General features: G+C 36.2%; 3 protein-coding genes and 1 pseudogene across 3 annotated transcripts; all 4 read left to right on the top strand.

Annotated features, from left to right (window-relative positions):
- Positions 11,010 to 11,959, top strand: Olfr1165-ps (olfactory receptor 1165, pseudogene; annotated as a pseudogene).
- Olfr1164 (olfactory receptor 1164) lies at positions 19,029 to 20,140 on the top strand. The gene has a single exon (NM_146641.2). It carries the CDS (start codon positions 19,061 to 19,063, stop codon positions 20,039 to 20,041), a length of 981 nt encoding a protein of 326 aa, NP_666852.2. The 5' UTR covers positions 19,029 to 19,060; the 3' UTR covers positions 20,042 to 20,140.
- A 21,447-nt stretch (positions 20,141 to 41,587) lies between these two features.
- On the top strand, positions 41,588 to 42,630 carry Olfr1163 (olfactory receptor 1163). The gene has a single exon (NM_146644.2). The coding sequence runs from the start codon at positions 41,615 to 41,617 to the stop codon at positions 42,563 to 42,565; it is 951 nt and encodes a 316-aa protein (NP_666855.1). The 5' UTR covers positions 41,588 to 41,614; the 3' UTR covers positions 42,566 to 42,630.
- A 19,742-nt stretch (positions 42,631 to 62,372) lies between these two features.
- Positions 62,373 to 63,317, top strand: Olfr1162 (olfactory receptor 1162). Its single transcript, NM_001011835.1, has one exon. The coding sequence runs from the start codon at positions 62,373 to 62,375 to the stop codon at positions 63,315 to 63,317; it is 945 nt and encodes a 314-aa protein (NP_001011835.1).
- The last annotated feature ends 8,772 nt before the right edge of the window (positions 63,318 to 72,089 follow it).

Genomic DNA, 72,089 nt, shown 5'->3' with positions numbered 1-72,089 from the left:
GATACACCTAACCTTCAGGAGACTGGAGGTCCCAGGGAGTATAGGGTCAGGTGGGGTGGGGAAAAGGGACATCCTCATAGAGACAGGGGGTTGGGGATGAGGTATGGGATGTGGACCACTTGGGGGTGGATGGAGGGGGATAAAATCTGGAGTGTAAAAAGTAAATAAAATAAATAAAATATAAAAACAATGAGCCAAATATTGTCTAAAAAACATTTTCTCGATTAAAAAAATAACAATCCAAGTAAATAGATCTTTATTCCAGTATCCAGACTCTGTTGCTGTCAAATTCTATTCAGTGTTATGTAATGAATATTCTTTACATATATCCTATAAACACTATTTTCCATGACTTACATATTCAATATTTCAATATTTTTTATTTGTAGGTTATAGGTTGAATAAAGTCCTGTGGCTCAGCCCAAAAAAGAGTGTGCTTATTGCTAAAATCACAAGTTAGTTATCATGGAGTCATGCTCAATATTGTGCAAATAATATTGTTTTTAATCACCAACAAGCCTCAACGCAGCCTTGTGACCTATTATCTGGATTAAGTTAGCCTCTGACCATATGTTATGAGGGATTGTTGCCCTACTTAGGTTAATTGGGATGGGCACTAGGATTCCCTGGGATATTGTAGTATATTAAAAAGAGAGAGAGAGAGTAAGAGAGAGAGAGAGAGAGAGAGAGAGAGAGAGAGAGAGAGAGAGAGAGAGAGAGGAAATGATCTGAGCACCATTCTACTTCTATTTACTCATTCTACTTCTACCATGATAGACTGAACATAGAAAGTATGATTCAAAACAAAGTCTTCCTTAAATGCTTTTGTAAAGTATGTTTTGGAAACAAGACAAGTAACCAATACCAGTGGTACAGCATAGCACACCCTCTTTTCTCTCCAGTTATATCAAGATCACCTCTTGGAGTTGTTGGGTTAGTTGAGATTAGTTACTTGGACAGTGTAGGGGATCACAATAGTCATAGTTATAATATGAAACAGTCATAGTTGTAATATCTAACCTAGTTTTACAAAGCTCTATATATGTTATTATACTATTTATCATTTAATACAGAGTATTAAAACAACTTAAAATTAGCACCAAAACATCATTGTGTTTATTGAAGAAATTGAAATGCATAAATAATTGTATACATTGCCTTATGAAAAATTCAGGGCAATTAGAATATTCATACTTTATGTAATTTTCAGAGATTATTTATCATCATCCTATATTAAACACCATAATTTTGGAATTATTGGTATTCTTGTTTTTTCTTTTTTATATCTTAATCATTTTTGGTTGCATGTGTACATAATGCATAAATTAAGTATTTAGCGCTATGGAATAAACAAGTAATGATTTTTGTGAATGTTAATTTATCATTTCATAATTGTACTATATCTCATTGTTAAATATGCATTTTGAGCTTTTTTCTTCTGTTCTATCTTTTTTATTAATTGCACTTTTTCTTTGAAAATGTCATGTGGTTATATAAAGCTTTTGTGTTTTAAAATTGTAATCATTGCAATTTTTGCCTAATGAATATTTTAAATGTACTGATTCTAGTTTCAAAAAAACAGTTTTTGAAAACCTTCTTATAATTCCATGTTTTGTAGTTGTAATTATTTATTTTTTAAGTTCATGAGATATGAATTAATTATTATTTATTCCTCTCTTGGAAAGCTTATTTAGTTTTAAATACTAAAAATATTCCTGATATCGCATTCTCACCATGTATTATTCTAATCTATTTTAATTCATGTTATATTTTTTCTGTGGGATTTGTATGTGAAAGAGGAATGGTATATGTTTGCATATGATGTATGCATAAGTGCATATATATTCATGTTTATGAATTGAGGCTACACATGCCTTGGCATGTGCAGAGGTCTGATTCCAATTTTGTGTGATCCTCATTTCTTCTTTGTTGGTGACAGAGTCACAGTGCTCTTTTCTGCTTTGCACACCATGCTTCCTGCCCCATATGCTTCTAGAGACTTCTCCTGTTCTATGTTCATCTCACCATTGGGCCATTGATATAACAGTGTATGTATGGTAGGACCCCTAGTTCTTTAAAAATATTTCTTACATTTTTGATATTATAGTAAAAGTATATATTTCAGTGTTTCTTTTTCTCATTCAAAATCCTCTCATATGCACCTCCATGCTCTTTCAAATTAATTATTATTGCATGATTATATGTATATAGAAATAAATATTTACTCCTAAATACACAGATACAACTGCTAATCTGTGTAATGTTATAAGGTTCTATGTTTTCAGTTCTTGTGTAACCAGTTGGTGTGCTCTACCCAGGGTAACTCTATTTCTCCCACTCAACATTATTTCATCTCCCCTCATGAAGGAACTCTTTCTTCGCAACAGATGGAGAACATATCACAAAACACCTTTTTTTGTTTGTTTGTTTGTTTGTTTGTTTTGTTTTGTTTTTGTTTTGTTTTGTTTTTGTTTTTGTTTTTGTTTTTGTTTTTGTTTTTTGTTTTTGCTTTTGGTTTTGAGAATTTCAACTCAATCTGTCAGGCATGTGTGGCAAGTCATTTATTGACAGAGTTGTTTGCCCAGTCTTTTCAGTACACTTTTTTTTCCATTTTTTATTAGGTATTTAGCTCATTTACATTTCCAATGCTATACCAAAGGTCCCCATACCCACTCCCCACTCCCCTACCCACCCACTCCCCCTTTTTGGCCCTGGCATTCCCCTGTACTGGGGCATCTAAAGTTTGCAAGTCCAATGGTTTTGTATTGTCTTTTTATTGTATCTGAAAGTGCATCCTGTGCACTCAACTCCAATCCCTTAATAAGTGAAACACATTATCATTGACAGATATAATGGATCTCTAGAGTTATTCTCTTAATATCTGTCCTGCCTTTCTGCATAACAACTTGAAATTTTTTCTTTCTAAAATATAGTCCTTCTTAAAAATATTTCCAATAATATATTATTTTCTTCTCAATTTCTCTACTGTCTTTTTAAATACACATAATCTGAGTTTGTGCACATAAAAGATGCACAGCTTATGCTATTCATCTGTTAAAGCTACAATGAAATGATAGTCCTGAAGATGAAGATATTATCAGCATGACATAGTAGTTACATAAACCTGCATCCAATTCTGAGAAATTTTGCAGAATAGTTTTTTGAAATGCAGCGTATTCTGAAAATTATTTTTTCAAAAAGTAGAAACTACTGTAGGATTTAAAATCGCTCTCATATTTTTTTGGTTTTGTTTGGCTACTATGTACTTTCATACTAAGAATTATGCAATGTACAAAACAGCAAACTTATGGTGATATCAATAGCTGTATTTTGCAAAATTCAATTTGTTGTAACATGGCTATAGCAATATTATTTTATCTTCATCAGAAATACATTCTCCGCAAAAATGTAATCTCTTTATCTTCTTTTTAAATATTCTGTAGAATGTACTTTTCATTTTAGTTTATTTATTCATTTATTTATTTATGTCTCAAATGTAGTATACCTTCAAAGTTTCCCCTCATAAAGTCTCTTCCCCCATCCTCCCTTCTTTCCATCTCTCGGAGGAAGGAGCCTCCCTTCCTGTCCTCTTATGCTGGCTCATCAAATCTTTTCAGGATTAGGCACATCCTCTTCCACTGAGGTCAAACAGGGCAGCCTACTGCTACTGTGCCAAGAGCCTCTGACAAGCCAGTGTATGCTCTTCAGTTGTTGGCTTAGTCTCTGAGATCTCTCAGGCCACTGGATATTTGTCACTGTTGGTCTTTCTGTGGAGTTCCTATGCTCTTCAGGGCTTTCAGTCCTTCACGAAACTCTTCCACAATGGTCTCCAACTTCATTCAATGTTTGGTTATGGGTATCTGTATCTGTTTCAGCCATCTGCTGGGTACAGGCTCTCAAAGGACAGTTACACTAGACTCCTGCCTGTGAGCATAACAGAGTATCATTAATAGTGTCAGGGATTGGTGCTTCTCCATGGGCTGGGTCTCAAGTTGGGCCATTCCCTCAATGTCTGCTCCATATTTGTCCTTACATTTCTTTTAGACAGGACTAATTTTGGGTCAAAAGTTTTGTGGGTTGGTTGGTGTCCTTATAGATCGACTGGGGGTTCTATCTGCCTACAGGAGGTGGCCTCTTCAGGTTTCATGTCCCTAGTGTTAGGCATCTCAGCGAAGATCACCTGCATTAACTCCTGGGAGTCTCACCATCCCAATTCTCTGGAACATACCTTGATCATGATTTTCCTTCCCCCAATGCCTATCAGATCTTCCCCAATTTCCCATCTACCCCCATCTAAGGATCTTCTTTCTCTCTTATTTTAGAAAAGGAACATGTAAACACACAAAAAACAACAAATAAGCCAAAATAAAACTTAATAAATAGAAAACACAAGAAACACATATATGGTTGTTTTAGTGGCTTTTTTTTCAGACATGAATATCAGTATAGTAATGATTTGGAAGTTACTGTTTTCTTAATAAGAGATGAGGGAGTTCTCTCTAATTATATTTCTTTCAGTTTGTGATTACAACCTGTTAGGATTCTCCAGGGTCTGACTCCCTAGTGTTGAACAGTTAGATGTCAGTATATGAAATGTACATAAAGCATAATTTCAAGGCCCAATCAAGAGCACCAATATGTGGCTCAAACTATTGCTACTTTGAAAAAAATGGTACTTTATTAAATTGTTTGTGAAAAATTACTATTGTCATTAAAGCGTGCCTTTCTTGGCATATAAAACAATTTTAATTTTGAGCAATATTCTGCACACCACTTATAATGAATAGAATGGCATAATTTAAAATTTATAATAAGAACGTCTGTCTTTGGTGAGTACTTTACATTTGGGATATATTTTTACTTTAATATTGTTTATGTTTCATCTAATAAAATTTTTTAAAGGAAAAGCTTATATGGAATGAGAAAGAGTAATATCTTCTTATTTGACTGAAGGTACGTTGGTGCTAAACAAACTGTAATGAGCTCTGATATCACCTTACTGGTTTGCTCAAAGTTTCTACTCAGCTCCTTAAGCTGTATGTCCAAAAGGTCACCATCTAAACATAAACATTTTAACATATGTTTTTAGAAGTTACTGTATCTACTGTTTAAATATTACCAAAATACAGTTATTCTTTTCAGTTTGTGAACTACCATACATACAACCATAATTACATACATACATCAGACATGCATGCATATAAAATATATGAGTTGAAGACATTTTTTTATTTTTTACCAGTTCCCCCTCTCTGTCTCTCTATCACCCTGTGTCTCTGTCTCTCTCTGTATCTCTTTCTTTCTGTCTCTCTGTCTCTCTCTCTCTGTATGTCTGTCTGTGTGTGTGTGTGTGTGTGTGTGTGTGTGTGTGTGTGTGTATGTATGATATGTATGTATATGCATATGTTTGTATGACATGAGTGTAGGTGCTAACAGGCACCTGAGGAGAATATCAGATTCCCTAAGCTAAAGTTAATGGTGGTTATGAGCTGTTCCATGTGTATGCAGGAAAATGAACTCTTTCCCCCTAGAGTAACCACATGCACTCTTAATCACTGAACCATCTTTACAACAAAGTGGAAATATAAGACTATAAATAAAGATTTAAAAAAATCATCAACATTATCAATAGATTTAAAAATGTCTCCAATGATTAGAAATATCAGTTCAACTTAAAATATCAGTATTCAATGCAAATTCACCGTTTGTAATCATGTTTTAGAATTATCTTCAATTATGATGGATAATGCTATACAGACACTAATGGAGATTAAAGATGAACTAAGAAAGAAAATTTACTTCATTTATGATTATTCTTACTTTTTATTTTATTCATTCTTGAACTTATTTATAACACTATGCATAGTGATACAGTACCAGGTTATAGGTAAAAACATTCATATATTATATACTTTAAAATAATCCAAATATCATCAAACTCCTGAAAAGCAGCCACTTTTCATGAATATATTTAAATACATCATTTGAAATTTGAAAACAAACTACATGTTATTTTTATTCATAGTCACCTGACTGTGCACCTTCACAAAAGCAACTGTCACTTCACTTTCAATGGAAATTGCTATCTTGCCATATTGTTTCCTTAGTTTCTGCCCCTAGTATCTTCCACACCATTGTCAATATCTGAGTTAAAATGAGTCAATTGAGTTAAAAAAAAAAAAAAAACTAAACTAAATGTTCTACCATTCTTGTAAACTATCATATTTTATTTGTCTTACTAAGATAGGTGCATTTCAATAAAAATGTGAAGTCCAAATGTAGTCTCATCATTGACACTTACATCACTTTATTCTTATGTCCAAACAGTAAATGAATCAGTTGTAAACCATGTGGTTTTGAATACAGAGAAAGCCAAGTAATTAATTTGTTTACAAACTGTGGTTGCTGGAGTACAGATTCTAATCAATAGGCTGGTTCCATCTCCTTCAGATAAACTCAGAAGTCTGAATATTGGGTTATTTGATAGTCATGTTTGTTGAATTGTATAATTTCTATCCTCATTACATGATCACTAGTACAAGTTATCATTTTCAAGACACAATTGCCAGTATTTTTCTCTTCTGTAATTTAATAATAGCCATTCTTATAAGTGATATATATATCGCTCCTTTATATATATATATATATATATATATATATATATATATATATATATATATATATGCATGATATATGTGTGTATGTGTGCATATATCTGTGTATATATACATATATATACATATATATGTATATACATATATATGTATATGCATATATATATATATATATATATTTACAACATGGATTATATTAAAACTTTCTTGGTGATGTTGGAATACTTTCCTCTGTCCTTTAGTAAATTTTGTATTCATATGGTTTATTTTCAAATCTTTTTTTTTAATTTTCCTGTTGCTATTAGTTTGTTTGTTTTAATTTTTTGGGGGGTTATTTTATTTATTTACATTTCAAATGTTATACCCCTTCTCTATTTTCCCTCCAAAAACTCCCTATCCCATTCCCTCTCCCCTGATTCTATGTAGCTGCTCCAGTACCCACCCATCCACTTCAACCTCACTATCATAGCATTGCCCTAAGATGGGGCATCAAGCCTCCATAGGTCCAAGGGCCTACAATCCCATCTTCTGGTTGGTAGTTTAGTCCTTGGGAGCTCTGGGGAGGGGTGTCTGGTTGGTTGATATTGTTATTCTTCCTATGGGATTGCAGTCCTCTTCAGCTCCTTCAGTCATTTTCCTGACTCCTCCATTGTGGTCCCTGTGCTCAGTCTGATGGTTGACTGTGAACAACTGTATCTATATCAGTAAGGCTCTGCCAGACGCTCTCAGGGAACAGCTCTATCAGGCTCCTGTCAGCAAGCACTTCTTGGAATTAGTAATAATGTCTGGGTTTGGTGTGTGCAGATGGTATGGATCCCTAGATAGGGTAGTCTCTGGATGGTCTTCCTTCAGTCTTGGTCTCTCTGTTTTTCCTAGTCTTTCCTTAGGCAGGAGCAATTCTGGGTTAATATTTTTGAGATCTGGCCATGTCTAATCACTGGATATGGTCTCTACAGGTTCTCTCTTCCCTTTTGGGGGTATTTTTGCTAATGAAACCCCTTTTGGATCCTGGGAACCTCTTGCTTCCCTGGCATCTGTGACTTTTTAGTGGCTACCCATTATTCCTCATCCCTCACTGCCACACACCTCTGTTCAATTTCCAGACACTCTGTACATCTGTGTTTCTCCCATGTCTGATCCTGGCCCTTTTTTCCTTCCTCCCTCGACTTTCCATGACCATTTTATGATTTTTTAAAGTTACTTTTGTATTATAAACAATAATTTGCATTCTATATTGCATTTTCACTCACTCTGCAATTTCAACCAAAATTTATTTTTTCTTGTTATAAGGCTTTTATTTGAGTATGTTTCTTTCTTTTATCTTTGTGCCTTTGAAGGATGGAAACTTGTTCCCCATTACAGTGTCCTGAAATATATCTTCAATGATGATTTCATATGTGAAGCTTTATTGTATTTTATGTTATATTGAGTTATTTAGTATGATTAGATTAAATTTATAGTTGATAAGACAGAGTCCTAATTCTATTATTGAACACATGAGCATATCAACTAGCACCATTTTTTGACAAGACTGACCTTATTCTATTCATGTTCCAAGTAATTTGATATAAATTGTTTACTGTCAATGTTGGGGGTTTATTTTAAGTTTCTTAACTTGTTCCATCTCTTGGTTTCTTTGTAATGTCCCTCCTGCTTTGATAAATAGAATTTCCCAGTATATTTTAAGGTCATGGAGATTGCCTTAAGCTTACTATTTCATTCACTATTACTGTGACCATTATAAGTGCCCCTGCCAATTCTGTGTGTTAGATTTAATATTCTGCTATACAAAGCTTGTTACTGATGATTTGAATGGAGAAATGATTTCATTCTTTAACTGTTAGGAAGAACTCAGTTGAAGAACCTCCTTCTGAGCTTCCCTTGATGACAGATCATTTATGTCTAATCCAATGTCATTATTTGATTCTGACTTGTTCAGACTTTCTATCTTATTCTAATGAAGAATTGACATGAACCATGTCTCCAAATTGGCTCTTTCTTCAGGAATACATTGCAAGACATATCATCATACATCTTCTGATAATAATCTGTAATGACTCATTGTACCTGTGATGTTCTACACTAATGTTTCAATGTTTAGTTATTAAATTAATGGTGACAACAAATGACATACAGCTTACATTACTAACAAGGTCTGAAGTAAGCTCCAAAAGAAGTGAGGAGAGCTTTTATATAAAATCATATCACAAGATGAAGGATTGATGAAAAAATAAAAAGAAGAGGAGGTAAGTTCATGGTGAGTTCAGGACTTAGTAAAAATAAAACTTAAAAGATGAGAAATATTGCTAATGATTTAAAAATTGCTAATTATTTAAAATTTAAATATTGCTAATTATTTAAAATATATTTTATATTTATCATTTCAGACTTCATCAAATTTTAATATCACCTTGGTTTACGTTGAGAAGATCACTCAGTGTTTATGACATTATGATATGACCATATGAGGAATTATTTTTCACAACAAAGTAAAGACAGATTAAATTGAGTTCGTTGACTTACAAAGAAAGGTATGACATGTCTGAATGACCTATACAGGAGAAACAGTCAACAAAGGTCACGCATGCAAAAATGGTGTACAATCTCTATTGTAACACAGGGTGATACTAATCACACTACTTGCCTGAGGTTAATTCCATACTTCATGTAAGCTATAACATGATGTAGTTAAAGAGAGCATTGAGTTTTCACTGCCTTTCATGATAATTATATTATATAATTTCTACCTACAATCCCTGAAACAGACCTCAGGTATAATTGTGTAAATTACTTAATACTTAGACTCCTTATGAATAATTAAAACAAAAGTTCTTATCAACAAATCATATCTATATTTTAATTTTCTTTAGCTACCAAAAGAAAGGAATTCTGTTTATTTTATATGAAAACATATATTTTCATTACCCAGTCTTTCACATTTTAATTCCTAGTTATTGAGGCTTATCCTTTCCTGTCTGATGAGATATGTACCACAGAGTGCCATACAAGCTAAAGAAAACCACTGGGGATCTTTTTTAAATTTTTTTTTAAGTATCTTAATTTTTTTTTCACAGTCCAGTGGTTATTCCACTCCTGGTCTGTCCTCCTGCAGTTACTCATCCCATTCTTCCTCCCCCATCTCCAAGAGATTGTCCCCACCTCCCCCACTCCACTCCCACCTGTTGGGCCTTCCCACTCCCTGGGTCCTCAAGTCTCTAGACTTTCCTGCATCTTCTCTTACTGAGGCCAGACCTGGCAGTTCTCTCCTGTATATGTATTTGACCAACAACTTCTGGTCTTCCTATAGAGTTGCACTCTTCCACAAGTTATTTTAGCCTTTCCCCAGTTCAATGAGAGGGGTCCCTGACTTCAGTCCATTAATTGGGTATATCTGCATCTGTCTCAGTCAACTGCTAATTAGGCCTCTCCAAGGGCTCCTGTCTGTAAGCACACATTAGCATCAGTATTAGTGTCAGGCCTTGGAACCTCTCCTTAAGATTGATCCAATTTGGGCTGGTTACTGAATCTCCTTTCCCTCTGTCACTGTTCCATTTTTGTCCCTGCAGTTCTATTAGACAGGAAATATTCTAGGTCAGCATATTTTACTGTGGGACGGCAACCTCATCCCTCCACTTGATACCCTGTCATTCTACTGGAAGTGAATCTTTTAAAATGTCTTTATTTCCATCTTCATGAAATCATTTTTGGCTGCTGAGTCTCTTGAGCTTTTTAACCTGTCAGAAGGTGGAAATATGAATTCAAAAGGACAGATCACTTAAAATTATAAACTATATATGATTTTAAATGTAGGTAACAGTGTAATATTTGTAGAATACTAAAAACAACATAGTATGGGCATATATGATACCTGTCTTTATGGACCAATTTTAGAAAATTTACCATTACGTTTCGATATCTATGGAAAAGGTATTGTGTCCAAGGCAGTCCTCTGACATGATTGTATGAATAAAAGAAATTATGTTTAATGCTTTTTGTCTTCTATATGTGATTTATTGTCATAAAATTGTTTATTAATAGGTAAAATTCTAAGGTTTCATGTATATGTACTACATATACATACTTTTCCCTATATATATATAATTTGTAATTATGATAATTTTATCAGGTGCTACTGTTTATATTCTAGATTGAAAAGAAGAACCCACATGACTGAATATCAAAATCAATGAAAACAACACCAATCACAATTTGATGCAAGCAAGATTCTAATTTAAGTATAATTTTCATGTATGAGAATGGAAAACCTCTTGTATTCAAGAGGCCTAAGCTAAAAATCTTCCAATGCATAATCTCCCACTCTGCTGCTTTAAATTTTGCTCTCTTTCATTCTATTGGTTTTTTTTTTTTTTGTTTTTTTGTTTTAAATGAAGGATCATGATGCTTGATTTGGGAAACGAGAGTTCTGTGACCATGTTCATCCTTTCGGGATTTTCAGAATATCCACATCTCCATGCACCTCTTTTTCTCCTATTTTTTATGATATATACAGTTACTCTAATAGGTAACCTGGGCATAATTGTGGTCAGAAAGGTCAATCCCAAGCTCCACACACCCATGTACTTTTTTCTCAGTCATCTTTCATTTTTGGATATTTGTTATTCCAGTGTATTTACACCTAAACTGCTAGAAATCTTGATTGTGGAGGACAGGACAATCTCTTTCAAAGGATGCATGACACAATTTTTTTTATTTGTGCATTTGTGATTACGGAAATGTTCATGTTAGCAGTGATGGCCTATGACAGGTTTGTTGCTGTGTGTAACCCCTTACTCTACACAGTTTCAATGTCTCCCAAGCTGTGTGCATTCCTTGTAGCTGGAACATATATGTGGGGTGTACTCTGTTCCTTGACAATTACATACTCTCTTTTGCAACTATCCTACTGTGGACCTAACATCATCAACCACTTTGGCTGTGAGTACTCTGCCATTCTGTCTTTGTCCTGTTCTGACCCCACCTTCAGCCAAGTGGTATGTTTAACCATTTCTATATTCAATGAGACTTGCAGCCTCCTCATCATCCTGGCCTCCTATGTCTTCATAGTTGTCACAATCATTAAGATGCCTTCTAAGGGTGGACTCCAAAAAGCTTTCTCTACATGTTCTTCCCACCTGACTGCCATCAGCATCTTCCATGGGATCATTCTCCTTCTTTACTGTGTACCCAATTCCAAAAACTCATGGCTTGTGGTCAAAGTGGCAACTGTGCTTTTCACTGTCATGATCCCCATGCTTAACCCTCTCATCTACAGCCTTAGGAACAAAGATGTAAAGGGGACAGTCAGCAGACTCATGCACTTGAAACTTCAAGCTCATTCAACATGATTTTGGCACATACTATATTTCTATACATATATATTTATACCAAACAACTTGATTGTACTTCAATCATAACTGAAATTATGATTAGACTTATTGAGTTATATACATTTGCCTTGAATGTATACTGCTTTTCACTTTGTTAGTAAGATATTTCTTTTTACAAATGGAATGAATTCAGCTAAGTTACATGTGAAGTTTCTATATAAAATATTTTAAAAATATCTCTTGTGAATAGTGTAGAAGAAAGATTTAAAAGGTAAATTACATACTCAACACTTTCTAGTCATATTATACTTTATTTTTACTTTTGATCAATAAATAATGAAAACAAAGATTATAATTGTACATATATTATATAAACTGAAGTCCTGAGAAGTATTTTTTATTCAGTACCATTGGTAAATTATGGTTATAATTACATTTTAATGTTGTTTTTCATATAAAATCTTGTTTACAGTATAAAATACTGCCTTGATTTAAACAACAGGCATGCACTGAAAATATTAGCTTCTAAGTGCAGCACTCACTTTTGAGTGTCAACATGATATACTAAGATAAATAAAATGTATTAAACAATGTCAATATCAAGAATGTATTCTATTTGTTTACAATAGTGTTTGGATATAGCATGTATATGATCAATGAAAACATCAAAAAGGAATTTTGTTTATCTTTTCTCAATAATATTGAAAGTACATATGATATTTTCTTATGCAATAATTATAGAATTAAAAGATAAAGACTGGTGACTGTTTTTACTTGGGAAATACATAAAAATGACCAAGTTACCCCTGTGTTGACTATTTTTCTTTTCATCATTTATTTTTTCATCATGTTGCATCCCATTCACAGTACCCCATGCCTCTATACCTCTCAGTCCCACCCTAACAAATACCTCCCAACAAGGCAAGGAAAGCAACCCCACCTCACCTTGGGTGCTACCTCACCCTGAGACATCTAGTCCCAGCATAAATAAGTATTTTCTCTACCACTGAAGCACAACCAATCAGTTCAGATAGAGGAAGGGATCCAACGGTTTCCAATAGAGTCAGAGGCAACCACCTTTTCAATTATAAAGGACTCACATGGAGAACAAGTGGCATACCTTTTATACATACGGAAGGGCTCCTGCATGCTATTTGGTTGGTGGTTCAGTCTCTGTGAACCCCATTGTGCCCATGTTAGTTGACTCTGTAGGATTTCTTGTGGTGTCCTTGACCTTCCAGCTTATTCAATTATATTCTACACACTTCCACAAGACTCCTCATGCTCTCTGCCTGATGTTTGGCTATGGGTGTCTACATCTGTTTTCATCTGCTGCTGGATGAAGCTTCCCAGGAGACATTCTAGGTTCCTGTCTGCAAGCATAGCAGAGTATCATTACTACTGTCAGGGGTTGGCTCTCTCCAATTAGATGGGTCTCATGTTGGGACAGTCATTGGTTGGCTATGCCTTCAGCCTCTACTCCTATTTATCCCTGTATATCTTGTAGGCAGGAAAAATTTTCGGTTGAACTTTTTGTGGGTTTGTTGATGTACCTCTCCTTACACTGAAAGCCTAGCTGACTGTAGGAAGTGGCCACTTCAGTATCTATATCCCCCTGTATTAGGAATCTCAGCTAGGCTCACTTCCTTTTCCCAGATCTCCAACATAGATGGCCCACAATGAGTTCCATTCTCTTTCCCACCACTCTCTTGCCCTCCTCTAATGACCACTATTTGCATATCCCTCCTCAAAACCTCTTCCATACAGTTCCCTCTTTCCATTCAGTTCTTATGCATGTATAAACACTTTGGAAATAAACTTAATGGTTTTGCAGAAAACTTGGAATACTTCTACCTCAAGAACCAGATATACCACTCCTGGCCACGTACTCAAAAGAAATTCCCCCATCTCAAAAAGACACTTCTCCAGCTATATTCATAGTAGTTTTATTGTAATACCGAGCAACTGGAAGTAACCTAGATGTTCTTCAACTTATGGGTGGATTAAAAAATATGTGACACAGTTATACAATAGAATACTATTCAGCAAACAAAGACATTTGCATTTGCAGGCATATGGAGAGCTCTTGAGAATACCATCCTGAGTCTGATAACCTGTGATTCCTCATTCAGTTCCACTGCTGGTGTGTGTGTGTGTGTGTGTGTGTGTGTGTGTGTGTGTGTGTGTGTGTGTGTGTACACGCCCCTCAAAAAGATGAAACACGGGAAACTAAGCTCCATTCTATCCTCTTCACCATCAGGATTGCAGGGTTGGCACAAAATAGCCTACAATGAGAGTCTCAGCTCGGGTAAGAAACAACACATACTGAAGCCAAGGAGTCAGAGGTTCTCAAACTCCTGTGTGTCCAGTTGCTATTGGGAACTGCTTGGAGTCAGGAGTGAAGGAACTATTGCTTAGTTTGGGGGTGAGAGTTTGTGTCTAGAAGGAAGAGGGGCCTTTTAGAGAAAACTTAGGTGGCAGCTCTGTATGACAAAGGCTTACGCCATGGCAATGAGAGAGATGGTCCTTGCTTGCCCAAACAATTTCATTCATTGTTCATCATGGAAAATGGGTGCATACTGTAAGAACCCATTTCGGGGATCCCCACTCTAGTTTCGGGAATGAGAGAGCACCCAAAGAAACACGAGAATCCATTGCTTTAATCACATGAGGCAGTTTAATGACGGAGCTCTGGACTGACATGAATCTCACACAGAAGATAAAGGATGTTGGACACAAGGCTCGGAAGCTAGGGGTTTTTATGGGTTAAGGGGCTTAGGGGTGTGGAATTCAGCATAGCAACACACTATTGGCTTATTCAAACATTAACAGAAAGATTACATGTTAGCAAAAGGGCATCAGGATTCTGTTCCTGTGGGCTTGGGGCTTATCTTTGTTCACATAGCAACCAGCTGATGTATGACTTTACCCAGTGTCAAGGGGCAGTAGACAGAGGGGAGATTTTATTTTTTTCATCTTTACAGTCAAGCTGTTCTTAGGAATGTCTTAACAACAGCCCTGTCTGTTCTGCTTTGTTCTCGGCCCTAGGCCGTGGGCTCATAGACAACTCTTTTACATGAATCACAAGTTACAAAATCTCATTTTCCTTCACATACCACTTACTCAGGGAGGATCAGAGATTTAATATCTTTTGCAGGAAGGAATGTCTGGGAAGGGAAGCTTATTTGTTAAATCATCAGAGCTAGCCCATCTAGTACCTCATTGACATGAAGAATTCTGAGCTGTAACATGTGGTCATGATGTTCATCTGAGGTGTCATGGCCACATGCTCCAAGATAGGAACTGGGTCAGGGGCAGATAAAACAACTACCAGTCTCAGATATGAGTTTGCCAGGGTTTTTGAATCTGCTCAACTTTTTCAGTTTTTGTCTGCGACATGGTTCCACTTGTATCACAACTTTTCCTTATTCTTCCTTTCTTCCTTCCTTCCTTCCTTCCTTCCTTCCTTCCTTCCTTCCTTCCTTCCTTTCTTTCTTTCTTTCTTTCTTTCTTTCTTTCTTTCTTTCTTTCTTTCTTGGAAGGTGTCATTGGAGTGATTGTCTTATGTTATTTCCATTAAAATTTGGGTGGAGGTGGGGTGTTAGCATTAAAATATAACACAACCTAAGCCAAAAGGGTAACAAGAGGTGGAGTCTCGGAAGACAAAGGATTATTGAACCAATTAATTGATCAGTGAATTGAAATAGAACATTTTACATAGTTTATGAGAATTCACATTGGCATTAAATAACATTTGATTTATCTACATAGACATAACATTTTGCTTATTATCATGTAAGTTTCCCCAAGTTCAGTAGCCATTATACTCTGTCAAGAGAGTTCATATGTCACTGAACGTTCTCAAGGTTTTCATCTGTGGGTCTCAGTGTCTGTCTTAAAAGTCTTCACTCAGATGATGTGTCTGAACAAATTCTGCTTCAAAGCCCCAGGCAGGTCCAAGAAGATGGCTGGTCAGTTTCTGTCTGGTCTGTAGCAGCAGTACTGTCTTTCTCCTTATTGTAGTTTGTTTATTGACAAAGAAGGCCTTGCTTTGCTATGGTAAGTGTTCACAGAGCTAGAAGATCTAGCAACAGTAATTCTTAATGTCCCTTCAACTGCAGGACTGGTAAAGTTGTCTTGGAATCTACCCATACCCTTTGTCTCATGGTGCTAGGTTCAACTGAGTTTGTATATTATTATCCATATATATATATCTTACATATATATATATGTAAGATATATATATAGATATTGCAATACTTGAGGCTCCAGACTCACTTCAAATATTCAGTGCATTTTGTATAAAGTATTTTATATTATTATTTTACTCTGAATAAGGTCAATATTCTTTGCTGTATATAATTTTCATGGCATATAGTCTCATGCCATATCCCAGGCTAAGGCTAACCTGAAACTTTTATTATAGCTCAAGCTTGCCTCAAACTCATGGTGATCTTCCTGCCTCAATTTCTCAGGGCTAGCATTGCAGGATCATATAATTTTATAGGGCTTTTATTTAGGTTCAAATTGTCTGGAAATATAATAATATTGCTTATTAAGATATATGTGTATGTGGACAAGCGGATAGATAAATATAAAATAAGCAAGCATACCATTTCAAACAAGATAATGAAACTTTCAAGGTAATTCCAAACTGTATTTTCTTAACCCATGTTTAGATAAAATTTATAGCCTTATAAATGACTTTCTGGTAAGAGCATCATTGAGAATGTTTAGGTTATTTGAAAAAGAATTTGAATATAAAGTATGAAAGTAGTAGAAAAGCTATTCATAGAATATAATATATTCCTTGAAAATCTAACAGGAAAACATCCATATAGAATATTGTGAATTTTTTCTCAATGACACATTGTAGATACATAATACTCTTATCATCTTCAAAATTATGAACAAGCAAAAATATCATTATTGAAATACTGTTACCCTCTAGGCAGACTCTGCTGAACCACATCTCTTACAATAACTGTTTTATAATTTTATAAGAAAGATATCCCTTGCCGGGAGTGGTGGCACACGCCTTTAATCCCAGCACTCGGGAGGCAGAGGCAGGCAGATTTTTGAGTTGGAGGCCAGCCTGGTCTACAAAGTGAGCTCCTGGACAGACAGGGCTATACAGAGAACCCCTGTCTCGAAAAACCAAAAAAAAAAAAAAATGCAATTTCCAAAAAGTAACCCATGTGTGTAAGTTATTTAAGAGTATCAGGTAATAGCTGTGAATTAATACCTTATAGGTAAGTGATCAGTATGTATTCCTGCTGTCATTGACTATTTTATGAATATTCCATGGGACTAGCTTGGGTGGCTGAAGTCTTTATCTCCTGAGAGAGTGCATATTTTAAGAGCAATTTTTCTTTGTAACTATTGGAAGGGACTTTTGTGATGTTGACTTTAAACAATTTTATACTGTTTGAAAGCAGAAATTTTTTTTCACACTGCTAATGAAAACCTTACTAAATTTTATATAAGTAGCAATATAACCAAGTTCAATTTAGAAAACTGGAGATATTAAAATTGGATTTATTATAATGAAACACAAATACCTGCAGAAAACTTTCCAAAGAATTTCTAAGTATATGTATACTTAACAGAATAAAATACTACCGATAAAGACTAAAAAAAAAAAAAAAAAAGAAAAATATCCCTCAACGTATTTTATTTCTTTCCTATTTCATTGCATTTAAGATAAAACTGTAATTTTAAATTATGAAATGTAAGTTTAAAAATAATTACATAGATGTAATGTACATGTAATTTTTAAATTGTATTTATTTATAATTTCATATATAAATTATGTAGTTCTATCATTCTCTCTGTCCCTTCCCTTGCTCCAATTCCTCCTCTGCACTTCCCACTCTTGACAATCTGTGGTCTCTTATTCATTAGTTATAATTATTAGATATAAATGTATATAAGTTTATGAATGTAACCTGCTGAGATTATTTGTCATTGCTCAAACTTATTTAGGACTAGCCTCTTGGGACTGGCTAACCTATCAGGGGGTAGGTCCCTGAGGGAGACTGATGCTTTCTCTATCAGCAACCATTAATTGTTAGTGACTCTTCTTCTAGGAGTAATGTCTTCTGAGAATTATCCCATCCAAGTTGGCATGTCAAATTATGTTGTCATATTTTAGACCTAGTTGAGATAGCATGGTTGCAGCTCCTTCTTCACACATAAAAGATTCTTCCTAATAGCAGACATATAGTTGGGCTCCTCTGGCTCTTAAAAAATTTCCCCCATCTCCTTCTGTTATGTTTCTTTACCAGTGGTTCTCAACCTGTGGGTTGTGACCCCTTTGCGGGTCATATATCAATATTTTGCATATCAGATATTTACATTGTGATTCATAACCACAGCAAAATTACAGTTATGAAGTAACAATGAAATGCTTTTATGGTTAGGGTCACCACAGAATGAGGGAGTGTATTAAAAGGTAACAGCATTAGGGAGATTGAGAACCACTGTCTTAAACTCAGGTATGGGAGCTCCATTGAGGGTTTATTAAAGACTAGACATCCCACAGTGATTTACTTCTGCATTTTCACCAGTTTGTATTTTCTGTAATGATCTCCATCTGCTGCAAAAAGAAGTGTCTTTTCTGAGGGTGAGAACTATTCTTTTATACGGGAATAGGGATAAGTATTTAGAATGGAATTTGAAATTTACTGGCTCAGTGAATTGGTATTATTAGATTCTCTTCTAGGATCCATGGTCCCACCATCCACAGATAGGAAGATAAATTTATAATACTAAATGTGAATTCCCTATTATTGCATGAATCTTCTGTCCAATTTCATGGCCATTTTTTACCTCTAGGATATATGTGCCATGATTGCACCTTCCAGGAAATCTTGCAACTTATAGGTAACTCATTTTATTTATAATGATCATATTTTTTATTTCCAGATGAGAGGCATGAGTGACTCAGTGAAAAAACACAAGCCATGTTCAAATAAAAAGTGGATCTTGATTGAGATAAAGCATAAGTTTGTCAAAGAGAAATCAATACCCATCTGATACATGACTTCCCCGTGACGTCTCTTGGAGGCCTGCCTGCATGCCATCATCGCATTCCTGTGTTGCAGACTGCTGCTCAGGATGAATTCTGTGGTATCTTCTAACAGAAGCCAAGTGTGGAATGAGGGAAATCGAAGCATGGTGGCTTCTTTTATTTTGTTGGCCTTTTCAGAATTTCCAAACCTCCAATTGCCCCTGTTCCTGGTATTCTTGATCATGTACATGGTTACTGTGTTGGAAAATCTTGGTATGATTTTTATCATCAGGATGAATCCCAAACTCCACACTCCTATGTACTTTTTTCTCAGCCACTTATCCTTTGTTGATTTTTGCTATACATCTGTAATTGCACCAAAGCTGTTAGACCTCTTGATTGTAGAAGACAAATCAATCTCCTTTGAAGGATGCATGGCTCAATATTTTCTTGGGTGTACATTTGTGATTATAGAGATGTTCATGTTAGCAGTGATGGCCTATGACAGGTTTGTGGCTGTCTGTAACCCTCTGCTCTACACTGTTGCTATGTCTCATGAACTCTGCTCCCTCCTGGTTGTAATTACTTACATATGGGCTGGGATATTTTCCTCAACTCTCACATATATTCTTTTGCAGCTCTCTTACTGTGGACCTAATGTCATCGATCACTTTTGCTGTGAGTATTCAGCTCTGCTTTCTGTGTCCTGCTCAGACACCTCCTTCAGTCAAATGGCATGCCTGGTCATTTCCATGTTTAATGAGGCTTGTTGCCTCTTGATCATCATCACTTCCTATGTTTTTATAGTTGTCACTGTCATCAAAATTCCCACAAAGGGGGCCTTCCGAAAAGCATTTTCCACCTGTGCCTCCCACCTGAAAGCTATTGGTGTCTGTCATGGGATCGTTCTTCTACTATACTGTGTGCTCAAATCCAAAAGTTCACTGTTTCTTGTGAAAGTAGCCACTGTGTTCCACAGCATGGTCATCCCTATGCTGAATCCCCTCATCTACAGCCTTAGAAATAAAGATGTCAAGGAGACTGTCAGAAAGTTAATCTACCTGAAATGTATTTTTCATTCAATATAACAAACAAGTTTTTAATGACTTTCATAAATATACTTCATATATTTCATTGAAAATTTTTAGCTATTTCTATCAATAATGGAGTGATATTCATTGGAAAATCAGACAATTTCTGTGTGTCTACAAAAATTAAATTTAATTATGCTTTAGTAATTAACTGTAAGAAATAGAGAAAATATGTCTTCAGAATTCAATGTACTGCTGTGGAACTGTAACTGTTCTCAAAAGTATGTTTTATAAATACTAATTGGCTTTCCTAATATATAGCAATACTTAGATGTTCAGGCAGAAACATGAACTATCTAAAAAACAATTCAGTTTATTCAATTCCAAATAGATTACACTGATAAAAAATGACCAAGCAAAATATGATATATTTAAATTTCACTTTCATAATATATAGTATATTATAGTTGAATTTATTCTAGTCTTATAAATTAAACATTTTTCTGTTAGTAAACTACCACAGGATTTAAAGTATATTGTAAATTCCACTTTGTCCCTTGTGATAGTATCAGCTGTGGTTATTTTTTACTGTTACTTATGTAAAACCTGGCTGAGATTATTTTAGTTTCATTTCTTTTGTGGAAATCATGTTGGTGTAATCATTTTTCTCAGGTTCTCCCATTACTCATATTGGAGATATAACAACAAGCATATTTTCATTGATGTAATAAATGCATTTGATATAGGTGTTCCATATATATATACATATATATGGAAACATCTTTTACAATTGTTAGTTATTCACTATAAATAACTAGTTATATACTACAGGTTATCTGTTTGAATTTGTTATTTTACTGAGTAACTGAGGTTTCAAGTCTAGGCTCCTAAACTAGTAAATTTCAACCTTCAAGCCTATGCTCATAAACTCATTTGGCTCCTCCTCTGATTAAAGGAGAGTCACAATAGAGCAATCTAACTATCTTCAACTCATAACTTTTAGATAACTCATATTATACTTCATCTGTTAACCTAACTCAAGAGAAATTCAAAGCCTAAGCTCCAACTCTATAGGGGAATCTAGACATGTTTTGTAAACAAAAAGTATTGGAGTATCAGGTGCCATACTTGGTCAAGTTATTGATAACATATTTCATGTGCTAAATTTCATTTCCATTGTTCCTATGGCCACTTGAATACTTGAAATTGTGTGCTCATTGTTATATTACATAATCTAGAGGTGTGAGTGAAATGTCATATGTAAATCTTGTTCCCCTTGTCATTTAAGAGTTTAATAATAAATACAATTGAAAATACATGTGAAGTGGAATTGGAATATAATCTCATAGACTAGCAAAATGGTTCCTGTAGATAGTGGAAATAAGGGCAGAAATATTGAAATATCCTTTTTGCCTTTGTTTACTGATTTTACAATGGGCATAATATGAAATCATGAAATAATGGACAGGAATTACCCGGTAGTGATAAGAAATAGGGAACTGAAGACCATCATCACTGAAGAAAAAACAAAACAAAACAATGAAATCTGAGTTACAACTAACTATTAAGGGAAGATGTGGTTACTATATTATAATCTCAAAAATAAATGATAACTGTGGTTATTAAAACACTATAAAATATAAACTCTTAGGTTTTTTTAATCACAAATTACCAGTGATGCAACTTAGTTCTTGGTTTAATTAACTATAAGTAACTCTTTGACCATTTTTTTTATTCAGAATTACAATTGTGATATTATTTACAAGTCACTTGTTTGCTTAGTGTATTTATTGGTACAAGATTGGTGCAAAAACTAATGTATAAAACAAAGTTAGCTCAAAATTTATGACATATTTAAGAAAGAAATAACAGTAAATCTCTTTAATTCTTATTGTGTCCGTTCCCTATAATTAATAAATTATAATTATATCTGTATGATTTATAAATGAAATTAAAGAAAATTTCATATGATTTGATGAATTGGCCATAGGTATATAATACTGTGCTCAAACAAACAAAACTCTTAGTGAATAAGCATTGAGTGTCTGATCCTCTAGAAATCTCTAGATACATTTTAGGTTGGTAGTGATTTGTAGTTATTATGACTAATTCACTAACTACATATTATCAAGAATATAGTAAGTGGCCTTCATTTTATGAATTAATTAAATTTGAGTTCGGATGAATTTGCTGAGGATAGAGAACACAGCTCTTAGTGATGGCTCTTATTTAAGAAGTTTAAGGTTATGACAGAAATATTATTTTTATTGGATATTTTATTTATTTACATTTTAAATATTATCCCCTTTCCGAATCCCCCCAGAAGCCCTCTATCTCACCCCCTCTACTCCTGCTTCTATGAGGGTGTGCCCCCACCCACCCACCAACTTCTGCTTCCCTGTCCTAGCATTCCCCTACATTGGGGCATTGAGCCTTCACAGGACCATGGGCCTCTTCTCTCATTGATGCTTGACAAGGCCATCCTCTGTTATATATAGGGCTGGAGCCATGGGTGCCTCCATGTGTAACCCTTGGTTGGTGGTTTAGTCTCTGGGAGCTCTCACTGGTTGATATTGTTCTTCCTGTGGGGTATGATACTTTTTTCAGTCTGAATGGTAGAATAATATTTATGCATAGGATAAACAAAACCTTTAAAGTGTCTTGAAATATTTGATAATATAATCTGAAAAAGATTAAATAGGCTCTTTTAAAACTATGAATCTCTAGAAGATAAATAAATGTATTAAACATAAAATTGAAAAAATATAAATACAGATATTCTTAAATATGTAATTTCTTGTGATTGTTACTATTATATTATCCTTTCACATATGTTTGAGTAGTTCCAATAGATGTGAGTATAGGAGTTTGAGTTTTAGAATGTACCAAAGCAACATTGCTAATGAAAACAACAGGAAATTAGAAACAATAAAAATTCTATGATTTTAAAACATAAATTTTATCAATATTAATATCAAGACACTAAAAAAGATCATGTAGATATTCTCAGTTAAAGTTCATCCTACCATTTAAAAACATTTCAAATAACTTCTCAGCATTTTGGCTAACATCAAGTGTAAAAACATTTCAAATGTATTGAATAAAACTGTAACTAAATATAAGAACACTTACAATAATTTGAAATGTAGAAGCTATTTCAAGTTTATGTTATACTTTGAGCCACATCATTGCTGTGCTTCTCAAGCTATGTACCCTAGGAAAGCTGAAAGCTCAACAGGGGATGGATTTCAGTCTTGGGAACATAATATGGTTCTTATAATCATAAATCATGTTGACTAGGAGCAGGCTGCCATCCTTTGACCTGGTCTACCTTCCTGAATAGGTTATTCTTTGTCATTTGTGTATACAATGGATTTGGAACTTCTCAGATGATCATTTTACTTAATTCTTCAGGTTTTTTTTTCTTTCATTTTCTTTTCTTTTCTTTTCTTTTCTTTTCTTTTTTTTTTTTTTTTTTTTTTTTTTTTTTTTTTTTTTTGATTTATGGCTGGTGGATGAAAAGTTTTCTTTGGGGATGCAACCCCTGAGAGGTTTCTCATGCTCTAGTAGATGGCCCTATAGCAATTAACACACTTGAATAGCTAAGGAGACTCAGGAAATATGGATGTCCAAAGTATATGGATATGGAAGTAGTGGGGAAGGGGTACAAATGTGATAAAAATACACTGTATGAAATTTTTAAAAATTAAATCCAATATTGAGAATTATTTTTGCAAACGACCAGCTTGCAGAGTTTGTTTTATTTTTAATTAAAAATTCAATCTTCTCCAGGCAGTGGTGGCTCATGCCTTTAATCCCAGCACTTGGGAGGCAGAGGAAGGAGGATTTCTGAGTTCGAGGCCAAGCATGGTCTACAAAGTGAGTTCCAGGACAGCCAGGGCTATACAGAGAAATATATAGCAATACTTAGATTTAACTTGCATTAAAGTTTCCTTCTATTAATTTTTTCTATATGGCTGAATTTGTGGATAGATACTGTTTGAATTTGAATATGACTTAAAATATCTTGTTTTCTACCTCTATGGTTATTGAGAGTTCTGTTGGTTATTGTAGTTTAGGTTGGCACCTGTGGAGTTTTTTTTAGAGGTTATAAGATATCTGTGTAGGCCCTTCTATCTTTTAGATTCCTTGTGGAGAAGTTGGGTGTAATTCTGGAAGCTTTGACTTTGTTTGTTACCTGCCTTTTCCCCTTGTTGCATTTAATATTCTTTATTTTTTCTCTATATTTTGTGTTTTGATTACTACATAGCAGGAAGATTTTCATTTGTGGCACAGTATAATTGGTACTTTATAAATTTCTCATATGTTTTTAGACATCTCTTTTTTTTAGGTTACAAATATTTTCTATAATTTTTTTGAGAATATTTCCTGGGCCTTGAATCTGGTATTCTACTTTCTTCTATTCCCATTATTCTTAGGTTAGGTCTTTTTATGGTATCTCAAGTTTCTGGATGTTTTGTGTCAGAAATTTTATAGATTTAACATTGTCTTATATATCAATTTTTTAATTGTATCTTCTACACCTGATATTTGCTCTTTCATCTCTTGTAATCTGTTGGTAATGTTTACCTCTGTTGTTCCTATTCTCTTCCTTAGGCTTTCCATTTCCATGATTTCCTAAGTTTGTGTTTACTTTATTGCTTCTATTCCCACTTTTGGGTCTTGCAGTTTTATTTCCTTCACCTCTTTAATTGTATTGTCCTATATCCCCTTAAGGTATTTATTCATTTCCTCTTTAATGATCTCTATCATGTTTATAAGATTGGACTTATAGTCATTTGTGTGTGTGTGTTTCCATTGTGTTAGGAGAACCAGGGCTTGCTGTATGTGGTAGCTATATTTTGAAGGCGTCATATTGCCCTGGCTTCTTCTGTTGATTGTGATTATTTTTTTGAGGGCCTTTTATAAATCTGGAAGGTTTTATTCCCTTGATGTACTTGTTATAGTAGGTACTGGGAGAGGGGTGATCCTTGATGGTCCTGGTATGGCAGCCCTCTGAGGGGTATCCTTGGGCTGTATTGTTCTGGACCTGCAGGCTTGTATGATTCAGGAGCCTCGGGTCTGATGAAGGCAGGAGAAGAGGTGACATGAGAATGAGGTCTCCCTAGGCTAGCACACTGCTAAGGACAACTTATCTAAGCCCAGAGAGCTCAGCGAGCAGGGCGAGTGAGGGGATGCTTACCTGTATGGTTCATGGGTTGATGACAGTGTAGGGGAGGCTGTGGGAGAATGGAGGTTCTCCTGGGATAGCACCATCCTCAGAGAACAGAGGGATCCTTAATTAGAGATTTTCAATTACATTTTAATTAATTGTGCATTAGAAGATTTTAGGTCAGCTCATCTAAGACAGAATAATAGAGTAATAGATGTAAAACATATAATTGATAGATTAATAGATAATAGATAGTTTCTTAAAGTTGCTATACCTATGATAAAATAACAAAAGTTAAGGAGGAAAGGGTTTATTTGACATATACTTCCAGATCTTACTGCATCACTGAATGGAGTCAACAAGGAACTCACAAAGTGGAAACAAGAAATGGTTCAGAGGCTATGGACAAGTTCAAATAAGTCATGAAGGAATGTAAAAGTCATTTATGGAGGCAACATAATTCCATGGGTTTTTCTTTTTCAGATTCCTTTTCTCCACTCTATGCTACTGCTTAGAGTCCACTCATCCCTCCCCACCCTCATAAGACTGACTCATCCATTATTAGTACACATCCCCACTCTTGTCAGACCAACCCGCCACAATTTTTACACATTCTTACACTCATCACACTGATCCCTTCATTATTAGGACACATCTTCTACCTTCAGTTCCTGTTCCCTAGTGACCACCTATCCCTCACTCATCTCATCTCTCTTCTCACACTCCTACTTTTCCTCTGCAAAAATGATTGCCAAACACTCAATATCACCTGACTCTCTTAAATTAATTGTGTAGACATTTTCAGACATCAAACACTCTAACAATTTTCTATACTCCTCTCCAATACACACACATACACACACACTCATAGTCACACAATACATACACACACATATATGTGTGTGTATCCCTATCTATATTCTTATAAATACACACACACACACACACACACACACACACACATACATATCAGATTGGAAAAGGATATTATCCAACCATACATTTGACAAAAGGCTAATATCATAGATTTATAAGGAACTCAAGAAGTTAGACACCAACCCAAATAACACTATTAAAACATCGGGTACAAAGCTAAACAGAATTTTCTATAGTGGAATCTCAAATCAGTGAATAGCCCTTACAGAAATATTCAAAGTCCTTAGTCATAAGGTAAATGCAAGTCAAAACAACTCGGAGGTTCCATCTTAGACCCACCAGAATGCCTAACAAAAATTCAAGAGATAGTACATGCTAGCTAGAGGAACACTTTGATGGTGGTTGTAAAGAAATCTTGTATGATCACTTTAGAAATAAATTTAGTAGTTTCTCATAAAACTTGGAGTAGTTTTACTTCAAGACCCAACTGAACCACTCCTGGGCATATTTCCATTGTTCCACAAAGACACTTGGTCAGGAATGTTCATAGCAGCTTTACTCATAAAAACCAGAAACCGGAAACAACCTAGATTCCCCTCAAATGGATAAAGAAAATGTGGTACATCTACATAATAGAATGCTATTCAGCTATGAAAAACAAAAACATGAATTTTGCAGGCAAATGTGTATAACTGAGAATATCATACTGAGTAATCCAGTTCGAAAAGGATATCCATGGTATGTACCACTAACAAGTGGGTACTAGCCATAAAAGACAGGTACCATACTACATTCCACAGACCCAAAGAAGCTAAACAAAAAGGAAGGACCTAGGTACAAAGATAACTATCAGTTACAAGAAGGAATAAAATTATCATAAGAGGCATATAGAGGGAGAGAAATGGGAGGAAGTAGGGACAGTGACAGGAAGGGAGGGTTCAGGGTCACAGGTGAGGAAGGATAGGAAAGATGTCTAGATGGACATGAAAAATGCATGGAAGTCTGCAACTGACAGGGGTGATGAGATGGAGGGCATTGTCAAGAAGAGACAGAGACCTGGGAGAGGTGCCCAATAATAAAAGGAGATGAACTTAGCTGTAACTCACTACATTTGGGAATATGGAAGCAGAAGGAGGCACTTTCTATAACCATGCAGGAACCCCAGTGGAGTAATAGAGATACCAACCCACCCACAAAACTTTTAATCCCAATTTTATCCTGTATATAAGAAATGCAATGTTCTTTCCAGCTTCTGGCTATTATAAATAAGGCTGCTATGAACATAGTGGAGCATGTGTCCTTCTTACTGGTTGGGACATCTTCTGGACATAAGCCCAGGAGAGTGTAAGGACCCAGATATAGCTGTCTCTTGTGAGACTATTGCTGGGCCTAGCAAACACAGAAGTGGATGCTCACAGTCAGCTATTGGATGGATCACAGGGCCCCCAATGGAGGAGCTAGAGAAAGTACCCAAGGAGGTAAAGGGAACTGCAACCCTATATGTGGAACAACAATATGAACTAACCAGTACCCCAGAGCTCTTGTCTCTAGCTGCATATGTATCAAAAGATGGCCTAATCAGCCATCACTGGAAAGAGAGGCCCTTTGGACTTGCAAACTTTATATGCCCCAGTACAGGGGAACGCCAGGGCCAAAAAGGGGGAGTGGGTAGGTAGGGGGTTGGGGGGGTGGGTATGGGGGACTTTTGGGATAGCATTGGAAATGTAAATGAGGATAATACCTAATTAAAAAAAAAGAAATGCAATCTCATAGAGTAATGTTGCTCTATCTACACATATTCTTTAGCATCTGCTGTCATCAGAGTTTTTGATCTTAGCCATTCTAACTGGTGTGAGGTAGAATATCAAGGTTGTTTTCATTTGCATTTCCCTGATGACTAAGGATGTTGAACATTGCTTTAGGTGCTTCTCAGCCATTAGAGATTGCTCAGTTAATATTTCTTTGTTTAAAACTGTACCACATTTTAAAATAGTGCTACTTGGTTCTGTAGAGTCTAACTTCTTGAGTTCTTTGTATAGTATTTTAGGCATCTATTAGATGAAGAGTTGGTAAAAAATCTTTCTCCATTCTATAGGATGTCATTTTTTCCTACTGAGAGTGTCCTTTGCCTTTCAGTAGCTTTTCAATTTTATGAGATCCTATTTGTCAATACTTGATCTTAGAGCCTGAGCCATTGGTATTCTGTTCAGACTTTTCCCCTGTAAAGATATGTTCAAGGCTCTTTCCCAATTTCTCCTTTAACAGATTCAGTGTATCTGGTTTTATGTTAAGGCCTTTGATCCACTTGGACTTGAGTCTTGTACAAGGAGGTAAAAATGGGTCAACTTGCATGCTTCTATTTGTCAACAGCCACTTAACAGGACCATTTGTTGAATATACTGTCTTTTTTCCCCTGGGTAGTTTTAGCCTATTTGTCAAAGATCAAGTGATCACACGTGTGTGGGTTCATTTCTCCATCTTGAATTCTATTCCATTGTTCTACATGTCTGTCTCTATACCAATACCATGCTTTTTTCCCCACTATTGCTCTGTAGTAGAGTTTGAGGTCAAGGATGGTGACTCCCCCAGAAGTTCTTTTATCGTTGATAATAGTTTTGCTATCCTAGGCTTTTTGTTCATCCAAATGAATTTGAAAATTTCTCTATCTCTAAAGAATTGAGTTGGAATCTTCATGGGGATTGCACTGAATCTGTAGATGGCTTTTGGTAAGATGGCCATTTTTACTATGTTACTCCTGCTGATTCATGAGCATGGGAGATCTTTTCATCTTCTGAGATCTTCTAAATTTCTTTCTTCAGAGACTTGAAGTTTTAGTCCATTCACTTGCATGTTTAGAGTCACACTAAGGTATTTTATATTATTTGTGACTATTGTTAAGGGTGTTGTTTCCCTAATTTCTTTCTCAGCCTGTTTATCCTTTGAGTAGAGGAAGGCTTCTGATTTGTTTGAATTAATTTTATATCTATCCACATTGTTGAAGTTCTTTATCAGCTGAAGAATTTCTCTGGTGAAATTTTTGGAGTCACTTAAGTATACTATTATCTGCAAATAGTGATATTTTGACTTCTTCCTTTCTAATTTGTATCTCTTTGACAGCCTTTTGTTGTCTAATTTCACTGGCTAGAACTTGGAGTACTATATTGAATAGATAGCAAGAGAGTGGGCAGTCTTGTCTAGTGTCTGATTTTTGTGGGATTGCACTAAGTTTATCATCCTTTAGTTTGATGTTGGCTACTGGTTTGCTGTATACTGTTTTACTAGGTTTAGTTATGGTCCTTGAATTCCAGGACTTTTAACATGAAGGGGTGGACAAGAAGTCTGGAAATCAGGCTGGCCATTCCTCAGAAAACTGGACATATTTCTTTCTGAGGACCCTGCTATAGCACTCCAGGGCATATAACCAAAAGATGCTCCAACATATAACAAGGAGACATGCTCCACTATGTTCACAGCATTTATGAGAGCCAGAAACTAGAAACAACCCAGATATTCCTCGACAGAAGAATGGATACAGAAAAATGTGGCACATTTATACAATGGAGTACTACTCAGCCATTAAAAATAGTGACTTCTTGAAATTTGCAGGTAAATGGATGGAACTAGGAAGTATCATCCTGAGTGAGGTAACACAGTCACAAAAGAGCACACATGGTATGTACTCACTGATAAGTGGATGTTAGGGAAAAAGCTAGGAATACCCATGATACAACTTACAGACCATATGAAGTTCAAGAAAAAGGAAGATAAAAGCATAGATGCTTCAGTCCTACTTAGAAGGAAGAACAAAATAGTCATGGAGATAGAGAATAGCGAAGAGGAAAAAGGGGTCCAAGATCAAGTATAGGAGGAAATGGGGGAAATGTATTGAGGGTTAGGAAGTTGAACAGAGATATGTAGCAGTGGGGGATTGGGAACTGCTGGTAGCCAACAAAAAGTCTCAGACATCAGGAAAGCAAGAAGGTCCCAGGACCCAAAGGGGATGAAATTAGCTAAAATACTGAAGAAATAGAAAAGAGAACCTATAAAGATCATATCCAGAGGATAGGCATAGCCCTGGTTGAGAGATAGGGCCTCCCACCGTTCTCAAATTTTTAACCCAGAATTGCTCCTTTCTGAAGGAAATACAGGGACAAAGAATGGAGCAGAGACTAGAGGAAAGGACATCCAGAGACTTCCCCACCTGGGGATCAATCCCATTTGCAGCCACCAAATCCAATGACTATTGGTGATGCCAAGAAGTGCTTGCTGACAGAAGTCTGATATAGATGTCTCCTGACAATCTCTGCCAGAGCAGATACAGATGGAGATGCTTGCAGCCAACCATCATACTGAGCATGGGAACATCAGTGGGGGAATTAGGGGAAGGACTGAAGGAGCTGAGGGGTTTGCCACCCCATAGGAAGAACAACAATATCAACTAACTAGACCTCCCCCAAAGCTCCCAGGGATTAAAATGCAAACCAAAGAATACTAATGGAGGGGCTCATGGCTTCAGCTGCATATGTAGCAAAGGATGGTCTTACCTGGCATCAGTGAGAGGGGAGGCCCTTGGTTCTGTGAAGGCTTGCTGCCCCAGCATAGGGGAATACTATGGTCATGAGGTGAGAATGGATGGATGGGTGGGGGAGCACCCTCATACAAGCAGGAAGAGGGGGTAGGATATGGAGTTTTCAGAGGGGAAACAAGGAACACAGAAGACATTTGAAATGTCAGTAAATAATAATAATAATAATAATAATAATAATAATAATAATAATAATAAAAGTTTGCATGGTGGATGGATTCGAGAGTGGGGATTAGCCTACCAATAACTGGCCCAACTTGAGACCCATCCCATGGGCAAGCACCAACCCCTAATACTATTAATGATACTCTGCTATACTGCAGACAGAAACATGTTCTCTGTTAGATTCTACCCAGTAGCTTACTCAGACAAATATAGACAACCAAAAAGTAGATCTAGCTTCCAGAATATTTTGGAAAAAATAGGAGGGAAAATTATGGGTCCAGAAGGGGTTAGGAACTCTAGAGGAAGACCAACAGAGTCAACTATCATGGAACCTTGGGGTTCTCAGAGTGTGAAACACTAACCAAAATCATACCTGGACTGAAGCTAGGCCTCCCAGCACATAGGAAGCAGATTTGACGCTTGGTCTTCCTATGGGTCCTGGACAACTGGAACAGGGCCTATCACCAAAGCTGTTGGCTGTACATAGGATATGTTCTTTTAGCTGGGCTGCCTTACCTGGTTCAGTGCCAGAGAAAGCACCTAAGATAATCTAGTATCAATGGGCACAGATGAAAATTTCAAGGTAGCCTACCTAAAAATCTCGTAATAGATAGCCAAGACCTGCTTTGTCACCACAGGGTAAAACAAAGCAGGGAGGTCATGGAGGTAAGTGCTGAGAGCCACTGATTTGTCAGTTCAGATAAAAACATGGGCTAGATAAGTGAAAGGTGGAAAAATCAAACACTTTAACAAACGCAGAGAATAGTTGAAGCAAAGACAAGCATAATGAAAGAGCTACAGAAAGTACCCAAGGACCTGAAGGCATCTGCAGCCCTATAGGACGAACAACAATATGAACTAACCACTATTGCCAGATCTTGTGTCTCTAGCTACATATGTAATGGAGGATGGCCTAGTTGGCCATCAATGGGAGGAGAGGCCCTTTGTCTTGCAAAGATTCTATGCCCCAGTATAGGAGAATGCTTGTGCCAGGAAGTGGGAGTGGGTGGGTTGGGGAGCAGGGGGAGGGAGGAGGGTATAGGGGACTTTCAGAGAGGAAATTAGAAAAGGGGATAGATAGCATTTGAAATGTAAATGAAAACATCTAATAAAAAATAAAATTAAAAAAAAAAAAGAAAGAAAGAAAAAAGAGCTGTAACACTTGGGAGAAGATTTACTCTTCCAAAGAGTCACCTGAGGCCCTGCTCCACTCCTCAATGGCTAGTCGGTTTCTTGTTGGCCCAGCCCTACCCAACTCAATGCAGGGTGGCAAGGAATTACTGCATGGCAGAGATGGAGGTGGAACTCAGCAGAAGCGCGGAAGCAACTTCCCCTCCTTGCCTATATTCACTTCCCTTCGCCATAACCCTCACACCAGGCTTGGCCAGAGATTTCGATGGAAATCCTTTGGTACTCAGACCCACAAAAGCCAAAAAAAATAAAAAAAATAAAATAAAAAAGTTATTTTGCATATTGAATATGTCTTCTAGCTTGAGTTTGAAATAGTTAATTGTGTCATAAACTCAAGTTTCAGTTCTACATTAGAAATGCAACACAGTTGGCCTATACCTTATATTGTGCAGATTATAGATTTTTATGCTAGTGGTATTACTAGTTTTACATATCCTGATTCTCCTATAATTTCTGTTTAAAAAAAAACAGCAATATATTCAAAGGTTTTTACTCAGGAATTCCTATTTCAAATACTCAGAACAAAACTTATACATACAAGTAACACCACACAAAATCAAAAAGTTATACTTAGGAATGTGTATGCATAATATATATTACATATACTAAGATATATACAAAAATAGATTAAAAAGCTGTAGATTTGATGGGTAGTGAATACCCATATTTGGGAGGCTATTGGTGGGAGAAAAGGAATGGAGAATTATTGTAATTTAATTATCTCCGAAATAAAATAAAACCTAGAAATTGATGGTGGGAAATGGAAAATATCAATTTGAAAAGGATTCTAATGTATTTGTACATTATTTTATATTTTAATATCAAAGATTAAATGTTTCTTAAAGTGTCTCTACTGGGAAACAAGATATGAGAAAGAGTGTTCTAATCAGGCCCTGTATAAGAGCCATATATCTCTTCATTTTCTCTGTTTCTTCCCTTTTTTTATTAGTTATTTTCTTTATTTACATTTCAAATGTTATCCCCTTACCTGGTTTCCCAACTGAAAACCCCCTATCCCTTCCTCCCTCCCTTTGCTCACAAATTCAGAATTCACCCTCTCCTGCTTCCTGATCCTGGCATTCCCCTATAATAGGGCATTGAGCCTTCACAGGACCAAGGGCCTCTCCTCCCATTGATGACCTACTAGGCCATCCTCTGCTACATATGTGGCTGGAGCCAAGGGTCCCTCCATTTGTACTCTTTGGTTGGTGGTTTAGTCCATAGGAACTCTGGGGGTTCTGATTGATACATATTGTTGTTCCTCCTATGGGACTGCTAACCCCTTCAGCTCCTTGGGTCCTTTCTCTAGCTTCTGAAGTGGGAATCCTGTGCTCAGCCAAATGGAAGGGCTTCAAGGATCCACCTCTGTATTTATCAGGCACCGGTGGAGCCACTCTGGACACAGCTATAATAGGCTTCTCTCAGTAAGCACTTGTTGGTATCCACAAAACTGTCTAGGTTTGGTAATTGTATATGGGACGAATGCCCAGGTATGGCAGTCTCTGGATTGTTATTCCTTCAGTCTCTGTTCCACACTTTGTCTCTTTAACTCCTTCCATGGGTATTTTGTTCCCCTTTCTAAGAAGGATCAAAGACCATACTTTGGCCTTCCTTCTTGAGTTTCAAGTGGTTAGTGAATTGTATTTTGGGTTTCCAAGCATTTGGGCTAATATCCACTTGTCACTGAATGCATACGATGTGTGTTCTTTTGTGATTGGTTTACCTTACACAGGATGATATTTTCTAGTTCCATCCATTTGCCTAAGGATTTCATAAATTCATTGTTTTTAATAGCTGAGTAATACTCCATTGTGTAAATGTACCACATTTTCTGTATCCCTTCCTTTGTTGAAGGACATCTGGTTCTTTCCAGCTTCTGGCTATTATAAATAAGGCTGAGATGAACATTGTGGAGTATGTGTCCTTATTAAATGTTGGAGCATTTTCTGGGTATATGGTTAGGAGTGAAGCATATAATCCTTAATGAAAATAATAATTTTTATTTTATATTATACTCCAACATATACTTGAATCTAATTAAATATATGGTAGGTGACTATAAACATATAGGCTATAAAATATTAGCATAAGTAATAAGCAGAGTATTTTCAAACTTGGTTGCAGATTTTTTAGATACAATGTAATTAATAGCTAATTAAACAATGAATGAGATCAAATTAATCTACATTAAAATTATTAGTAAATTTTTATTAGCTGATACCATAAAATATAAATATGATTGTTGTGCAAACATGAGGATGTGAATTCAGATAAAACACATCCAGTTAAAGGTGGAGCAGGTTTCTCTTCTACTAAGGAGACTTGACAATAAGAATCTATAGACTTGCTGAACAGGCAACCTAGCCAATTCAAAGACTTCTGGGTTCAGAGAAAAAAAAATCAGTTTAAAGATAATTGTTGGAGAATGATTGAGGAAGAAAACTAAATTCAGCCTCTGATTTCCACACTACCATACATGTGCATGTACATACATGGACACAAAATGTTGCATCCACCACATGCAAATAAAGAAATTAAAGACCTTCTATGATTCAATGAAATGAAGGCACAACATATACAAATGTATGAGGTACAATCAAAGGTGTGCCAATAGGAAAGTTCAAGGCACTAAGTGCCTTCCAAAAGAAATCAGAAATTTCTTATACCAGCAATTTAGAAGTACACCTGAAACCTCTAGAAAAAAAAGCAAACACACTAAAGAGGAACAAAAGGCAGTAAATAATGAAAAACAGAGCTGAAATAAATAAATTGGAAACAAAGAAAACAATACAATGATTAAATGAAACCAAGACCTGGTTCTCTGACAAAATCAACAAAATAGACAAACCCATAGCCAAACTAACCAAAAGAGAACAAGGCAGTATACAAATGAATAAAAACAGAAATGAAAAGGGGGAGATGAAAACAGACAATGAGGAAATTCAGAGAATCATTAGATCTTATTTCAAAGGCTTTACTCCACAAAATTGGAAAATCTTAACAAATTGATGATTTTCTAGACAGATACCACTTAGCACAGTTAAATCAAGATTAGGTAAACTAAAGAGCCCTGTAGTCACAAAGGAAATATAAGTCATAAAAATCTCCCAACCAAAGAAGAGCCCAGGGCTTAATGCAGAATTCTACCAGACCTTCAAATAGGAGCTCATATCAATACTCCCTAAATTATTCAACAAAATGGAAACTGAAGGAACACCGCCAAGGTCATTCTGTGAAGCCACAGTAACTCTGATACCTAAACTACAAAAAGACTTAACAATGAAAGAGAGTTTCAGACCAATTTCTGTTATTAACAATGATGCAAAAATGATAAAATTCTCTCAAAACCAATCCAGAAACACATCAAAAACAACATACACCATGGCCATTTAGGTTTCATACCAGGGATGCAAAGATGGTACAAAATACAAAAGTCCATCAATATAATCCACCATATTTTAAAAAAATGAAAGAAAAAGATCACATGATCATATCCTTAGATTCTGAAAAATCCTTTGACTAAATCCAATACTTCTTTATATTAAAATATTTAGAGAGTTCTGAGATTTAAGGGGCATACCTAAACATTATATAAGCAATTTGCAGAAAGGCAATAGCCAACATCAAATTAAATGGAGAGAAACTTGTTGCAATTCCATTAAAATCAGGGACAAGACAAGGGTGCCCACTCTTTCCCTGTCTATTTAACATAGTACTTAAAGTTCTAGCTAGACCAATAAGACAACTAAAATAGATCAAAGGAATACTTTTTGAAAGGAAGAAGTCAAAATTTTGCTATTTGCAGATGATATGGTAGTATATGTCAGTGACCCCAAATATTCTACCAGAGATCCCCTACAGCTGATAACCAACCTCAGCAAGTGGCTGGATACAAAATTACTCAAAAATGTAGTAGCCCATCTTTGTAGAAATGATAAACCAGCTGAGAAACTAATTTGGGGAAACAAAACAGCCTTGAATAATATAAAGTATCTTAGTATAAATCTAACCAAGCAAGTGAAAGACCTATATGATAGGAACTTCAGGTCACTGACAAAAGAATCTGAGGAAGATATCAGAAAATGGAAAGATCTCCCATGCTTATGGATTGGTATGATTAACATAGTGAAAATGGCCATCTTACTAAAAGCAATGAACAGAATCAATGTGATCCCTACTAACATTCCAATACAATTGTTTACAGACTTTTCTAGAGATATTCTCATCTATTTATGGAAAATGACAACAGCAACAACAACAACAACAAACAAGATAGCTAAAACAATCTTAATCAACAAAAAAACTTCTGGAGGTATCACCATCCCTGATCTCATATTGTACTACAGAGCTATGGTAATAAATACTACATGGTATTGATGTAGAAAAAGACATGTTGATCAATGGGATCAAATCAAAGACCCTGAAATAAACCAATACACCAACAGACATTTGAATTTTGACAAAGAAGCAAAAGTATACAATGAAAAAAAGGGAAACATCTTCAACAAACGGTGCTGGTCTAACTGTATGTCTCCATGTAGAAGAATACAAATAAATCCTTATCTTTCACCCTTCACAAAACTTCAGTGCAAGTGGATCAGAGTCCTCAATGCAAAACCAGACATACTAAATCTAATAGATCAGAAATTGGGGAATATCCTTTAACTAATTGGTACAGGAGATAATTTCCTAAGATACTAATGGCTCAGGCTTTGAGATCAACATTTGGTGAATGGGACCTCAAGAAATAAAAAAGCCTCTGTAAGGGAATACTAATAAAGAACTCAGGAAGTTAGATGCCAAAGCCACAAATAATCTAATTCTCAAAATGGGATACAGAGCTAAACATAATTCTCAACAAAGGAATCTCAAATGGCTGAGAAGCACTTAAAGAAATGTTTAAAGTCCTTAGTCATTATGGAAATGCAAATCAAAACAACTATAAGATTTCACCCTGCATTAGTCAGACTAGGTAAGAAAGAAACAAATAAACAAAAACCACAAGAGATAGTACATGCTGGATAAGATGTGGAATGAGGGAAATACGCCATTGCTGGATGGAGTGTAAATTTGTTCAAGTTCTTTGGAAATCAATTTGGCTGTTTCTCAGAAATTGGAAATAGTTCTACTTCAAGATCCAGCTATAACATGTCTGGGCATATAACCAAATGATACCCCACTATACCACTGACACTTCATCACCCATGTTCTTAGCAAATTTATTAGCCAGAAACTGGAAACAACCTACATGTCCCTCAACTAAAAAACTGTATAAAGAAAATGTGATAAAATTACACAATGAAATACTATTAAGCTATTAAAAACAAACACATCATAAAATTGCCGGTAGGTGGGTAGAACATGAGAATATCACCCTGAATGAGATAAGCCAGACTTAAAAGGACTTGCACGGTATATACTCACTTATAAGTAGATATAAGCCATAAAATACAGTATACCCAACTACACTCTACAGACCCCAAGAAGCTAAACAAGAAGGAATGCCAAGTGAGGTTACTTGAATCTCATTTCAAGAAACTCACAAGAGGGGGAATATAATAGTGGTAGGTGGCAGAAGAAGGGAAGTAACTGAGTAGCAGAAGAGATGTGGAGGCTTATGGGAATGGTTTCAGGATCAAGTGGGGTGAGAGGCAGGGGAGACAGCCAGAGGGCCATGAGAATGAAAGGCTATCTGCACTGGTGGGGAGGAGGTTCAGTGGGTATCTCAAGAATATGACGAAACACTAATGGGGAGGCTCCCAGGAATCAATGAGAGTGAACTTAAGTAAGATTCAGAGCAGTATAGATATGGAACCTGTATAGGATACCTCCTGTAGACAGGCAAAAACCACAGTAGAGAGATAGGTACCCCAACCTACCCACAAAACTTTCAACCAAAATTTATCCTGCCTACAAGATAGCATGGCTATCCTCTAGGAGTGTCCACCCAGTAGCTGACTCAGACTGATGCACAGACCCACAGCCAAACATTTGATGGAGCTTGGGGACTCTTATGGAAGAGTTAGAGGAAAGACTGAGGGCACTGAAAAGGATAAGAACTACCCAGGAAGAACAACAGAATCAACTATACTGGACACTTAGGCCCTCTCAGAGACTGAACATGGGCTGGACCAGGAGTCCTCTACATGCAGCATATGTACAGTTTGGTCTTCATGTGGGTCCTGATAACCATAGCAAGCTCTATTCCAAGTGCTGTTGTCTGTGTATAGAATCTGTTCTCCTAACTACCTGGCTTCAGTAGGAGAAGTGCCTAGATCTGTAGACTTGATGTGCAAGGTAGGGGGGACAGCCAGGGTAACCTCCACTCTCTCAGAAAAGAAGAGCAGAAGGTTGGAGAGATGGCTTAGAGGTTATGAACACTGAGTGTTCTTCCTAGAGGTCCTGAGTTCAATTCCCAGAAACCATATGGTGGCTTAAAACCATCTGTAATAGGATCTGATGTCCTCTTCTGGTGTGTATAAGGACAGTGACAATATACTCACGTACATAAAATAAATCTCAAAAAAAAAAAAAAAACAGAAAGAAGAAAAGAAGAGGAGAAGGGGTGGATAGAAAGACTTGGGAGTTAGAGAAGAGGATGAGAAACAGAGGCCTTGATGTAAAGTACACAATACAAAACAAACAAAATCAAACAAATCATACCCAATTAAATGGTAAAATATACTTTGATATCTGAATTTTAAAAAATCCCTAAAATTTGGTAATGACAAGAAATGATCTCATACTGATTTATACTTTGGCTCTATGTATATATGTGCACATATAAATAAGCTCCAGTTTCCTCCTACAAGTGTCACATCTGCAGCCACAAACTCAGCTGGAAGTATATGGATTTGGTTTTACATTAACTATGCATACTGCAACTCATTCTTATAATTGTAATTTTAACATAGCTATTTTAACTGTGTTATGAGAAAATACCTAAAACCAAATTGATTCTTCCCCAGTCTGTGAATTCTTGGCTAGTGTGATAACTTCACTTGGTGTTCTATTACTTTACAACCAATAGGTTGACATTAGAGCAAAAGCGTCCATTGATACTCATCAGCAGGCTTGTAGGGCTGTGTGCTGTGACACCATATCTTTTCAAGGAGTATCACACACACCTTTGAGTCTCAGTAGCTTCTATATATTTTTTCAGTTGTGACTACAGAAAGAGAATATAGCATAGATAGTGTATCTAGGTACCTCTACTTCTGAATCTTCACATTTCTTGGGTCAGAAAAAAGATGATTATTATAACTTAATGTGCTTATCACTCTTCTTGTAGGAGAAGGATTGTTTCTTTGGTAGATAAGTGTCTTAACCTACTCCAATACATTGTTTCTTTATAAAAATTCTTATCAACTCAATAATGACAAACATAGGAATAGAAGATCCAACATTTATGTTGATTGCATAACTTCTGCTTCTTAATAATCAATAGGAATATGTCATGATATATTGTTTGTAGGTTGTAAGTATGCAGTGTATTTTGAGGCTAGCATTGCACACATCTATATAACTGCTTTTGATATTATCTGAAAATTGTGTTTTGTATATGATCCTAATGCTCCAGGCATGATTTTTTAATTTTTTTGAGATATAATATAATAGCATAATTTCCCTCCTTACTTCCTTTCTATTCCATGGCCTCATTTTCCTTAATTGTTACTCACATAGCATTAAAAACTTTAATTTCCCTGGTATTTTTCAGGACCATTGTTCAATAGGACTAGAGTTTTGCCACTCTGCAGTTTTGTGTGGCGTTAGTATACATGAGAAGTCACCTGAAAATCAGGCTTTATTATGTTATTCCATATTCAAATTATCTCCGGGAATATGAAATAAAGCTCGGAGAAGATGTTGAACTGCTTGCTCACCTTGTAAGTCCCTCACAAATGGAACAGCAGGCTGTGCCTAAATTTGTTCATGCTTGTGGTATCCTTTCCCCTAACTGTCTTGCTTCTGGGAGAAGAGGCACCTAGGCCTGCAGAGACTTGATGTGCCAGAGTGAGTGGACTGATACTGAGCTCAAACCTCCACTCACTCAGAGAAGAAGGGGATGCAGATGTGAGAAGTGACTGTGGGAGGTCACATGCCCAGCAGTAGATTGACAACATCTAATGAATTCAAGGACATCCTTGGATATTCCTTATCTCATACAGTCCTGTGAGGCCTTAAACACCATTATTTTGATTATACTTTATCTCTCTTTTTTAGCTTGTAGGTCATTAGTGCATACATTACAGCTTCCAATTTGTGTTATTCTATAATATCTGAGTTTGTGAATGAGTGGAGCTCTGTGTCTATATCTGTTTCTTGTGTGTTTTCTTGGGAATTTTTTTCCTCTGCTTGTTGTATACTATTTCAATGTACTAGTTTTTATTTTATCAGATATTTTATTTCGATCCCTTAGAAGAGTATTCTCTTATGAGACAAAGATGGAAGCAGATCCAGATGTAAGGGAAGGTTAGCTGGAGGTAAGAAGAGAAGATGAAGCCATAATAAGGAGATAAAATGTGAGATAAAAGCTATTTTAATAAAAGGAGAAATGCTTGACTGAAAAAAAAAAGAAACAGAGAAGTTATCTTAAGAGAGATTTGTATTTCTTGACAATTTTGAAGATCTATTTAACACATAACTGTGAGGTCTACCCAATGTTATGAGCAATCTCTATCTGCCAAATGTTTCCTACAAGATGTCATTCATGCTGAATTAGAGGGCCCAAGTAAAATGGTGGCTTGCATGATACACTGAATAATCAGAGAAATTTTTTTGCTTCATGTATTACACACAATCTACAACTTTTTATTTAAAAATGATTAAATTATTTGCCTTAAATTCCTATATACTCTTTTATAAAATCAAAAGAGGTATACTAAGTTTAGCAGAAGAAAGTGAATGTTTGGATGTTATTTTGATGCCAGTGACAGAAAATGTCTTAATTATGGACTAATAGTGCTGAAGAGTGAACTTCATGCAGGATTTCCTTTGTAATTTCAAGGAAAGTCTCATTACTAAAGTAAAGATTCTTCAAGATGAGATTTATTACTCATAGTAATTACCTGCTTTGAGCCTGTATGGAATACTGTTTTGAATTTTCTCTAGGGTTAGTCCCCAGAGATATCAGGTAAACATAAAATATTTTCTCTTTCTGCTTTCTAGATTCACAGAGCACCAGAAGTATGCTGACTGTCTCTGTAACAAGTGAGTTTATTCAGATTTCTTTTGCTACTGTGAAAATGTCTTTTGCCTGACATTGTAATAAGATACCCTTTGATTTTTCTTTTTATGTTAAATTCTTAAGCCAGAGACAATAGTATTCAGGAGCAAAATAAATGCATACAGGAAAAGCCTCAATCATTGGCAATAATTACAAAAGAAAGCATTGACCCTTTTCAGAGTATGCCTATGCCTCAGAGATATTATAAAGCAAAATATGGCCAAATGGCACTGTTTACATATTTTCTCTTCGATTTCTCTAATCTTCTATTTTTTGTAATAAAAAAATCACAATGGTTTGATTTGTGCAAATAACCAAACTAAAATGGACTTTTATAATGCTATTTAAAAATATTTGATATTTCTTACATGATTTTGTATTAAACAGGCAAGTCTTCTGTCTCAGCTGTCCACTATGGTGCCACTGGAAATAAATGTGAGTGTGGAGATTAACTTTGTCCTGTTGGGCTTCACAGACTACCCTAACCTTCAGATTCCCCTTTTCCTAATCTTTCTCTTTATGTACATCATCACTGTAGTGGGAAACCTTGGCATGACAGTGCTCATCAATATTGACCACAAGTTCCACACTCCAATGTACTTCTTCCTTAGCCACCTTTCCTTTGTTGACTTCTGCTACTCAACCATCATCACACCCAAGCTGCTTGAAAACTTGGTCCTGGCTGATAAAACTATACTTTACTTCAGCTGCATGTTGCAGTACTTCCTGTCCTGTGTGGCTCTGGTGTCTGAGTCCTACTTACTAGCAGTTATGGCTTATGATCGCTTCGTGGCCATCTGTAATCCCTTGCTGTATACTGTGGCCATGTCACCGAGGCTGTGCATCCTGCTTGTGACTGGGTCATATATCTGGAGTACCTTTGAAACATTGATTCTCCTTTGCTATGCTCTGCAGCTAAAGTTTTCAAGATTTAATGTAATCAACCACTTCTTCTGTGAATATACTGCCCTCATTGTTGTCTCTAGTTCTGATATACACATTCCCAGCCTGCTACTCTTCTGTTTTGCAACCTTCAATGAAGTGAGTACACTCCTGATCATTCTCACTTCTTATGTGTTAATTTTTGTGACGGTATTAAAAATTAAATCTGCTAGTGGACGTCGCAAAGCCTTCTCTACCTGTGCCTCCCACTTGACTGCCATCACTATTTTTCATGGAACCATACTTTCCCTGTACTGTGTACCGAACTCCAAAAATTCTAGGAATGCCGTCAAAGTAGCCTCGGTCTTTTATGCAGTTGTCAACCCCTTGCTTAACCCTCTTATCTACAGCTTGAGAAACAAGGATGTGAAAGAGGTTTTTCAGAAATTAGTGAGCACTTCACTGAAGTTCCAACTTCACTGAGCCATCTTAAAATATGTCCAAAACAAATATAATATTAGAACACTGGCTGTTTCTCTCTACCATGATACATATTTGCTTGAATTATATTGATTGGTATGATGCATAGTCAGTAAAATTCAACTCAGAAAATGAAGGCAAATTTGGATACTTTTTAGAGGAAATGGAAAATCTTTTGGTGCATGATGTTTATTTCAAGTCCATTTACAAAAATAATGATGACAATGATAATAATAATAATAACAATAAGAAATTAGTAAGCATATCAGGATGTAATTTCTTCTGAAGGAGTGAAAATAACTGACACAAAAATGAAGAAATCTTGTTTGGTTGTGTTATAAGCATGACAGAGTACTTCTGAATGTTAACTTCAGGGAAATTTTGTCACTGTTAATAGAGGTTTGCCTTTAAATTACATTATTAAAGCACATGGAAGTATCTTTACATCATATATTAATTTCATTCTTAATGTTTTACAAATGGTGTATATAGAGTACACAGAACTCTACAATCACTCTTTTGAGAGGCTTGCATCAAAACAATACCTGCATGTCTTTGGTTGAATATGACACAAATATCTAATGAAATGGAAAAAGAACTGGTTGTCATGATTTAAAATTAAAAGTAAACTCTACAAATTGAATATCTACTTCCTCTTCTATAAAGCAATTATTAGACACTGAGTGATAGATGTCATGGACACTAGCTCTGTGTTTCCGAAAGAAAAAATATTTAAATGATTTTATTTCTAAGATATCACTTAGATATTATTGAGAAAAAGTTTCAATCCTAGAATAATTTATCAAATTACTTAGAAGCATCATGTATAGTAATTCATGAAAAGAAAAAACAAATAATTACTCAGAAATATTTGCAGATCATATTCTGTTTTTTATGTTTCATTGTTTATATGAGTGAGTGAATAAACCTAAATACCTGGTAGTAAAAATTCCATGAATTAAAATAAATTTGAATGATAAGAAAACATTACATGAGTTAACATGAATTATAAAATATCTATTTTAAAATATTATCACTTTGGATGAAATAGTTTTATACAATATTTTATTTATTTTCCAAAAACTAAGTGCCAAAGTTTAACCATTAAGTTCCATGCAATGAGCATTAACGCATTAATAAAAATGACTAAACACTGTGAAAATGCCATTTGCACATAAATATTGATATAAGATTACTTAGATTTTTACGTACAATAGTCATTTTAAAGTAGGTGTTTCTCATCATAAAGATGGAATAAAAGCATATATGTGTTACCATTTCTTTTCTGTAAGAATAGTTGCAAACCAAAACTTTAATGACACAGCTGTGAAGGCTTGAACACAAATAACCTTAATAGTGCCATGTGTTTGAATCCTTGGTCTCCAGTTACTAGAAATGTTTGGGAAGAATTAGAAAATAGGGTCTTGCTGGAGGAATTATGCCACTCAGAGGGGGCTTTGAGGGTTCAAAAGCCTTGAGTCCTCCTCCTCCTCTTCCTCCTCCCCTTTCTCTCCTCCCTTTCCTTCCTCTTCTTGCCTTCTCTCTCTCTCTCTCTTCTTCCACTTTTCAGATCAAATGTGTGCCTTAGCTACTTTTCTAGCACGTTTCCAGCTTTCTGCTGCCATGTTTCTCACCATGATGGTCACAAATTCGAACCTTCTTAAACTGTGGGCTCCCAATAAACGCCTTCTTTTGTAAGTTTTCTCTTTCATTGTCTTTTGTCATGCAATGAAAAAATAACTAAAACAAGTGTTTTAGATATGGTGGTAAGGAAACAAACATTTTTATGCATTCCAGAAGTGTGACAAGATTTAGTCTTCACATGAGACTATTTGAAGGGCCACCAATGTTAAATTCATATCATCTGACATACATTCAAAAGTCAGAGTCTAGGAACACAGGAATATAGTCCTAATCATATCTCCCAGAGCTAAAGTAACAAACTTACAGAAACATTAAAAACATCTAAAAACATGTCTAATAGCACCAATGTAAGTAAAATTCAATAACAAGATGATTGAATAAAATTTTGGTTACTACCAAGGAGTAAAGGAAATAGGAAAATGGTTAAATATTAGATTTTTGTTTCCAGGTGAATTGTTTTTTAATTTTTAATTTTATTATTTTACTTTATGTTTATGAATGTTTTGCATAGATGTTATACCATGCTCATTCTTGGTACCAGTCAAAGTTGACAGAGCGTACAGGTGATTGTTAGCCACTGTTTGAGTTCTGGGATTTTGACCCAGGGGTTATAAAAAAATTAACAACTTTCTTAACAACAGAGCCTTTTTTCAAAATTGCAAGTTTCATTTTTTAATACGTAAAATCAAGACATGTAAGAGAGATTACATTATGAAAAATGTGTCAAATATTGAATATTAAAACTGAAAAAACAATAAATATATATGGAATAACATTTGATTACATTAAGGGATAAATAATTATAGGCTAGGGTCCCCAAAATACTGGAAGAGTTAGGTCTCAAAATGTGAAGAACTTAAGCACAGATAATTTACTCTCAAGCATATTTAGGAATTTCCTTGAATGTAATGGCCCTCAAAATAAGTCTCATAAAAAATAGAGATTAATATCTTTAATCACAAATTATTCTGGATTTCACCAATACTTTCCTTTAAAATAGAACTAAAGGTCTTTGGGTAAATGATTTGTGTTCTAGTCTAAATTATTAACCATTACAAATGAATCATGGATAGTGTAACACTCAACAACTAGTGATAATTCAAAGGATATAAAAACAGTAATTTAAATTGGTATATTTAGTTATAGATTAAAATTTCTATAAAAGTGAACATTCTCTATAGTTGATTTAAAGGCATAATATTTTCAACCCTCTTTGGTATTAAAAATGATAAAATAATGGATGAATAACAAACCTTTGGTCCCTACTAAGTATGTCTACATGCTGATCATTCTTATGAAAATTTAACAAAACACCAATATTTATACTTTCTGTTTTTAAATCAACCTTAAGATTTCACCCCCAAACTGGGCGTGGTGGCGCATGCCTTTAATCTCAGCACTTGGGAGGCAGAGGCAAGTGGATTTCTGAGTTTGATGCCAGCCTGGTCTACAAAGTGAGTTTCAGGACAGCCAGGGCTACACAGAAAAACCCTGTCTGAAAAAAAAAAAAAAAGGGAAAAAAAAAAAAAGATTTCATCACATTATGGGAAGAGGAAATTGAGAATCAGTGAGTATAAACAGTAGAATCAGACAAATACAATTTGAACGTTTTCATTTAATAATCAGTTTTAATAATAATTTCAATGTGTAGTAAAATAATTGCATAACAGCTTCATCATTCAAAAATGAAATTTTCATTTTTGCCTGTACCTGAATCTATTGATCAGAGTGGGACATGAAATTTCTTTTCACATACCTCCATGTATGTGACACATAGGAGCAGTTGTGAATAACTCTTGCCTAACTGAAATTTAAAAATTCACTCAAATTTATAAGTATTTCATCTCACTATCTATTTTAAATGACTGTTTCAAAGACAAAATTAATACCAAATGAACCAGCACAAGAGCCCAAGTAAGAATGAGCTACAAATGTTTGATCTTTTCCATTCCCAAATTTGCCAAAATATATATATCTGATGTAATGTACAAACCTATCTCAGAATGCAGATAACACAGTTATTAATTGAGCTAGTTTGACTCTTGATAATATAAAGAAAAAGGAATTTGAGGTTCAAATACAGAAAATTAAGCATGAATTACATATTTAATGAGACTGACAATAATATCATATGGGTAACAATTTTTTGTCAAAGGTGTTCAAATAATCTTTATTTTACAAGTGATTACACTTTAGCCAGGCAGTATAGGCACACACCTTTATTCCCAGAGCCCCAGTGGAATATTTAAGCAGATTTCCGAGTTCAAAGCCAGCCTGCTTTTCTGAGCAAGTTCCAGGAAAGACAACTACAAAGAGAAATGGTGTCAAAAAGGAAATATGATGGTTACAATTTTCATGAATCATAAGTGGAAGCACAATACAAAGTGGATTGACAGAAAAAAGAAACATAGAAATATGGTAGTAGTTTAAATTACCTAAATTAATGGGATCAGAGATCAGCAACTTATACTTATGAGTGGTTTGAGTTTTACGAAGTGAATATTTGACATACGTGTTTTGTAGGCTAATCATAGAAGTCTTTGGATAAGAAATACTTGGAAAACTGAAAGCATTCATGTCTGAGAACAATTAATTCATACACTCTTTTGTTTTAAGGCTTTCAGTCTTGGACATATTGATGTTTCGATGGAAGACTTCAAAGATATACAGATATGAAATAAAATTAAGATGTTTCTTCTGGTTTTGTCATTTCAGATTTTTTTCTTTAAATCTAAATGTATTTACATAAGTTTTTAAAAATTAATTCATTTTATTAGATATTTATTTGTTTTTCTGTATGCCTATATGTACACTATGTGCATACCTGGTATGTTTACAGGTCAGAAGACATTAGATTGTGATTGGAGTAACAATGGTTATAAGCTGCCATAGTGGTGCTGGAAAGAGAATCAAGATTCTCTAGAAGAACAGGAAATGCTTTTAACTGGTAGGCCATGTTTCCAGTCCCTATCTGTAGTTCCTTTATAATGTTAAGTAAAAGAAAGTTTTCCATTTAAAAGAAGGCAAAATGAGACTGTCAGGGATGAGGGAATTACCAAAACTCTAATGTGTAAAAGTATGAAATTGTCAAAAAGTAAACTTAACCAAAAATAAATTAACTTAAAATATAAAAAAGAATCTCATAGTAACCGCAAATCATTCTTACAATAAAAACCAACTTTGAAAATGTATATGGATAAACCCAGTTGGAGTTCTTTATTTTTGCCATAAATAATGTCACCTTATATTACTCTTGGAATAATCTTGAAAAAAACATTGAAAGTCCATAATATACTCCCATACTGCAAAGTTACTAGAGCATAGAAATTAATCTTTTTTTTCAAAATATAGTATTTTATTTATTCTTTATAGTTTTGTGCATGTATGTTGATATTATCTGTTTCCTACTACCTCCTTTTAAGTTCCTAGAGAACTTACCAAATCTTCCCCATCAAAAATGATTATCTTAAAAGTTATTATTAATAGTTCACTGAGTTAAAACTACATTAATATAGCATATAAAGTGTTGTCTCATTGACTAGTGAATGAGAAACCTACTTGTGCCCAATTACCCATAGAAAAATGATTCTTTTTATTTAGCTTCCTTCAACTATCAGTTTTCTAAGCAAGGCTTAAACATAGTGTGTAATTCTGTTTTAAATGTGGTGTATGAAAGGTCATGTTAAGAGGTGTTAGCAATGTTTTGTAAGGAGGCTGATAAAATAGTGGCTAAACCTCTGGCAGGTCTCCTACATTGTTTCTGGAGGGTGTTTTTTGTTTATGTTTCATGGTTTTCATGTAGACTCTCTTTAAAAAAATTGGGAGGCACACTGACTATTCTCTTATGTTAGAGAGTATTGCGGGGTTGGTGAAGCATAAGAGAATTTGGGAAAAGATCTCAAAGTTCTTGGGAATCAAAAAGAGTCAGTGGAAGGAGAACAAGGTTCAGGGTTGACGTCTGAAACTAGGAATATATTGCATGATGAAAAGGGGAAGCAAAATAGGCTGGAATGTTAACTACCACTCATCCTGCTCGATGTATATTCACTGCTAGGCAGCCAAAGCACCACTGTGGCAATTAGGGGCTGGGAAAAGCAGGAAATGGTACCGGGTACAACTGGAGACTGTTAATCCAAGTGCATCACCAGAAAATTTACTTGGTCTGACACAGGCATCACAGCCTTCCCAGTCTTTGTGCATGATATGCCTGGTAATAATGATGTTTCTGCCAATAATTAGTGCATCTGCCATCATACAGAAATGGTAGATTTAAAGCACTTTATAGAGGCTATGATATTATATGACTTGCACTCTCCATTTGTTAAAGAATTGTTAAATATTTGGGCTACACAGAATAAGGTTATCCCCCAAGACTAGAAAGGATTGATCTCAGCTGTTTTATAAGCTGTACAACAATTACAGTGTTTGTAATGATGTAGGCACAAAGCCACAAAATAGAACAACAGAATATATCGAGGGGAAATAAATATTACTAAAGATCAACTGCTTGGTGAATGATGTTCTGTTAATTTATAAGAACAAATCCAACATGATGATGGTATAATTGAACAGTGTTATGTTCTTTTAAGGGTCTGGGATATGTTATGTTATGTTCTTTTAAGGGTCTGGGATATGATTGAGGAACAGGGTTGGGGGCGGTAACTATCTCATTTACAAAGGTAATACAGGGACCTACAGAAGCATTCTGTAGCCGCCTGTGGCCACACTAACTGGGTTCCTGAGTGGGAGGCCAGAGCTGTATGGAAGGAAACGGTGAGAGGCGAGAGAATTAATGGAGGCCAAGACATGTTTCTGTTCAGGGCCCCAAAGTTTACTAAGATTCTGTTAAGAGTCTGTGCTTATAAAGAGGGGAGGCCCATCTCTGCCCCCCCCCCACCTCCCGCCAGTCAATCCAGGCACCAGGATCCAGCCAGAAGAGGCTGCACAACTGTGGATTGTCTCAAAGGTGTCTCAGCAGGCAACAGGATCTCAGAGAAGAGCTGCAGTTGACACATCAAAAGAAGCCAGCCAAGTAGGAAAGCTGCACGGCAGGTGGCCCCACCAGGTGCAGTGTCAATGTCTGCACCAACCTGCTTCAGGCTGGGGGAGTCTACAGCATTCACATTCACTGATTTTTTTTTTACAGAGATTAATTTCTATATAAATAGTGCCATATCAAACTTTGAAAACAGTCATTGATAGAAATCCTTACCTTTGACAATGTGAATGCTGAGTGTTAAGAGAGGAATCAGACAATTGAAAGTACAAGGGGCCCCTATAGACAAATAGATAAGAGAAACAACTGATATTGGTTTTCTGGACCATCTGGCTAATATCATAGGGAAAGCCATAGCTAGAAGTCTTAGAAATTAAAATGCCTAATGCTTTAATTGTGGTGAATTTGGTCACTTCCAAAGAGGTTGTCAGGCTAGAAAATTCAGAGCTCCAAATTGCAGGTACATTTTGCTCAAGAGAATATGGTGTTTGTAGAAGCGAACAGGTAGGTTCTGGCTCTTTTAAACCACAAAGGTTTACAGGATACTGTAGCTGTTGTTGAAAGGGAAAACAATGGTTATAGGATTGCTAGTCCAATAGGGACATATGAGGTATCCTCTTATCCTCGGGAAATAAACAGAAGGTGGTGCCAGTTTGAGGACTTGCAGAATACAATACAAGCTATCTTCTTTTTATTAGACAGAAAATAACAAGCAGGCAAGAAAATAAGAATTATGTACTTCCTATCTTATACATACCAGAGAAAGGAAAGTGGCTTTGGATCTGGCCACAGATATGACTCTTACCCTATCCCCCAAATGGAATGTTACAAGTTAACCACTGGTATGTATGGTCCTTTACCCTCAGAAACAGTTTAAATTTTTTTGGGAATCAGTGGGTTAACTTCTCAAAGATTGATTACACATCCCATTATACTAGATGGGGATTGCAAGAAAGAAATTAGAATCATGGCATATGCGGGAAAGGAGATGCAAATTGATGCAGGGGATAGAATTGTTTAACTGTTGTTGTTTCCTTACATTAAGGGCAAGACTGCTCAAGTAGAAAGGATAGGAGCTTTTGGGAGTATTGGAGACTCTGTGAACTGGCAAACAATGGTTAATGATCAGAAACCCAAATTAATATTGTATATGAATGTTGTTGACATGGAAGGTTTAGTAGATAAAGGAGCTGATGTTAGTATTCTTTCCCCAAAGGAATTCAGATTGGCCACTTCAGAAAGTTACACACAGTTTATGGGAATCAGTAAATTATCAGGAATAAGATAAAGATTCTGGTGGATTAACTGTGTAGGACCAGATTGGCAAACAGGGAAGTTGAGACCTTATGTGACAGACATACCCATAAATTTATGCATAAGGGATCTTTTACAACAATGGGGTATGGAAATTAATATTTCTGCAATTTGAGGGACGTCAAATGAGGAAAGGTGGGATATATTTGATAATTCTGGTGAAGATATTAATAAGGGAGATAGAGGAAAATCACAAACTGTGCCCATAATCCAAACACAGGATATCACATGGATCTAATTCCCAAATTTATAACAGTGACCATTGCTGACATACCAACAAACTTGTCAATAAAATGGTTATCAAACCAACATGTATGGCAAAAGCAATGGCCAATAACAAAAGAAAAATGCAGGAATTGAACAATTGGTAAACAAACAAACAAAAAAAAAACAAACAAAGAAAAACAACAACAAAACTGGAGGCCAACATATAGAAGAGTCTACCAGCCCATGGCATTCCCCTGTGTTTGTTGTAAAAATGAAATCAGGAAAACTTAGGATAATAATGGATTTAAGAGCAGTTAACAAATAAATTCTTTACAAACCATTTGAAAATACTTAAGGATTTTCAATAATTAATAGGTGATGTTAACTGGCTGAAGCCTACAATTGAGTAAGTACATATCAGTTAAGTGATTTGTTTCAAACATTACAAGGAGATTCAGATTTAAACAGTCCAAGATTTCTAACTGTTGAAGCAGAAAAAAGACTTAATTTTTGTAGAACAAGGACTGCAAGTGAAAGAAACTATAGAACCTATTGGGGAAACCCCCATTCAGCTCCCGATTCGGCGTGCACCCAAGAATCACGAATAGAACACAACACCTTGATGTAACAACATGAGGTATTTTAATGGCAGAGCTCCGGGTCAAAACTTATCTCACACAGGAGACAGTGGATTCGACCACGAGGCTTGGAAGCTAGGGGTTTTTATAGAAAAGGAGTGGGGCTGGGGGAGGAATTGGCGCAGTTTCACATGATTGGTCCATTTAAACATCAGCAGCCTGTAACATTTAACTTAGGTCAGAGGGGTGGGAGATAGGGAGGAGATGGGCCTGCCCAGGCATGCCCTGGTCTGTTCTGCTATGTTCTCAGCCCCAGGTTTCAAAGCTCAAAAACAACTCTTTGGGCTATTTGACATACATTACATGAATCACAGTTTTATTTCCTTTCACAAGATGCATATTCGGGTCAAATTAATACTAGTCTTGCTTGTGTTTGGTTATTTTGCCTCAGTTTATTCTCCCAGTAGGCTCATTATGCAAATGGAAGATAGTATCATGAAATGAGTTGGGTTTTAGCTAATAAACAAAGTAAATAAATGAAGACAAATATAGAAAAGATTTCTGAGTTCATTATAAAAGATAGAATAATATACCAATTGTCAGGAAAAGATCAGGGCAAAATTATAATACTTCTTATGTGTGCTGAGATTATGCCATTATGTGTGATGAAAAAAAATTGGCAAAGTGCTTGTAGTAATTACTTGGGTGATGTTAATAACAAATACCCCAAAAAGAAAGACATATTCTTTATAAAAGGAACTAATTGGATTTTTCCATGTAATGTAAGACTAATATTCAATAGGCACCAACATTCTATAATGATGCACGCAAGATAGAGAAAACAATGTTCATATCAGACAAAATAAGCAAGGTGGTCAAAACTCCATCTATATCAGTTCAGAATTCAGAATTACATGCAACTCATGGTATTGTTACATTATCTTGAATCTCTTAACATAATCACTCATTCTTTATATGTAGAAAGAGTTGTTTTGCATATAAAGATTGCTGAATTTGTACCTGATAACTCAAAATTAACCTTATTATTTGTGCAATTGAAGCAAGCCATCAGAAGTAGAAACTATCCATTATACATTACTCATATTCAGTTTCATATAGGTTTGCATGTCGACAGTTTTCATATAGACAGGTTGATCAATGGATGGTTATGAATCAATGGAATTGATTGAATCAATGGAATTGAAGACCCAGAAATGAACCCACGCACCTATGGTCACTTGATCTTTAACAAGGGAGCTAAAATCATCCAGTGGAAAAAAGACAGCATTTTCAACAAATGGTGCTGGCTCAACTGGCTGTTAGCATGTAGAAGATTGCAAATCAATCCATTCTCATCTCTTTGTACAAAGCTCAAGTCCAAGTGGATCAAGATTCTCCACATAAAACCAGAGACACTAAAACTTATAGAAGAGAAAGTGAGGAAAAGCCTCAAGCACGTGGGTACAGGGAAAAAATTCCTGAAAGGAACACTAGTGGCTTATGTTGTAAGATCAAGAATTGACAAATGGGACCTTATAAAATTGCAAAGTTTCTCTATTCATTATTATGTCATCTTAGAATTTCTCTTTATTCTTGGATACTTTCTCTTCAGTTTCATGTGTTTTGCAAATTAGGAGCTAAAGAGATCTGCATTCCTGTAGGTGCAACAACATTATGAACTAACCAGTACCCCTGAGCTCTTGACTCTAGCTGCATATGTATCAAAAGATGGCCTAGTCGGCCATCACTGGAAAGAGAAGCCCATTGGACTTGCAAACTTTATATGCCCTAGTACAGGGGAATGCCAGGGCCAAAAAATGGGAATGCGTGGGTAGGGAAGTGGGGGGGGGGGGAGGGTATGGGGGACTTTTGGGATAGCATTCTAAATGTAATTGAGGAAAATACGTAATAATAAAAATATTTTAAAAAACATACTGTACCACCTTTAACCTAACAAAACAGAGAAAATAACTTAATAAAAACTAAAAATTACAAAAAAAAAGAATTTCTCTTTATTCTTTTTACACTCCACATTTTATTCTACTCCCCCACCCCATCCCAACTGTTCCACATCCCATACCTCCTTGTCACCTCCTGGCCCCATGTGGATGTCCCCATTTCCCCACCCCACCTGATCTCGAGACTCCCTGGGGTCTCCAGTTTCTTGAGGGTTAGGCACATCATCTCTGATTGAACATAGATCCAGTAGTCCTCTGCTGTATGTGTGTTGGGGGAACTCATATCAGCTGGTGTATGCTGCATGTTTGGTGGTCCAGTGTTTAAGAGATCTCAGGGCTCCAGATTAACTGAGACTGCTGGTCCTCCTACAGGGTCTCCCTCCTCCTCAGCTTCTTTCTGCCTTTCCCTAATTCAACCACAGGGGTCAGGTTGGATGCAAATATCTGCATCTAACTCTTACAGCTGCATGTTGGGTCTTCCTGAGTGGGGTCATGCTAGGTCCCTTTTTCTGGGCATTCCATAGCTTCAGTAATAATGTCAAGCCTTGGGACCTCCCCTTGAGTTGGACCTCATGTTGGGCCTGTCTTTTCCTCAGACCTCTCTCCATTTTCATTCCTGTCATTCTTTCAGACAGGAATAATTATGGGTTAGAGTTTTGACTGCAGGATGGCAACCCCCACCCTCATTTGATGCCCTTTACTCCTGTTGGAGATGTGCTCTGTAAGTTCCCTCTCTCTACTGTTGCATTTCATCTAAGGTCCCTCCCTCCCTTTGAGTCCTGAGAGTCTCTCACCTCCCAGTTCTCTGGTGAATTCTGGAGGGTCCCACCAACCTCCTACCTCCAGTGGTTGCATGCTTCCGTTCTTTCTGCTGGCCCTCAGGGCTTCAGTTCTTTTTCCTTACCTAATACCATATCATGTTCCCCTCTTGCTCCCCACTCCCAGTCCACTTTCCTTCCCAGATCCCTCCCTCTCTCCCCAATTGTGATGACTTATTTCTTCCTCCAAAGTGGAACTAAGGAGTCCTCATTAGGTCTTTCAGATTGTTGACATTTTTGAGTTCTGTGAACTCTATCTTGGATATCCTGTACTTCTTTTATGGCTAATATTCATTTATTAGTGAGTACATACTATGAATGTCCTTTTGGGTCTGTGTTACCTCACTCGGGAAGATACTTTTATAGTTACATCCATTTGCCTGCAAAACTCAGGATATTCTTGCTCTTAATAGCTAAGTAGTATTCCAGTATGTAAATGATTCACATTTATGTAACCTTTCTTCTGCCATGGGACAACAGGGTTGTTTCCAGCTTCTGGCTATCACAAATAAGGCTGCTATGAACAAAGTGGAACACGTGCTCCAACAGCATGGTGGAGCATTTTTGGGTATATTCCCAGAGTTTTATTGCTGGGTCTTCAGGTAGATCTATTTACAGTTTTCTAAGGAACCTCCAGATTGATTTCAAAAGTCATTGTACCAGTTTGCAATCCCACCAACAATGGAGGAGGGTTCCTCTTTCTCCAGATTCTCTCCAACATGTGAGATTTGATCTTAGCCATTCTGATTGATATAAGGTAGAATCTCAGGGTCGTTTTGATTTGCATTTCTCTGATCACTAAAGAATTTGAACATTTTTTAGGTGCTTCTCAACCATTCAAGACTGTTCTGTTGTGAATTGTTGGTTTAGTTCTATACCCCATTTTTTGATTGGGTTGTTTGATTTATTGGTGTTTAGTTTCTTTAGTTCTTTATATATTTTGGTATATTAGCCCTTTATTTGATGTGGGGTTAGTGAAGATTTTTCCCAATGTGTAGTCTCCTGATTTGTCTTATTGACTATGTCCTTTGCTTTCAAGTTTCTTGAGGTCCCATTTATCAATTCTTGGTCTTAAAACATGAGCCATTGGAGTTCTTTTTAGGAAATTTCCCCTGTGCTAATGAGTTCAATGATCTTTCCCACTATCACTTAGATTCAGTATATGTAGTTTTATGTTGAGGTCCTTAATCCACTTGAACTTGAGCTTTGTGAAAGGTGAAAAATATGGGTGTGTTTTTATTTTTCTACATACAGACAACCAGTTAGACCAGCACCATTTATTAAATATTCTTTCTTTGTTCTATTGTATATCATCAGCTTCTTTGTCAAAGATCAGGTGTCCTTAAGTGTATGGTTTTATTTCTGGGTCTTCAATTCTATTCCATTGATCAACATGTCTGTTTCTATACCAATACCATGTAGTTTTTATCACTATTGCTCTGTAGTAAAGCTTGAGGTCAGGGATGGTGATTTCCCTGATGTTCTTTTATTATTAAGAATTATTTTCTCTATTCTGGGATTTTTGTTTGTTTGTTTGTTTTGTTTTGTTTTGTTTTGTTTTGTTTTGTTTTGTCTTTTGCCTTTCCAGGTGAATTTGAGAATTGCTTTTTGCATGTCTTTGATGAATTGTGTTGGTATTTTGATGGGGATTGCTTTGAATGTGTAGATTGCCTTTGGTAGGATGGCCATTTTTTATATATTAATTCTGCCAATCCATGAACATGTAGAACACCAAATAAATAGGACCAGAAAAGAAAATCTTCTTATCACATAATAATCAAAACACTAAACACACAGAACAAAGAAAGAATATTAAATTTGCAAGGGACAAAGGTCGAGTAACATTAAAAGGTAGACCTATCAGGATTACACCAGACTTCTCAACAAAGACTTCTCAACTCCAACAGAAGGAAGGTACCTTCACTAAAGGAAAGGCAGGATATTAAGCATCTCACAACCAAGCCAAAAAAGAGAACCACAAGCACGTAAAGCCACCTACAAAAACAAACATATCGGGAGACAACAGTCATCTGTCTTTAATATCTCTCAATATTAATGGATTCAACTCACCTATAAAAAGACATAAGCTAGCAGACTGAATGCTCAAACAAAATTCATCATTTTGCTGCATATAAGAAACACCTCCATAACAAAAACAGACACTATCTCAGAGTAAAAGAATGCTTCTATGAAGGTGTTCTCCAGCCTACCCACTCCTGACTCCCTGCCCTGGTATTCCTCATAGGATCACAGATGCAGCTCGACTCTGAGGAGTTCTAACACAACCAGGATCACAAGAGGGACAGACTCTGGTCAGAGACAGCAAGAATAGGTAATACTAGAGATAACCAGATGGCAAGAGGCAAGCCCAAGAACATAAGCAACAGAAACCAAAGTTACTTGGCATCACCAGAAAGCAGTTCTTCAGCCATAGCAAATCCTGGATACTGACCCTATTACACTGAAAAAGCAAGATTCAGATTTGAAATCACTTCTAAGGTGATTATAGAGTCCTTTAAGGACATAAATAACTCCCTTAAAGAAATACAGAAGAACAGAGATAAGCAGGTAGAAGCCCTTAAAGAAGACACACAAAAATCCCTTAAAGAATTATAGGTAAACACAACCAAACAGGTGAAGGAATTGAACAAACTCATCTAGGATCAAAAAATGGAAAGAGAAACAATAAAAATATCACAAAGAAAGAAAACACTGGAGATAGAAAACCTAGGAAAGAAATTAGGAGTCATAGATGCAAGCATCACCAACAGAATACAAGAGATAGAAGAGAGAATCTCAGGTGCAGTAGATACCATAGACAACATTAACACAAGAGTCACACAAGTATTTTAAATGTACATCTGAAACCTCGAGAAAAAAAATATTCAAGCAATACTGAAGAGGAGTAGAAGGCAGGAAATAATCAAAATCAGGCCTAAAATCAATCAATTAGAAACAAAGAAAACAATACAAAGATTCAATGAAAGTGAAAGATGGAGCCCTGGGTATGGCAGTCTCTTGATGGTCCATCCTTTCGTCTCAGCTCCAAACTTTGTCACTGTAACTCCTTCCATGGGTGTTTTTTTCCCAATTCTAAGAAAGGGCAAAGTGTCCTCACTTTGGTCTTCATTCTTCTTGAGTTTCATGTGTTTCACAAATTATATCTTATATCTTGGGTATTGTAAGTTTCTGGGCAGCCTCCAAATGCTGACACCATTGCATACACTAGCAAGATTTTGCTGAAAGGATCCTGATATAGCTGTCTCTTGTGAGACATTGCCAGGGCCTAGCAAACACAGAAGTGGATGCTCACAGTCAGCTATTGGATGGATCACAGGGCCCCCAGTGGAGGAGCTAGGGAAAGTACCAAAGGAGCTAAAGGGATCTGCAACCCTATAGGTGGAACAACAATATGAACTAACCAGTACCCCCCGGAGCTCATGTCTCTAGCTGCATATGTATCAGAAGATGGCCAAGTCATCCATCAGTGGAAAGAGAGGCCCATTGGTCATGCAAACTTTATATGCCTCAGTACAGGGAAATGCTAGGGCCAAGAAATGGGAGTGGGTGGGTGGGTATTAGGTGGGGAAGGGTGTGGGGGACTTTTGGGATAGCATTGGAAATGTAAATAAAAATTCCTAATTAAAATAAAAGAAAAAAAAAAGAAAGTGAAAGATGGTTCTTTGACAATATTTAAAAACAAACAAAAAAAAAATAGACACTTAGCCAACCTAATCAAAAGACAGAGGAACAATATTCAAATAAATAGAATCAGAAATGAAAAGGGAAAGATAACCACAGACAATAAGGAATTTCAAAAATTATTAGATCTTACTTCAAAAGGCTTTACTCCACAAAATAGGAAAACCTTAACCAAATGGATGATTTTCTAATGAGATACCACTTACCAAGTTTAAATCCATATTGGGTAAACTATTTAAAAGCCCTATAACCCCTAATGGAATAGAAGTCATTAAAAGTCTCCCAACTGCCAGGCAGTGGTTGTGCACACCTTTAATCCCAGCACTTGGGAGGCAGAGGCAGTTAGATTTCTGAGTTCAAAGCCAGCCTAGTTTACAGAGTGAGTTCCAAGACAGTCAGTGCTACACAAAGAAACCCTGTCTCAAAAAACAAAAACAAAAACAAAAAACCAAACCAAACCAAAACAAAACAAAACAAAATAAAACCAAATCCAAGAAACAAGAAGGAAACAAAGAAAGAAAGAAAGAAAGAAAGAAAGAAAGAAAGAAAGAAAGAAAGAAAGAAAGAAAGAAAAGAAAGGAGGGAGAGAGGGAGGGAGGGAGGGAGGGAAGGAAGGAAGGAAGGAAGGAAGGAAGGAAGGAAGGAAGGAAGGAAGGAAGGAAGAGAGAGAGAGAAAGGAAGGAAGGAAGGAAGAGAGAGAAAGAAAGAAAGAAAGAAAGAAAGAAAGAAAGAAAGAAAGAAAGAAAGAAAGAAAGAAAGAAAGAGAAAGAAAGAAAGGGAGAGATTCCCATACCATTTTCTCTTATGAACATTGATGCAAAACGTTTCAATAAAATTCTAGCAAACTGAATCCAGGAACTCATCAAAAATTTCATCTACTATGACCACATAGGCTTCATACTACAGATTCAAAAATAATTCAATATAAGGAAATCCATCAATGTAATCCATCATATAAACAAACTGATAGAAATAATTATGTGATCATATCCTTAGTTGCTGAAAAATCCTTTGTCAAAATCCCACACCACTTCATCTTAAAAGTCTTTGAGAGATCTGAAATTCAAGGCACATAGCTAAACATAACAATAATAATAATTACAGCAATCCAGTGTCTGATATCAAATTAAATGAAAATTAAAGCAATTCCATTAAAATCAGAGATAAGAAAAGGCTGCACACTCTCTCCCTGTTTATTCAATATAGTGTTTGAAGTTATAGCTTGAGAAATTGGACAGTTAAAGGAGATCAAGGGTATACAAATTGGAAAAGAAAAAGTCAAAGTGAATGATATGATGTGTGTGTGTGTGTGTGTGTGTGTGTGTGTGTGTGTGTGTGTGTGAAAGAGAGAGAGAGAGAGAGACAGACAGACAGACAGACAGACAGACAGACAGACAGAGAGACAGAGCTAAAAAATTCCACCAGAGAACTATAGCTAAAAACAGCTTCAGCAAAGTGGCTGGATACAAAATTACCCCCCAAAATTTACTATCTCTCCTTTATACAAATGATAGACTGTCCAAGAAAGAAAATAGGAAAAAACACCCTTTAAATAATCATGAATAATATGAGGTATCTTGGTATACCTCTAACCAAGCAAGTTAAAGACCTATATGACAAGAATTTCAAGACAGTGACGAAGGAATTTGAGGAAGATATCATAAAATGGAAAAATCTCTAATGCTCATGAATTGGTAGAGTTAACATAATGAAAATGGCTATGTTACCGAAAGCAGATTACAGAATGAGTGCAATTCCCAACAACATTCTAAAATAATTCTTTACATACGTTGCCAGAGCAATTCTTGCCTTCCTATGGACAAAAACAACCATGAAACAACAACAACAAAAAAAAAAAAAACAAAAACAAAAACAAAAACAAAATAAAACAATCAATCAAACAAATAAACAAGAAACCCCTGGATAGCTTCTGAAGATATCACTATCACTGACCCCAAATAGTACTACAGAACAATGGTAATAATAATAATAATAAAATACATGGTATTGGTATAGAGACAGAAAGTTTGATCAATGGAGTCAATTTTAAGACCCTGAAACGAACCCACAGACCTGTGGACACTTGGTTTTTCCCAAAGAATGAAATACCATGCAATAGTAAAAGGAAAGCCTCTTCAACACATGGTGCTGGTTTCCCTGGATACCTGCATGTAGAAAACAATGCAAGCAGATCCATATCTTTCACCCTACACAAAACTCAAGTACAAGTAGATCAAAGTCCTCAATGTAAAACTAGATTCACTAAATCAAATAGAACAGAAAGTGGAGAATATCCTTGAACTCATTGGTACAGAAGATAAAAAGATATATTTTCCGATTTGATTAGGTATGATTTGTCTTGTTTTGGTTGTTTTGTATTGTTCACTTGACATCCCAATCGCTGTTCCTCCTCCTGATCTCCCAATCCTAACTCTTTCCCTCTCCCAGTCTCTTTCCTCTCTGAGAGAGCAGAGTTCCCTCCTGGGTACCCCTCTACCCTGGCGCATCAACTCTCTGTGGGTATAGGTGTTTATCCCACTGGATTTTGAAAATCTGTACCTTAGTTTCATAAAATTTGGTAATGACAAGAAGTGATTTCATAATTATACTTTGGCTCTATGTATTTCCATGCACACCTAAATATGCTCCTGTTGCCAACTACAAGTATAACATCTGCAGCCACAAACTCAGCCGGAACTATATTGGTTTGGCTTTACATTAACTATGCATACTGCAACTCATTTTATAAACACATTTTATAATTGCAATTTAAACATATATATTTCAACTGTTTGATGAAAAAGTACCTAAAACAAAATTGATTCTTTCCCCAGTTTGTGAATTCATTGCAGTGTGCTGGCTTTACTTGGGTTCTATTACTTTACAACAAATTTGTTAACAATAGAGCAAAAGATTGCATTGATATTCATCTGCAGGGTTGTATGGCCATGTGTTTTGACCCCATATTTTCTCAAGGTGTGTCACACACCTTTGAGTCTCAGGAGCTTCTATGTTTTTTTCAGTTGTGATTAAGAAAAATAATATAGCGTGTGTAGAGTTTCTAGGTACCTCTACTTCTGAATCTTCACATTTCTTATTTCAGAGAAGGATGCTTACTAGAACTTCTGTGCCTATCCCTCTTCTTACAGGGGAAAGGCTTAATCCTTTGGGAGATAAGTGTCTTAACCTACTCCAAAACACAGTTTCTTTATAAAACTTCTTATCAACTCAATAATGATAGACATAGAAATAGATACTCCAACACTTCCTGTAGCTGTCTAGATTCTTGGTCTCAATGATCAATTCAAATATATCACTACATACTCTTTGTAGGTTGTCAATACTGAAATAATACTCAAAGAAGGGGAGTGCAGATCCAGATGAAAGAGGAGGTAAGGTGAACCTAGGATGAATAGATGAAGAAGAAGCCATAATCAAGATATATTATGTGAGAACAAAAGCTATTTTACTAAAAGTGAGAATGGTTGGCTGAAAAGAAATAAAAAGGTAAGATATTTTAAGAGAGTGTTATTGTATTACTTGACAATCCTGAAGGTCTATTAATCAAGTAGTAGTTTGGTCTACTCAGTGTTCTGAATAACTTCTATCTGCCAAATGTTTCCTAAGAAATGTCATGATTGCTGAGTTAGAGGGCCCAAATAAAACAGTGGCTTGCATGGTACACTGGATATGGCAGAGGGTTTTCTTTTGCTTAGGGTCCTACACACAATCTACAACATTTTGGATTACTTTGGGGGAAAAGAGGATTAAATTGGTTGTCTAAAATAGCTATATACTCTTTCTAAAATCTAAAGAGGTCTAGTTTTGCAGTTGATGAGGCACTGTTTGGGTGTTATTTTAATTGCAGTGACGGAGGATGTCTTAATCATGTATTGACAAAACTAGAGTGAATTTCATGGTAGAGTTTTCTTTGTCATTCAAAGGAAAATCTCATTATTATGATTCTTCAAGACAGGATGTGCTAATAATTCTTAATTATCTGCTCTGAGCCCTGTAGGGAATATTTTCCTGAATTTTCTCTAGTGTTTGAATCCCCAGAGCTATCAGGTAAACATAAAAGATCTTCACTTCTTGCCATTCTTAATTCATAGAGCACCAGGAGAATGGTGACTCTCTCTGTAACCAGTAAGTTTATTCAGATTTTTTGCAACTTAATAAATGTTATTTTCTTGATACTGTAAATAAGATATGCTTTGATTTTTCTTTCCATGTTAAATCATTAATACAAAGAAAATAATGTTTAGGAGAGAACTGTATGCAAATAGGTTTTCTTTTTGCCTCTGCCTTTGGCAGTTAAGAAACAAAGCACTAAACCTCTTCTGAGTATGCTAGGCCACATTGGTATTATAAAGTAATATATGGCCAAATGGCACTGTTTAATTCTTTTTTTCATAGTTTTCTCTAATCATTCATTTCTTGAAATTAAAAAGAAAAACATATTGGTTAGATTTGTGCAAATAATCAAACTAGAATGGCATTTTGTATTGTTCATTGAAAAATAGTTGACATTTCTTACATAAATTTCTATTAAACAGGAGAGTCTTCAGCCTCAGCTGTCTACTGATAGGCATTATGGTGCCAATGGAAAGAAATGTGAGTGTGGAGATTATCTTCTCCCTGTTGGGCTTCACAGACTACCCTGAGCTTCAGATCCCCCTTTTTCTAATCTTTCTCTTCATGTACGTTATCACTGTAGTGGGAAACCTTGGGATGATAGCACTCATCAATATCAACCCTAAGTTCCACACTCCAATGTACTTCTTCCTTAGCCACCTTTCCTTTGTTGACTTCTGCTACTCAACCATCATCACACCCAAGCTGCTTGAAAACTTGGTCCTGGCTGATAAAACTATACTTTACTTCAGCTGCATGTTTCAGTACTTCCTGTCCTGTGTGGCTGTGGTGTCTGAGTCCTACTTACTAGCAGTTATGGCTTATGATCGCTTCGTGGCCATCTGTAATCCCTTGCTGTATACTGTGGCCATGTCACCAAGGCTGTGCATCCTGCTTGTGACTGGGTCATATATCTGGAGCATATTTGCTCCATTGATTCTCCTTTGCTATGCTCTGCAGCTAAAGTTTTCAAGATTTAATGTGATCAACCACTTCTTCTGTGAATATACTGCCCTCATTGCTGTCTCTAGTTCTGATATACACATTCCCAGCCTGCTACTCTTTTGTTTTGCAACCTTCAATGAAGTGAGTACACTCTTGATCATTCTCACATCTTATGTGTTCATTTTCGTGACGGTATTAAAAATCAAATCTGCCAGTGGACGTCGCAAAGCCTTCTCTACCTGTGCTTCCCACCTGACTGCCATCACAATTTTTCACGGAACCATACTTTCCTTATACTGTATACCTAACTCCAAAAACTCTAGGCAAGTCGTTAAAGTGGCCTCTGTCTTTTACACTGTTGTCAACCCCATGTTGAACCCACTGATCTACAGCCTAAGAAACAAGGATGTGAAGGATGCTTTCCAGAAATTAGTGAGCACAAAGATCCCTCTTCAGTGAATTATTTTAAAGTATGTTCAATACAGTAATAAAATTAGAACAATGGCTCTTTCTAGCATCTATGGTATATTTTTGTAGGAATTCTGTAGATTGTTATGATGCACAGATAAATAAACTCGACTCAGGAGATAAAAGTAAAGATGTTTATTTGGAGGAAATAGAAAATATTTGGTTCACAATATTTATTTCAAATCAATAATAATAATAATGACCAACAACATAAGATAATAGACAGCATAGCTAGATGTATTGTAGAACATACTTTTCTGAAAGAATGATTGTATCTCATGTAGAAATGCAGAACCTTGTCTAGTTTTGTTTTATTCATAACAGAAAGATTCTGATGGTAAACTTCACAGAAATTCTGTCATTGTTAGCAGATGTTTGCTATTTAACTCCATTATTGAAATACAAATGAGTATCCTTATATCATATATTCATTTCTTTCTGTATCTTCTACAAATGTTGTGTATAGAGAACACTGAACTCGATAATCACCTTTTTTTTTTTTTTTTTTTTGAGAGGCTAGCATCAGAATGGTAACTGTATGTCTTTGGTAGAAACAGACACAAAGATCTAAGGAAATAGTGAAGAATTGTCTGACATGTGTTAAAATTAAAAATTAACTCTACAAACCTAATATCTACTTCCTTTTATATAAAGCAATTATTAGACTCTGAGTTAATGCTGTTGTTTTACAAAGGAAAATGTTCGAATGATTTTATTTCTAAGGGTGGACTTGGATATTATTGGGCAAAAAGCTTAAATCCCAGAATAGTTGGTTATCAAAATACCTAAATTTATAATAATTATAATTTTATGAATGACTAAACCTATATATTTGGTGGCAAAATTTCCAGGAGTTAAAATAAACTTGAATGATGAAAAATTGCTACATAAATAAATATACATCAAAAAGTATCTATTTTAAAACATCATCACTTTGGAAGAAATAATCATATGAGGAAAAATATTATATATTATTTTGTTTGTTTTCCAAATAAAGAATGAGTGCTAAATGTAAACTTTAAGTTTCATGAAAAGAAAATTTACAGGTTAATAAAAATGGCTAAACAGTGAGAAATTTTCATTTACATAGAAAAATTGATATAAGATATACTTAAGTTTTATCAAAACTACAATAGCATTTTTAAAGTAGGTGTTTCTCATCATAAAGATGGAATAAAAGCATATTTGTATTACCATTTCTTTTCTCTAAAAATAGTTGGAAACCAAAATTTTAGTGAAACAGCTGTGGTCAATTGAATACAAATGACCTAATAGTGTCATGTGTTTGAATCTGTGGACCTCAGTTAGTAGAAGTATTTGAGAAGGATTAGGAACTAGGAACTTGCTGGAGGAGGTATGTAACTTGGAGTGGGCTTTGAGGGTTTAAAAGCCTATACCCTCCCTCTTTCCCTCTCCCCTTTCCTCCCTCTTTCCCTCTCCCCCCACCTCCTTCTCTTCCCCTCCTGCTCCCCTTTCCACCTCTCTCTCTCTCTCTCTCTCTCTCTCTCTCTCTCTCTCTCTCTCTCTCTCTCTCTCTCTCCTCTTTACCCCTGCTTGTCAATCAGATATGTGCCCTCAGCTACTTCTCTAGCACTGTTCCTGTCTTTCTACTACCATGTTTCCCACCATGATGGTCATGAATTCCAACCTAAAACTGTGAGCCACCCAATACTTTCTTTTGTACATTGCCTTTGTCATAGTCTTTGTCAAAGAAATGAAAAAATAACTAAGTTAATGGGATCAGAAGTCAGCAACTTGTCCTTATGAGTTTCTTGAGTTTTACAAATGAATATTTGATATACTTGTTTTGCAAGCTGATCAGAGAAGTTTTTTGATGAGGAATACTTGAAAAAGTGAAAGTATTAGTGTCTGAGAACAATCCACACTCCTTTATTTTAAAGCTCTCAGTCTTGGACATAGGATGTTTCCATGGAAGCCTTCAAGGACATACTGATAAATTAAATTAAGACGTTTCTTCTGGGTTTGTCATTACAGATTTTTTCTGTATATCTAAACATATTTCCATAATTTTTAATTAATTTATTTCATTAGATATTTTTGTGTTTTTCTGCATGCCTATATATGCACCATGTGTGCGCCTGGTATGTTCAGAGATCAGAAGAAGATATTAGATTCTAATTGGGGTGATTGATAGTTGTAAGCTGCCATATAGGTGCTAGAAAAAGAATCAAGATTCACTGGAAGAGCAGGAGATGGTCTTAACTGCTAAATCATCTCTCCAGCCCCAATATGTATTTTCTTATAAAGTTAAGTAAGAAGAAAGTTTTCCATAGAAAAGACTGCAAAACAGGACAGGATGAAATGAGAGAATTGCCTAAACTCAATATGTGAATGTCTGAAATTGTCAACAAATAAATTGAACTAAAAATAAATTAACTTAAAATTTAAAAATAAAATTTCATTATTATAGTAAGTCATGCCATAAATGCTATATGGTTTTATCACAACCATAAAAACAGCTTTGAAAATGTATATGTACATATTCATGTGGAGTTTCATAATTTATTTTTAACAAAATTAATGTCACCTTGTGCTATAATTTGAATAGACTTGAAAATATCATTAAAAATTACATAATGTATTCACATAGGGCAAAGTTGCTAGGCTGCATAGCTGATAAATTTCTTTTTAAAATTATATTATAACTGTGAGATGGCAACCCCATTCCACCACTTGATTCTCTATCATTCTGCTGGAGGTAGACTCTATAAATTCCCTCTCCCCATGGTTGGGCATTTAATCTAAGGTCCTTCCCTCTGAGTCCTGAGAGTCTCTCACCTGCTACGTTTCTGGAAGATTCTAAAGGATCCCTCCGCATCTCATACTTCTCTAGGTTGCCCATTTTTATTATGTCTGCTGACCCTCAGGTCTTCACTCCCATCCTTGCCCCTAATACCTGATCATGGTCCCCTCTTCACCACCCTGTATCCTTTTCCACCCAGGTCCCTCCCTCCCCCTTCCTGTGATTGACTTCTTCTCCCTCCCAAGTGGGACTGAGGTATCCTCACTTAAATTCTTCAGCTTCTTGATCTTCTTGAATTCTGTGGATTGTATCCTGGATATTCTGTACTTTTTTGGTTAATATCCACTTATTTGTGCGTATATACTATGCAAAACTATGGGCCAATATTTTTCCTGTCTAAAAGAACTGCAGGTACCAAAATGGAAAAGAGACTGAAGAAAAGGAGGTCCAGTTACAAGCTCAAATTGTCAAGCTCAAGGCCTGACACTATTACTGATGCAATGGTGTGCTTACAGACAGGAGCCTAGCATGGTAGCTCGCTGAGAGGTCCAACAAGCACGTGAGAGAGTCAGATGCAGATACTTGCATCCAACCAATGGACAGAAGCTGATGACCCCTGTGGTTGAATTGGGCTGGAAGAAACTGAGGGGGAAGGGAACCCCATAGGAAGACCTGCAATCTGAACTCATTTGAAGCCCCAATATCCCTGAGACACTGGGCCACTAATCAAGCAGCAGACCCTAGCTGATATGAGTTATATACAGCAGAAGAATGCCTTATCTTGTCTCAGTGAGAGAAGATGCACCTAACCTTCCAGAGATTTGAGGTCGCAGAGAGTAGGAAAGTCTGGGGGGTTGGGGTGAGAGTTGACATCCTCTTGGAGAGAGTGGAGGGGGAATGGAATGAAAAATTGTCGGAGTATGGACCAGGAGGGGGATAACTGGACTGTAAATAAGATTAAAGAATAATAATAAAAATATGTATAATATTTTATTTAGCTTGTAAAATTTTGTGCATCTATTTTAATATTATCTGTTTCCTGCTACCTCCTTTTAAATTCTCACCGAACTTAACAAACCTCTATCAAACATTCTTATCATAAAAAATATTACTAATGGCTCACTGAGTTAAATTAGTATTAATGTCAGATATGTGGTATGGGTTTACTGATCAGGTAATGAGAAACCTACTGGTGGCCAAATCCTGATAGAAAAGTGTGCTTTTATAGTTAGCTGCAATAAACTGTCAGTTTTCTAAGCAAGGTTAAGAGCAAATCAAGTCACTTTTATAAACAAATTGTAAGAAGGCAATTTAACAACCATGACCATTTAATGTAACCTGTAGACTTCTCACTAGGACCTATAGTATCACCATTCACTGGGTTTTGAAAAGTTGTACTGTATTAGCCATGACTGCAGAGCTGGATTCATATCCAGTTGGATATAACTGGTTATGCTCATTACTATCCTACCACTATTGCATCAGTGAGCACAACTTTCTTGGCAGGCTAATACTGTAGAATAGAGGGTGTGGTATTACATAGAACCAGTGGCATCTTTTATCACCTGGTAGCCATGTTAGAAGCTACAGCAGTTTGAAATTATTTGGAAGCAAATTAGCTTGTACATTGTAAAAAGTAACAAAAACAACAACAAACAAACAAAAACCAAAACAAAACATCAACACATTTTTTGCTAGGTATTTGAATAAGTCATTTCTTACTGCATAAATAAAGTTTACGGTGTCCTTGTCTGTCTTCGCTCATAATGACATAACTAGCAATATTTTTTGAATCATTCTCATAATGTGATTCTATATTTACTTTTAAAAATTGTCTTTTGTACGTGTCGATTTGGTCAGTGAAGAGGTGTCTTCCTAAATATAGTGCCCTACTAAATATAGTGTAAGCCCCATGATAAACCTGCCATAAATCATAATGGGCATCAAGCCAGCCGGGCATGGTAGTGTATTCTTTTAATCCCAGCACTCGGGAGGCAGAAGCATGTGGATTTCTGAGTTTGAGGCCAGCCTGGTCTACAAAGTGAGTTCCAGGACAGCCAGGGCTATACAGAGAAACCCTGTCTCGAAAAACCAAAAGCCAAAAAACAAAAAATCAAACAGAAAAAATGGGCATCGAGCCTTCATAAGACCAAAGACCTCTCCTCTCACTGACGTTCCACAAGGCCATCCTCTGCTACGTATGCATCTGGAACCATGAGTCCCTCCATGTGTACTCTTTGGTTGGTGGTTTAGTCCCTGGGAGCTCTGGGGTTACCACTATGTTCATAGCAGCCTTATTTATAATAGCCAGAAGCTGGAAAGAACCCAGACATCCCCCAACAGAGGAATAGATACAGGAAATGTGGTACATTTATACAATGGAGTACTATTCAGCTATTAAAAAGGATGAATTCATAAAGTTCCTAGGTAAATGGATGGAAATAGAAAATATCATCCTGAGTGAGGTAACCCAAACACATAGAACACACATGGTATGCACTCACTGATAAGTGGATATTAGCCCAGGAGTTCAGAGTACCCAAGATACAATTCACAGATCACATGAAACTCAGGGAGAAGGAAGACCACAGTGTGGATACTTTGGTCCTTCTTAGAAGGGGGAACAAAATACACATGGTAGAATTTTTTAAATTTTTTAATTAATTATTCACACTCTTGGAGTAATCTAATGATTCTACTTATTTAAATAAAATAATTTGATACCTTCAATAAAGATATTTCTTAATTTATTCCATTTCAATCGTTTATTATATGAATAATTCTAACCGGTATGTGTCAGAGACCATCCTGTGAGAAAGCGAGCCCTTCACAATCTCCCACCCTGACAGGCCAAATGGCCTCGTGCTAGGAGCTGGTTATCACTCCCTCCTCCCTGTTCCCTTCCTGGAACCTGAGGCTGTAAAAGCTGAATTATAGTCCCCTCTTCCCTATCTCTTCCTGAACTCCCATGCCATCCAAGGATATAAATTACATCTAAGCCCGGCCTGACACGCCAAGGCTGTCAAGGAGGATCTATGTTCCAGAGATAAGATGCAGAGTGCCCGCTGCCTGGAACCTGACTTTGGCCCTCATGTCAGCAGATGCCCACTTTTTTGTTCTTTGTTAAATTCCCCCTTGACCCCTCCCTATTCCCTACAATGTATGCTATACAAGGAGGCACCTCAGCATAATAAATGGAGACCTTGATAGGAACCCATCTTGGTCTCTGCTTCTCCTTCCCTTCCTCCAATTTTCTTCTAGGTTTGGGGTCCGCCTCGCACCCACGAGTGACTGAATCTAGGGGAGGGGATAGGTATGAAAACAAAGTTGTTCAATGAAAAAGGATAAAAACTTAGATAAAAAATATTCTTACATGTTTCTAAAGGGAGTAATTGAGAAGTTGATTTACATTACAAATATTTGAAACGTGGTTACTTCATTCTTTTTTTTTTTTCCAGTTTGTATTAGGTATTTAGCTCATTTACATTTCCAATGCTATACCAAAAGTCCCCCATACCCACCCACCCCCACTCCCCTACCCACCCACTCCCCCTTTTTGGCCCTGGCGTTCCCCTGTTCTGGGGCATATAAAGTTTGCGTGTCCAATGGGCCTCTCTTTCCAGTGATGGCCTACTAGGCCATCTTTTGATACATATGCAGCTAGAGTCAAGAGCTCCTGGGTACTGGTTAGTTCATAATGTTGTTCCACCTATAGGGTTGCAGATCCCTTTAGCTCCTTGGATACTTTCTCTAGCTCCTCCATTGGGAGCCCTGTGATCCATCCATTAGCTGACTGTGAGCATCAACTTCTGTGTTTGCTAGGCCCCGGCATAGTCTCACAAGAGACAGCTACATCTGGGTCCTTTCCATAAAGTCTTGCTAGTGTATGCAATGGTGTCAGCGTTTGGATGCTGATTATGGGGTGGATCCCTGGATATGGCAATCTCTACATGGTCCATCCTTTCATCTCAGCTCCAAACTTTGTCTCTGCAAATCCTTCCATGGGTGTTTTGTTCCCAATTCTAAGGAGGGGCATAGTGTCCACACTTCAGTCTTCATTCTTCTTGAGTTTCATGTGTTTAGCAAATTGTATCTTATATCTTGGGTATCCTAGGATTGGGGCTAATATCCACTTATCAGTGAGTACATATTGTGTGAATTTCTTTGTGAATGTGTTACCTCACTCAGGATGATGCCCTCCAGGTCCATCCATTTGGCTAGGAATTTCATAAATTCATTCTTTTTAATAGCTGAGTAGTACTCCATTGTGTAGATATACCACATTTTCTGTATCCATTCCTCTGTTGAGGGGCATCTGGGTACTTTCCAGCTTCTGGCTATAATAAATAAGGCTGCTATGAACATAGTGGAGCATGTGTCCTTCTTACCAGTTGGGCCATCTTCTGAATATATGCCCAGGAGAGGTATTGCTGGACCCTCCGGTAGTACTATGTCCAATTTTCTGAGGAACCGCCAGACTGATTACCAGAGTGGTTGTACAAGCCTGCAATCCCACCAACAATGGAGGAGTGTTCCTCTTTCTCCACATCCACGCCAGCATCTGCTGTCACCTGAATTTTTGATCTTAGCCATTCTGACTGGTGTGAGGTGGAATCTCAGGGTTGTTTTGCTTTGCATTTCCCTGATGATTAAGGATGTTGAACATTTTTTCAGGTGCTTCTCTGCCATTCGGTATTCCTCAGGTGAGAATTCTTTGTTCAGTTCTGAGCCCCATTTTTAATAGGGTTATTTGATTTTCTGAAGAAAAGAAGCAATACAAGGATGGAAATCACGCCCTAGAACAAGCAAGAAAGTAATCCCTCAACAAACCAAAAAGAAGACAGCCACAAGAACAGAATGCCAACTCTAACAACAAAAATAAAAGGAAGCAACAATTACTTTTCCTTAATATCTCTTAATATCAATGGACTCAATTCCCCAATAAAAAGACATAGACTAACAGACTGGCTACACAAACAGGACCCAACATTCTGCTGCTTACAGGAAACCCATCTCAGGGAAAAAGACAGACACTACCTCAGAGTGAAAGGCTGGAAAACAATTTTACAAGCAAATGGTCTGAAGAAACAGGCTGGAGTAGCCATTCTAATATCGGATAAAATCGACTTCCAACCCAAAGTTATCAAAAAAGACAAGGAGGGACACTTCATACTCATCAAAGGTAAAATCCTCCAAGAGGAACTCTCAATTCTGAATATCTACGCTCCAAATGCAAGGGCAGCCACATTCATTAAAGACACTTTAGTAAAGCTCAAAGCACACATTGCACCTCACACAATAATAGTGGGAGACTTCAACACACCACTTTCATCAATGGACAGATCGTGGAAACAGAAACTAAACAGGGACACAGTGAAACTAACAGAGGTTATGAAACAAATGGACCTGACAGATATCTACAGAACATTTTATCCTAAAACAAAAGGATATACCTTCTTCTCAGCACCTCACGGGACCTTCTCCAAAATTGACCATATAATTGGTCACAAAACAGGCCTCAACAGATACAAAAATATTGAAATTGTCCCATGTATCCTATCAGACCACCATGGCCTAAGATTGATCTTCAATATCAACATAAATAATGGAAAGCCAACATTCACGGGGAAACTGAACAACACTCTTCTCAGTGATACCTTGGTCAAGGAAGGAATAAAGAAAGAAATTAAAGACTTTTTAGAGTTTAATGAAAATGAAGCCACAATGTACCCAAACCTATGGGACACAATAAAAACATTTCTAAGAAGGAAACTCATAGCTCTGAGTGCCTCCAAGAAGAAACGGGAGAGAGCACATACTAGCAGCTTGACAACACATCTAAAAGCTCTAGAAAAAAAGGAAGCAAATTCACCCAAGAGGAGTAGACAGCAGGAAATAATCAAACTCAGGGGTGAAATCAACCAAGTGGAAACAAGAAGAACTATTCAAAGAATTAACCAAATGAAGAGTTGGTTCTTTGAGAAAATCAACAAGATAGA

This window comes from Mus musculus, chromosome 2, assembly GCF_000001635.26.
Source record: "Mus musculus strain C57BL/6J chromosome 2, GRCm38.p6 C57BL/6J".
Classification (NCBI taxonomy): Eukaryota; Metazoa; Chordata; class Mammalia; order Rodentia; family Muridae; genus Mus; species Mus musculus.
The sequence above is the reverse complement of the archived record's forward strand: the minus strand, read 5'-3'. Positions and strand labels throughout refer to the sequence as shown.

What these genes read in the sequence shown, in the direction of transcription:
- Olfr1163 (NM_146644.2), top strand. Translation starts at nt 41,615, where the DNA reads ATGGTGCCACTGGAAATAAATGTGAGTGTGGAGATTAACTTTGTCCTG.
- Olfr1164 (NM_146641.2), top strand. Translation starts at nt 19,061, where the DNA reads ATGAATTCTGTGGTATCTTCTAACAGAAGCCAAGTGTGGAATGAGGGA.
- Olfr1162 (NM_001011835.1), top strand. Translation starts at nt 62,373, where the DNA reads ATGGTGCCAATGGAAAGAAATGTGAGTGTGGAGATTATCTTCTCCCTG.